The sequence below is a fragment of the Panthera uncia genome (genome assembly GCF_023721935.1).
Source record: "Panthera uncia isolate 11264 chromosome A1 unlocalized genomic scaffold, Puncia_PCG_1.0 HiC_scaffold_17, whole genome shotgun sequence".
Taxonomy (NCBI): domain Eukaryota; kingdom Metazoa; phylum Chordata; class Mammalia; order Carnivora; family Felidae; genus Panthera; species Panthera uncia.
This window is the reverse complement of record NW_026057577.1, coordinates 20,100,090-20,171,914: the sequence shown is the minus strand read 5'-3', so window position 1 is coordinate 20,171,914 and position 71,825 is coordinate 20,100,090. Positions and strand designations below refer to the sequence as shown.

Below are 71,825 nucleotides of genomic sequence, written 5' to 3'. Positions count from 1 at the left end.
TGTAAGATTTTTTCTATTTGCTCATTCATCCCTTCTGGCACTCAGCAGATATTCATAAGGATCTACTGTGGCAGGCACTTTTTAGGATGCCCCTGTGGAGTTTACACAGTAGTTGGAAGAGACACGTATTAGTCAAAAAATAAGATAATTTCATTGTGTAATAAGCGACATTAAAGAAAGAGCACTTCCGTCTCCAAGCTTAGTACAACTTCTGACTATAAAGCATTCTCAGAAGCTTATCTGGGTCAATGAGTCAGGATTTGTCTAAGGTTATTCAGAAAATTCTAAATAGCCCCAGACAGTGAGTGCAGTCCAAGGCCTGTGCTGGCTAGAGAGTGAATCGTTACGGTATTTAAAATGTCATTGCAACAGTAAGTGTTTCTACTTTTGAAAGCATTAACTAGAATTACAGATATCAAAACCAGCATAAGAGATACAAAAATATATGGGGCGCCTGGGTGGCTCAGTCGGTTAAACGTCTGACTTTGGCTCAGGTCATGATCTCATGTTTCATGAGTTTGAGCCCCACGTCGGGCTCTGTGCTGACAGCTCACAGCCTGGAGCCTGCTTCGGATTCTGAGTCTCCCCCTCTCTCTGCCCCTCCCCCTCATGCTCTGTCTCTTAAAAATAAATAAAGATTAAAAAATTAAAAAAAATACAAAAATATAGGATTTAACAGCTATTTAACACTTTATCAGTAAGATTTCCTTAATACCCAATGCAGATGGAGCATAAATTGAGGTAAGAAAACCCAAAGAAGAGGCATGGGCACAGAACAGAAAGAATGTTTGATTAGGTTGCTTTCCTATAAAATTTTCCTCATCTTATTTAAACTGGTAATCTGAGGTCATAGATTTCAAGGATGTCTATTATATATCCAAGTTAATTAAGCTGTATCATATAAATGAATAACTGGTTTCTTATTTTTTACTCTCCCTATTTTGTAAGCCACACATTCCAACATAAACAGTGACTGTTTTTGCCCTTGTAAGCCACAAAGTTTATTTTAGGAAAAGAATCCCACCTTTCATTTTTTAGTATTAATGTATTTGTGTATGTCATATATATATGTGTGTATATATATATATATATATATATATACACACAGACACACATATATATATACACACACACACACACATATATATATATATATGACATACACACACACACACACACACATATATATATATATATGTATATATATATGCCATGCCCACCACGGTGCTCGAACTCATAATCTCAAGATTGAGAGTTGCATGCTCTATGGACTTAGCCAACCAGATACCACACCCCCAACACACCTTTTATTTTTTTTAAATATTTATTAGCTGCATTTCCAATCAAACTGCACAAAGTGATGGTCTTTGAAAGGTTATTAGAAATAGCTTTCATCCCAGTTACCTAGTCAAAGTTAATTTGTGTGAATTAAATGTAAAACTTCCCAAGGTTCAGGCCTAGGTCCAACCCAAAGTAAATATTATTGTTCAGCTTAATCCTGGGAGTAGTGAATTGTACCACACTTACTATAGAGCATGTTAACTACCTCAACAATAGTGTTATAATAGACAAAAATAGACATTTACTGAATAGATAGTGTAATAATAGACAAAAATAGACATTTTGGAAGAATGGAATCATTTGAGGAAAAATCACCACATGTGGGTGAGTCTTTTTCATAGTGGCCCTGACAGACAAATCAGGAGCATATTTTTTCCTTTGAGAGGTATTCAGTGGCCTCAGGAGGAGCCAGGGAAAACACCTAAACACAGTAACTAATGCTTAACCGAGAGCACCATCACATTTATTCAATGATCTTTATCGGTCCCTTAGGGAAACTCTGACATTGTTGAAAATCATTGCAAGGAAATAATTCCCCAGCAAGGCCATCATTCTCATGGCTTCTGCATCTTACAAATATGATGAATAGAGGAGTAGGACACCTTAACTTGATGCTCCAAGTCAGAGACTAAAGGAATAACACTAATTTTTGTCTTACACAGAAAGGCTGATTTTCCATCTCAGGCTGACATACAGGGAGGGAGATGAAGGACCAGACAGACAGAGAAGGTCTATTCTCTGAGGACTGTTCACATGATATTATCTGAAGGAATCAAATGCAGCTACTTACACATCATATAATGAGAAAGCACAGGATTACCGTTAAAAGATTTAAGTTCTTTGTATGGCTCTATTATTGTGTGACTTCTAGAAGTTACTTAACATCTAGGCTCCAGTTTAACAAGCAGAGTAAATTGGGGGTGATAGCACCTTTGTTTCTGAATTCACCCTATTTCTAGGAAGATAAAGTATGGAGGATAAAAACCCATGATGAAGTTAAAACGTCTGCAGAAATATAATCTCACTACCCAAAGAGGTGAGCTCAAGAAGGTTTTATAGCAATCAGTGACGAATCTTTTTCAAGGTAGTATTTGCCATCTATACATGTCTCATTTTTAAAAATCTCTTTCTGATAACGTTATTAGCAATCAGTATAGGTTTTAAAAAGAACTGTGTCTCAAATAAGAAGTAAATTAGTCACTCTCAGGAAAAAGGAATCTCAGGAATCCACACAGACTTAGCGAAATCCCTCTCTTGTGTAAGAAATTCAGCACATAGATGTACCATTCCTAAAGACCTTTCAAGTGGGGGACTGCACTCCTCAAAGTCCTTAGCTGTGATATCTCCAGATCCCATCTCAAGCCGCCCCCACCACTAACCTTTTTGCTCTAGGTGTGCCTGTTCACTTTTTTTTTTTTTTTTAATTTTTTTAACGCTTATTTATTTTTGAGACAGAGAGAGACAGAGCATGAATGGGGGAGGGTCAGAGAGAGGGAGACACAGAATCTGAAACAGGCTCCGGGCTCTGAGCTGTCAGCCCAGAGCCCAACGCGGGGCTCGAACCCACGGGCCATGAGATCATGACCTGAGCCGAAGTCGGACGCTTAACCGACTGAGCCACCCAGGTGCCCCTATACATAGAAAAGTATAATGCATTGGCTCTTGCCAGTAGAAGAGGTAACAGTGGAATCATTTTATTTTAATAAAATAGGGTGTCCTGGGCCAAGTGTTTGGCCAAGTGTCTCGATTTTTTAAACTGTCAGTTTCCGCTCCCCTGCCAATCCCATCTCCCATCTTCTGCCAATAAATTTTTATAAGAAGGATAAGTTCATGGAAGGTACACTTGATGAGCTAGATCCCTATGCCTTCTACTAAAGTGACAAACAAGTTTTGAGCACAGAAAAGTCTTTTGCCATGCACTTTTGTGTGTATATAGTTTTTTGCTAGGTAACATTTCAGGGATAGATTAGAAACCAAGGCTCCTCATCTCAAACACTGCTCTCTAAGAATTGTGGAATCACTATATTATACTCTTGACACTAATATAACATTGTATGTTAACTATACTGGAATTTAAAATGAAAAAACAACAAAACAAAGACTATTCTATCAAAAGCATCATTGATATCCTCTGAGAAAGCGTTACTTATTTAGAGAAACTGCTTCCAACTACATGAAAAAGAATGTAAACTTTAATTGTAATCTACTTGTAAGCAGAAAGAGAACATATTTTCTTAAGTCTTAACCATATATTTTTTTTCTTAATTGAAAAAAGTTGCATTGACCTATATTCTTGTCTTCCCTTTGAGATCAAGACATTCTCCTGCTCACACCCCTGCAACACTCTCAGTGGCCTGCACAGTAAAGTTGAAACTGTCAAATAGTCAAGGAACTTCTTGATTAGTCTCAACCATTTCAGTGGTCTTAAACTTCCTGTTCCCCCATGCTTCCTTTGCCTCCCACAGCACACTGCACTAAATTACTCCTAATTTCATTAAAATAGTCCTACCTGAGGATACAAGTACAGATTTACTTACATAGTTTTGTCTAATATTTTTTCCAGTCTTGCTACTTAATAAAATCCTCCCCTTACTCAAAACTCAGCTGGCAATCATCTCCATGAAAGCAATCCCAGCTTTTCTTGTTGAAATTTAATCTCACTTTTGTCTCTACTTGCATGTTTTTGTATATTTTTTCGATGGTACAATTTGTTTTTAGATAATTATATGTATGATGGTCAAACCCAATAGACTGTATGGTCCTTAGAGCAGGAGACCCTGATTTGTTCATCTCTCTTTCACTGACACATCCTAAAAGATCCTTGAGTATTTACATATAGAAATTGCCAAAAGGAGACCTTGTAATAAATAATGAGTTTAAGAGAGAGATTTACAAGAGTGTTAATTCGGGGACGATCTGGTGACCCACAGAACTTATTGCTCTGTCTTGTCTGTTTGCACTCCCCCTTTCTGGAAGGAGTAGTAGTAAAGTTAGAAACCCTGGAAAGCACAGATAGCCGGAAGAATATATGTGGCCATTAACGTACACAGTAATGTCATTTCTAGTTAGGTTTATAAATGCATCTGTCCCATGTAGTTACTGGCTAAGTAAAGTTCTTTGAAATCCAAGCTACCTTAAGAAGGCTTCATTTTTTAGTTTACTGAAAAAAAAAACCACTGTCATTTATAGGAAAATGCTAACAGATGACTGAAATAAAACACAGTGTTCATTTTGTCATGCATGATCTATCACGTGCAGCCATGATTTTGCCTAACAGCCTGTTAAGCCATGTAGAAATACATTTTATGTAACTGCAAGTTGTGTGTGTCTGAAAAATACTGAGGATCAGTGCTCTGGGCTATTGACACAGGAGCCGTAGCCATTGCCTGAAGGCTGGTTGAAATGTATAGAAGCAAAAGTCCCAACAGGACAGATAAGTTTTCTGCCTTTTTTTTCTCCTGAAATCTTTTCACGTGACATTTTCTTTGCCTGGAAGTGTCCCCTATACTTCTTAATTTTTTTATTCATTTAAATATTTATTTAAATATTAACATGTTAAGAATTTAAAATTTAAATGTAACATTTAAATATTAATCCTGTCTGTATATCTCATTTTGAGTATTTTGACTATGACTCATTGGTTTATGTTCCATACAACCTATTTATTGTGTGTATATACACAGCTTTAAAAGAGAGTACATTTGGGGCACCTGGGTAGCCGAGTCGGTTGAACGTCTGACTCATGATTTCATCTTAGGTCATGATCTCATGATTTGTGGGGTAGAGCCCCGCATCGGGCTGTGCACTGACTGAGGAGCCTGCTTGGGATTCTCTCTCTCCAGCTCTCTCTCTCCCTATCCTCTGCTCTCACATGTTCCCTCTCTCTCAAAATAAATAATAAACATTTTTTTTTTTTTAAAGATAGTACACTTAATATAAGACAAAAGTTTTATGCCCATCTTATTGTATGGACATAATAGACATTCCAGTAATACAATATATTACAAGTATAAATTAAAGTTATTAATAGCCAAGTATAATAGTCAATGTAATCTAAGAAATTGGTAAGAAAACATACAAAAGGGAGAAAATATATAGGGTCTGAATTAATTCCTTTGCTTAGGAGGTAACATCTGATGAATCTTGTACTCTAAGTGCCTTGTTATAAACTTTGAACTCTTTTAGTGACCAAATTCCTATAAATCCATGAAGTCTTCATAGTGACTTCTAAATTTCATGAAAGTTCAAATCCAAAACTTTTTATTGCCTAACACCTCACTCAATGTGCTCAAATATATACCTTCACACTGCCGTCAAGATGATGTGGGAGTTTCATTCCATGGCTGGGGAAGTGTCTGACAGAAGCAAACAAAAAGAAGATAAGGTGCCTAACCTAAAAAAAAAAAAAATGCTGTTTCTGTACACAGGGTCCTTTTATTTAGCTATGAAAAAAAAGAGAAGGGTCTTGTAATTACTAAATTGTGCTTCTGGGACTATTTTGGAATGTATATATTTTTCTCACATCTGTCTGGATAACATGGAGTCACTGTTTATATTTCAAAAATCCAGGTACACATTTGATAGTTTCCCGAGAATGTTGCTGAAGTTCACCCTTTATTTTATATTCATCCAAATGCTGTATCCTGCATTTCCACCTTCAAGTTGATTAACTTCCACACAGATGTGTATCTACTTGATATATGACTGACCCTGCTTATCTCACCTAAGGGTTTGATCTTTTGCTAAAGTATGCCTAACTCAAAGAGATACTTATAGGTAGCATCCTGGCCATCTCGGAGCATTCATCCTTAAACACGCCAACTCACTGAGACACAAGTGCTCAGAGAATCCATTCTACAAGGTGAAAAAGAAGTTAAGTCAATACATAAGTTGGTGATATATCGTCTTTAAAATATTGTATAATTTGAACTGGCATAATACTTCGCTAAGCTGAATCTCCTAGTCCGTTGAAGATTGCCCGTCTGTGCTCATTAGTATAAAGAAGAAATGCCTTGAAGAGACAAAGTGCCATTCTGTAGTTATCAAAAAAAGTGTTCACAACATTTCTTTACATAAAGATACTTAATAGTTATAAAACCATTTATTTGTTTCCAAATCACTATAATGTAGGTGATTTGCCAAACATCTATTAAGAGTAGAATAAGGACAGGGTCTTTTCATCTGCATGTAAAGAAACACAGTGGAGATGATATCATATTTCTATGAGGGGTAGAGTTAGGATTTTTTCAAAGACTTTTGACTCTGTACCATGGGTTTAATTTTTTCATGTAATGATACTTACGTTTGTTTACTATGAGCCTATGTCTGCGTAATTCTCCTGATTTTCTCTTTTGGACCATTTGTTAAGTAAGCATTTGATATATACCTAGTATGTGTAAGGCATACCTTTTCCCTAAATTATGGGCGTTATGCATACACATAGTGGTGTGCATAAGGAGCACCTGTCCACCTGTTTTTAGTGTCTGTCTGTCTAGCACCACCTCAGAATGGCAATGGTTACTGTCCAATCCCTTTGCTCTTTCTGCTAACATTTCCTAATAGTCATCTCCTTACACATTTTATTATGCTTTCCTCTTTGCAGTATTCTTAGATCCACTCATATGCAATATGCTGACATTCCCTAACACACAGTCATGAACTACTAGTTATTCTCTGAAATGTTAATAAGTGTTTCATAATTGTTTAAAACAGAATTTTGTGTAGAGATCAGCTTGGAAAGCTTACATTAATAAAGTTAAACAGAATTCTTGGGCTACCTGGGTGGCTCAGGAATCCTTCTCTCTCTGCCCTGCCCTGGAGCCTGCTTTGGATTCTGTCTCCTTCTCTCTCTGCCCCTCCCCAGCTCACATTCTGTTCTCTTTCTCTCAAAAATGAATAAACATTAAAAAAAAAAAAGTTAAACAGAATTCTTGATCCAGGATTACTTTGGAACATGTAATGTATTGTGCTCTGCCTTAAGAGGCAAGTCGTATTTGTTTTTCCCAAAATTACTTGATTTACAAACTCTTTTTGAGGAATATTTAAGGATCCCAGATTTATACAGTGCATATTTTGAGGGGATCTCCTAATAGTGTCTGTTCCACGTTAGCTTGACAGTTCTCACTTCTCCAGGAAACCACTGTTGTTTTACAATATTGTATCTTGAAAACACTTTATGATTTCAGTGGACATTATATTAATTAAAACTTTAATCAAAACTCAATCTCAGGGCCCTTTGTGGATTTATTTTCTATATTCTTTAAAAAAATTTTTTTTTAAAGCATTTATTTATTTTTGAGAGAGAGAGAGGGACAGAACATGGACGGGGGAGGGTAGAGAGACTGGGAGACACAGAATCTGAAGCAGGCTCCAGGCTCTGAGCTGTCAGCACAGAGCCTGATGCAGGGCTCGAACTCATGGACCATGAGATCATGACCTGAGCCGAAGTTGGATGCCTAACTAACTGACTGAGCCACCCAGGTACCCCATCTTTTCTATCTTCCTTAAACACAAAAAATAAATATATTTAGAAGGGAATTATTTCATATTAGTTGAGGGAACTTGCCAGAATTTTATTGATGTGATAGTATGTAAAGTTGATAAAAAACACTCTTTTAGAATGGCTTAATGTTTAGGAAATGGATTTTGGAGTCACACAGACCTGAATCTAACTCTCACATCCAGTCCTTAATAGATATGTGATTTTTATAAGTCCCAATTTTTTATCTGCAAAATGGGGATAGTGATATCTCCTTCATTGCTTTTTTTCCCCTAAACATTAAAAGAAACAATATATATAAACTGTATAGTCTAGTGCCTGCCACAGAGTTAGCAAATGTGGTTGAAAAAATTTTGTCTTTTTTATAAGTATGTTTTCTATTGTCCATTTGCAGTAAAATTTTTTTCTTTCCCTTGGTCCAGCAATTTTATTTCTTTTTCTTAGATGCCATCCAAGCTAGGACACAGAACATCTTAAGTGCTGCAAAGGCAACATTTATAATAGAACCCTATATTAGGCTGGTGCGCTCATGTGCCAGCTACAGTGGGTGTTGGCTGCTAATGGATCACACCCATACCGTTTGTTTGTTTTTTTTTTTATTCTTACATTTGCCTTTGGCTGACAGAGCCATTTGACATGCCTGAGAGGTAATTCATGCCTCCTCCCCACCAAAGCAGGTAATGGAAAACCCTTCAATCATGTGGGAGATAAGAGTTAATCCCCTCTACTCTGGTGGGGCAATCTCAGTGCTAAAATTTACACTCCAGAGTTCCCCCTTGGAATTAGCTCAGGATAGACTTCTCTTGCAGCCGCAACTTTGCCTACCTTCTCTCCTGCCCTATCCTGCTTTTCTTCCCCCTCTGTAGGATTCTCCTGAGAACATACCTCTCATGTAAGGCTCTGCCTTCGCTCAAAGAGATCCTAGGGCACCTGGGTAGTTCAGTTGGTTATGCGTGTGTCTTGGGCTCAGGTCATGATCTCATAGTTCATGGGTTCAAGCCCATGTCAGGCTCTGCACTAACAGCTCAGAGACTGGAGCCAGCTTCAGATTTTGTGTCTGCCTCTCCCCTGCTCATGCTCCGTCTTCCTCTAACTCTCAAAAATGAACTATGTTAAAAAAAAAAAAAATTAAAAAAAAAAGAGATGCTGAAATTGTGTCTTCTCTTCTCCAACTGATTATCATCATCCCATTTTGTTAGAGACAAGTAATTATTTAGTAGCATACTATACCCAAGACTTCATGCTAGGTTTTAGGATCCCTGAAAATCTGAAAATTCCATTTCTGCACTGAGAAGCTTGTGGTTTTAATATCATGAGAATCTCCTTCCCCATTTGACTGTCAATACAATTCTGTGCTTCTCTCTTTTTCATTAAAAACTTCTTGTATGTAAAGAAAAAAAAAGTAAATTCTTCTTTCTTTCCATATTACTCTAAAATTAGGTAATATACATAGGGCAAGGTTTTTCCTCACACAGCTCAGTTCCTGAATGACTCTGGCACAACTTCCTTTTTGTAGGGTTTTCTCAGAGAATCTTTATTCATTAAGATAGCTGCCAAATTACTTTTAAAGTTAGTGGCTTCTGAAAAGTTAAAATAAAAAATTCTCTATTCCCTCCCACAAAAGCATATCTTCCTTATCAGATGTGTAGGATTTCTTAAGGTCTTCTGAAATAATTTTCAAGGTAGGCTATTGAAACATAAAAGTCTACTGAATCTTTTCTAAATGTGCTTTGCCTCCAATCTGTTGAACATTGCCAGGCAAAATTAGTTTCTATTGCTTTCCCTTGATACATTTCCACATCTTCTGCAGCCTCCATTTATTTTGTTTTATTTTTTTTAATGTTTGTTTGTTTTTGAGAGAGGGAGAAAGAGAGAGAGGGAGAAAGAGAGAGAGGGAGACCCAGAATCTGAAGCAGGCTCTAGGCTCTGAGCTGTCAGCACTGAGCCCAATGTGGGCCTCAAACTTGAGAACTGTGAGATCATGACTTGAGCCAAAGTCAGATGATTAACCGACTGAGCCACCCATGTGCCCCTGCAACCTCCCTTTAGAGCTGCATACTCGATATCCTTATTTTGTTATTCGTATGGCCCATCATAGAGAACTTTTAGGACTCATCAGAAACAGACTTTGAGGCTTTGCAACACTTTTTTACCCTTCCTAAAGAAGGCCAAATGATTTAAAAAATTACACTGAGAGAACATAAATGTCACTTTTAAAAGAGTTTATTTATTTTGAGAGAGGGAGAGAGAGAGAGAGAGAGAGAGAGCACAAGCAGAGGAGGGGCAGAGAGAAGGAAAGAGAGAATTCAAGCAGTCTCATGCCGCCTGATGTGCTTGATTTCGTGAACCATCAGATCATGGCCTGAGGTGAAACCAAGAGTCGGATGCTTAACCGACTGAGCCACAGGTGCCCCTAAAGTTTCATTTTTGCTTGCTGGGGTACCTGCCCTCCAAAGAGTTTCTTACCAAAGGAGCCATGAATGAATGAATGAATTAATGAACGAACAAACAGATAAATCCATAGACGAAACATTAAGGAAGATACAAGAAGAAATGAGACAAGTTGTATTCTTTCTTGGTGGCTCTCCTTGTCAGTTACGTCTTCGGTGGAATACTCAGTGATAGTCCACAACTAGTAAACCAAATTACACTCTCTGTCTAACCCACTTCCGTGGGCTCTTGATCTAGTGCTTTTAATAGGTCACTAGCACTACCTGTGGTATCTATCAGTTGTCCTGCATGTGAGCTCACATAATTCTTTGTGACGGTTATTTTCAAATTTTTTTGAATGTTTATTTATTTTGAAGGAGAGAGAGACAGAGCCTGAGTGGGGGAGGGGAAGAGAGAGGGAGACAGAATCCGAAGAGGGCTCCTGGCTCTGAGCTATCAGCACAGAGCCCGATGCAGGGGACTCAAACTCACGAGCCATGAGATCATGACCTGAGTCGAAGTCAGATGCTTAATTGACTGAGCTACCCTTTGTGCCTCTTATTCCGATCCTCTTTATAATTGGTATATAGTTAGTAGTATGTTTATCTTTTTTCCTACTAAAGTGTGTGTGCCTTAATTTCTCAGCAAAGGCTGCATTTTATCAATTTCTTCTTTTGAAAATGTCTTCCATACTTCATAAGGTAGAACTTAATAATTGTTTGTTGAAAAATTTGAGTAATGAACCCCAGGGGGCCTGAACTGCATTTATTTATCTCAGAACAAATCCTGGAGAGAGCTTAGCAGTGGATTTTGATGTGGTTTGACTAGCTTAATTGTCTAATACAGAAATCTTAAACCTTAAACCAGACTTCTTATTTTTTTGACATAGTCTCTCCCTCCCTCAACATATTTGTTCCAATTAGCCGATAAACTCACAGAGTTCAAGTTTGGAGCACAGCTTCACTGTTCATTGAAGAGACTAGAAATGCTCACAGTGAGTTCTTACTAAATGCTTCTTCCTGATGGTGGTGATGATACAGAGTTTATCATTTACATGTAACTTCTTGCACTATGAGATGTTTCCTTACGACAAAAGTTGTAGTGATCTTAGGGGCTAGATCTGCTTCCTGTCTGGCGCTAATCACTATGATGACTAGACACTGGGCTGTGACAATGGCTTGCAGGCAGGAATTAGCATGAGAACAGTCCTTTTGTGAACATGCCGAGAGGTCAATAAGTACATGATTATAAATTAGCTTGGTGGACTAGTGTGGTCATTAGCTGGGTCGAGTGTTCCTATTTCATATAATTGTTTGCTGCACCTGAATTAATTTGAGTGTTTAAATCCTGCATATTAATTCTGTGCTGCAGGATGTAAAGCTTTGGACTAATCCCTTTAATACTCTTTAGTATAAACACCTTAATCAAGCAACAGCTTTATAATTAGTTCTACTTACAGGCTAGATATAATTTACTAGTTTTACAGCTCATAAGTTACTGCAACTTTTTAATCATAGTAATTATGCTTTAGAATATAAGCATAAACGGACTTTTCTAGTTTGTTCTGAGAATGAAACCCAGGCAGTCAAAATCAGGAGATTAATAAAATCCAATATATGGATACACTTTGTATTTTTATGGCAGCTCAAGATCACTCATCCTTGGAATTTAATCACCAGATTAAGGTAGGCTATTGAGCTGAGAAGGTGATTTTTTTCTTTAAAAGGAAGTACAATTCTCTATATATTACATATTTCTTTTGTTGGGTGTGAAAAATGCTGACGTGATTTAATTTTATCGCAGCAGTGAGCGCTCTGACAATATCCCTCTCCTGTACTAAACCTAGTAAGTAAATAATGGTTTAGCTACTAAGGATGTGCTGATCCATTTTTCTTTTTATCTGTTTTTTCCCTGAGGATTTTAAAGTACAAATCATTTCTGGCATAAAGAACATTTGTATGGTCAGGCTACACAGTTTAGAGGGCAGTACTTTAAATTAAATCTTAAGTAGGCATTTAAATTAATTTATTAAGACAGTTCCTTATATAAATTCAAGGAAAATTATTTAAAACTCTTCATTGAAATTTAGAAATATTATAAAAGATAGTACATTGTTACTAGAACTTCAATGAATATACATTGTTGGTTAATCCATGTTAAATATATATATAATCACTATTGGCCATTCTGGTACAAGTTGAATACATAGGTCCTTTTTTTGAGAAAACTTTGTGAAATAGGCTATATCTTTTGGCTTTCAAACATAAAATCTGAAGCATGAAATAATATATACGTATAGATGTATATATAAATATAACTTCATGATACAATGTAAGTATATGCATGTACGTGTGTGTGTGTGTGTGTGTGTGTGTGTGTGTATGTATACATACACAGATACACACATGTAAATGTAAATATGTTGTTATAATATAGTGAAACATAGTTATTAAATATTTTGGTCACTTTAACAAAAAGTGTTGATTACCCTGTGGTTAATTTTGTCATAATGAATTGTATTGATTATAAAGTTGGTCAAATAATTGATAATGTTTTAGGCCAGGTCAGAGGTTGCATATATAAACATGGTTACTCTGAGAGTGCTTATATTGATGAAATAAACTATGTCTTGCTCAGCATAGTAATATTGTTCTTACATAGTTTATAATTAATTGGTATTGTGAACTTGTGGTTTGCTAAATAATTATACTGTGTGACTCAGAAGTCTTTCTGTGGGATAGAAATATTTGAGGACATTTTCAGAAATGAGGATACATTTTTGAGGATAGGGACCAGACTGGAATGCCACTGTGTGGGGTAAACAGCCTGGCCAGAGACAAGCTCATGCTAACTGGAATCCTACAAACTGTAGAAGAAAGATGTGATAGGCAAGAATGGAGACATATCAAGTTCATCAAAGGAACTTGAGAGGAACAATTCCTAGCTATGGGGCTTGGGTCTCCGAGGAATGTTGAAATCATCTGTGACAATCTTAAACCTGTAACAGGTCCAGAAAGCATTTAAACCAGCTTTCCAACCCTGGAGGTATCAGATACATTTGTTATCCAGTGGGATAAGTAGTGAGGTAGAAAGTGGAAGACACCATGGCCCTGTGCCTTGCATTTTCACCCCAGTGGCAGGCCATAATTGGGGGAGGATGAGAAATCCCATCTTTGAATGAAGACTGAAAAGGTCTTATCCTATGGAACATAAAGTGAAATATAGGCCCTACTTCTCAAAGTGAGGTCTTCAGACTCCTGGGAGTGCCTGAGAGACCCTCCCAGGGGATCTTAAATATCAAAGCTTTTTAAAACAAAAATAGCAGGGCATCATTCGTCTTTTTCCCTTTGTTGAGATTGGCACTCATGTTACAAAAGCAGTGGCCATGAGATTGCTCCCTCATGAGCCTGAATCAAGGCAGCAGTGCCAGACTTACTGGTAGTCATGGTACTTTCCACCATCACACAGTGGCAGCTAATGCAAAAAAAAAAAAAAAAAAAAAACCCACCCCCCCAAAAAAAACCAAAAACAAAAACAAAAACAAAACCAACCCCCCCCAAAAAAAACCAAAAAAAACAAAAAACAAAAAAAACAAAAAAACAAAAACAAGGAAAAAAGTCATCTTTCCCTTCACTGCTGTTGTGGCTAATACATTTCTTATAGCCAGATTTAACATTTTTTTCTCTTGTCTTTAAATACTTCCTTTCTCCCTTTCCCACTACTCAGGCTGTCTCCCCATGCAAACATTTCATGCTGTAACTCCCTCCACTCTGACCTCCCGCTTACCTCAAGTTGTCCCCTACATCTTCTCGATAGATTTTTACCAAGTCTTGACCTCACTGTCTGGGATTACGTCTGTGATTCTGGGCCACTGTCTTGCCCCTTTCACATTAACCTGAGCAGCGTCCCCTTGCTTCTGGATGCTGTTTTTTGATTTCAAAAATGACAGCTAAGTATTTTGATAAGATTAGAGGTTGCCAAATATTTTTACTGATTCTCTCTCTCTGGCTACACTCCCCATGCCCCCTTCTCTTATTATACGAAAGGCTCCCTGTTTCCTAAAAAAATTCTTAGGGCAAGAAGTGGCTAAATTACATTTCATGGATTTTGAGACATTATGGATAAAAGAATGGTCTCCAGGATAAAAGTGCTTCTGGGCCTAATATATTCTTTGCTTGACAGACAGCATTGAGAGGTTCAAAATGATGAATCATCTAAAATTATATTATTAGTGAAAATCCTGGTGCTTAGCCCAGCAAAAAAGGAGAAACAATGAGGTTCTATTAGCCAAGCACAGTGAGTTGAAGGCCAACTTGTGATGCATGGCTTATAGTAGGTGCTCGAGTAATGCTTTATTTAGTAAGGTCGGTAAGCAAATCCCAGACATGCCTGCTGATCTACACACAATTGTCATGCCCACTGTTGGATGGGTGACATTTATCTCTTCTCACCAAGAGCTCATATGTCAGGTTCCCAATTGGTATATTCATTCTTATTTTAATACAAAATCAAAAATCTGTAAATAATTTTGTTTTTAATTGACTGAAACAGAATAGCCAAACTAAAGGAATATAGCATGAATTTATTGTGGGTTTTGGTACAACCTAAGGTCAGAAGCAAAGTAAGGGAAGCTTCTTTACTGTACCCCTCTGGTTTTAATTCACAAACTTTTTCCTTTTAGACATTTTATAAATTTATATTTTTGAATGTTACATTTTTTCTGCTCTTGTCTCTCTCTTTTTGTTCCCAATTATGTATGAACTATGAATGGAAAATGAAGTAAAAGGGACAAACTCCTAAAATTCTACTTTTATCTCTTTTGATTTTCTTATTGGCAAAGCATTATCTAGTCAAGAAAGACATCCTCCAGCAGCCTTTTGGGTGGTGTTCTTTGTTATAGGAAATCTTTTATTTCATTCCAGCAAAGAAATGAACCAATTTGATATGATCCTTTTATCCCAGAGAAAGGGCACAACTTCTTTATTTTCAAGGTTGTGCATTTTTTTTCAACTGTAAAACATACTCCACTATTGAAGCCATAATTATATGCACTTGTCAATCAATCTTAACCTACTACACTATGGTTATGGCATTTTATCTAAAAAGAGAAGGATTAAAGGCTTTGCGTGAAATGAAAGGTACACACAGTCAGGGAAGTATAATGCATGTCATTAGCTATCTGGGAAGAGAGAAATGGACAGAGACAGATTACCAATATTTGATTTCTCACAGGCACTAAAGAAGTATTTAAGGCTACCTACAAAATAATGTAAGGGAATTTGACACTTTGATTCCTATTTTGTTCTCTTGGCAATTATTTAAAAGAGCTCCTTCATCCAGCAGCTACATAAATCAAATTTGAGATGGATAACATTTTAAAGTGAGATTAGGAAAGGGGGAAAAAATCCTGCTTTAACATAAGTGCCACAACTTCAGGAGAGGATTTTAAATGTTATTTTCTTCAAGCACATTTTATTTTGGGGGTATGGTTTTTCTGGAGGCTGGGATATCTAGAATTATTTTAAAATATATTAGCAGCCCTTCGGGTCTCTGAGAAGTACTGTGGCAGCTGGGAGAGAAAAGCAACTTATGAATAGATCACAGAAAGGAAGCCAAAACCAAAGATGTAAACTTATTTTCTCAGAAAGATTAGTATGATGGCAAGTACTCACTATGTCCAATGTAAAAATATATTGGGAAGACACTAGTCGCAAGAACTCAGGAAGTAAAATTATATCTGATGACTGCAAGATTGTTTCTGAAGTAAGCCTTGCTGATCTGTAGAACAGTGAAATTGCATTTAGAAAATGGAAAATAATTGCTAAAAATGTTCTTGGTAAAAAAAAAAAAAAACTGGTGTAACTGCTATGAAATGAATTTTGTTATTGACAGAAAGTATTCCATGTGGAAAAAAAATTCAAGGCCATATTTGAAGTTTCTGTTGTCAAAACTATTGATGGTTACTTGTTTTGGTGTGTGTGTGTGTGTTTTAATTTAAGTGTAATTAATGTACAATGTTATATTAGTTTCAGGTGTACATTGCAGTGATTCAACAATTCTGTACATTACTCAGTGTTAAGTGTGCTCTTAATCCCTTAAAAATTTTTTTTAAATGTTTATTTTTGAGAGACAGACTGTGAGTGGGGGAGGGCTAGAGAGGGGGAGACACAGAATCCTAAGCAGGCTCCAGGCTCTGAGCTGTCAGCACAGAGCCCGACGCGGGGCTTGAACTCACAGACCACGAGATCATGACCTGAGCCAAGGTCGGACACTTAACCGCCTGAGCTACCCAGGTGCCCCTTAATCCCTTTTATCTATATTGCTAATCCCTTATTCCCTTAGTAAATACCTGTTCTCTGTATTTAAGAGTCTGTCTCATTCTTTCTTTCTTCATTTGTTTTGTTTCTAAAATTCTGTGTACGAGTGAAATCATATTCTATTTGTTTTTTTTTTTTAACCTATTTTGCTCTCCTAATACTGTCTGCCTTCATCTTTGTTGTCACAAATGGCAAGATTTCAATCTTTTTTATGGCTGAGTGATATTCCATTGTATGTATATACCACATCTTCTTTATTCATTCATCTATTGATGGGAACTTGGGTTGCTTCCATAATTTGGCTATTGTAGATCATACTGCGATAAACCTAGAGATGCTTGTATCTTTTCAATTTAGTGTTGTTGTTTTCTTTGATTAAATACCCAGTTTTGCTGGATCATCTGGTCAGTCTGTTTTTAATTTTGAGGAATTTCCACCTTACACCTGTCAGAATGGCTAAACCTCCCCCCCCCCCCCCCCCCCCCCCCCCCCCCCCCCCCCCCCCCCCCCGCCAAGAAATAGCATTGTTAGTGAGGATGTAGAGAAAAAGGAATCCTCTGTAAGTTTTTAATCAAAACTCGAACAACCCTGTCAAGCTTGTGCTGAGCTCAAAGAGGTCTGGCAAATCCAGAAAAAGAAAAATGAAGGAAATGTAAGGAAATCATGACCCAAGAAAGCAGCAAATGACTCTAAGAAGTAAGTAGTCAATAAGATGATTCCAGATGGCATTGGGGATGACATGCCATGGGCTGGCGATCTATCCTCTTCCTGAGGATACAACCTGACACTTTGGTTAGAAAAATAAACTGCGAAATGGTAAACCTTGAGGGTCTTCATGGTGAAGGTAGTAGTTTCAGTTAACCTTTGTGGATAAGACAGATAATTAGGTTGATTCTGATGGATATGAATCCCAGAATGTATGTAAAAGTTAGAACGTTGAAATGATGAAAAAAACCTTATCAGCAAAAATGACAATATCAGTGTGCCGGGTCTTATATGATTAAGAAGCTGCAGGGAGAGTCTATGGATGGCAAATTTCCATTAAAGTGCACCCATTAAAAATTGTAGTTGGACTGAATACCTCAGTGCCATCCTACCTTTTTCTTAGTCCATTTTTTTTTAAATTTTCCCTGTGAACAAGGATATTGTTTGGGTACAGGTGAAGACTTTCCTTTTCTTTAAGTGGACCCAATATAATTTATCCTTCCTTTGGGCTTTCAGGGGAAGAAAAATAATTTTCCTTCTACTCTTCTGAGTTCTTGGCTAAGAATCCTTAACAGATTAACAAGAGAAAAACAAATGGAAGGTTAGCAGCGTGTATACCTCATGTACACAGGGAAGATACACAGGGGACATGAGTAACTCACAGAGGTGGCTTTAGAAATTAGCATTAAATACCATGTTATTAAGGGAAAGGGAAGGGGCCATCAGAGCCTGTCAGAGTAGGGTAAGTGATTTTTAGGAAAGGTGTGTGGGTCCTTGGGAGAATAAAATGGAGGCATGACCATTTGCAACAATGTTGGAGTGTGGTGTGGGTTTCTAGTCTCTTTTTTGTGAGAAGAGTCAAACTTCCCTGATTGAGGAACCTAGCAGGGAGGACCTGTATGATGGTTATCTTCCTTTTGGATGATTTATCTTCCAAACATAAGAGGATAAAGGAAGTTCAAAGAAAGCTTCTCCCTGCATTTGCTGTTTTTCAAATGCCTACATTTCAAAATAATCAGTATGCCAAAGTGGTATATTTTGGGGTGGCATATTCTATCCTTCAACCTTTTGTAAAATTGTTAATGCCTGTACCCTTTAAATTCCATATATTTTTGCATATGGGGCACCCATACCCCAAGTCACCTCTGTGAGCTCTAAATGAATCTGTGATTCTTTATGCTACAGTAAACTAGGATTGCTCTAATTCCAAACTCCACCGATGCTTCTTTTATATTTTGAGTTGAATTTCCTTGTTTTGGCCAATTTATAGTACTCTAAATCTTTAGAATGTGAAGCCACATATACCATGTCAACAAGCATAGAGTTTTCACCCTGCTGCATTTGCTAAGATCTGGCCCAGAGATGCCTTGTTTTGTTTGGCTTGTGCAATACTGGCCCTTATCATTTTGCTTCCTTTTTAAAAAAAATCACTTGTCAACACTCAAAATCAAGAGATTTCATATAAAAACTGAGATTTATGGAGCATTAAAAAATACACAAATAGCTTCCTATCCTTCTGTGCTTTCTTTTTCTACATAGTATTTATTATCATCTATACATTTTACACACTTGGTTCTTGTCTATCCCTTCCCCTGGAATGGATGTATTTCATCTGTCTGCAATTCAAGATGATTTTTTTTTTTTTTTTGCTGTTGAGAAGGTGACCAAGATATTGCATGGCAGTATCATAGGTAATAGGTAAGACTTCTTCCTTTACCCCCTGGTTCTTGAAATTCATTAGACTCAGGGCAAAGTCCTTCTTTCTATCCTTAGAAATAAGCCTGGTATTAATTTACTGATTCATATTGAAAACGAGGTAGAAAGGATCTTATTGCTGTTCATAGTTTCTACAATGTCTTAGAACATATCCTTGTTCTTCAAATACATTGCATTTCTGTCTCCTACAGGATGTGGAATGCTGCATCAACTTTGCTTCCCTAATGGATGTGGTTTGTGTGCACTAGAGGAAGCATAGTGAGAATTTTATGTTTTAGATGCAGTATTCTGATTGCTGCTTCCTACTTCATAACCCCACATGCTTCATAAAATTTATGATAAAAAGAAAGCATTTTAACTCTTCTCGTAGATTTATTTTATTCAACAAATATTTACGGACTACTCCAGGGGATAGTATTCAGCAAGATATTGCCAGTACACATAGATCAGAGTTTACTTTTCACATTGTTTATGTTTTAGTAGTGTTACTATGACCCAGTCTTAATATTATAAAATTAACATGCTATTTTGAAAATATTGTATGAATAGATTGGTAATGGGATTAGGATCTGTATTAAGTGTTGATTAATGTAGCTTTGCAACACTTTAAAAATTTCAGTAAAGGAAATAGGATTTAGAAAGTTATTTTTTCAACTTGTACAAATTCCTGTGTCACCCCACATTTGTGCTTACTTTCAGAATATTGATGATCGCATTACACCATGCTTCTTTTACTATTTTATATAGGATTCAGAAATAAGAAATAATAGTGGAAAGGATGCTCTTATTAATTGGAACTAAAGAACTTGGTATTTTAGTTTGTCTTAGAAATAATTTTTTTAAAGTCTTTACAATTTTTTTTTAATGTTTATTTTGAGAGAGAGAGAGAGACATCCTAAGCAAGGGAGGGGCAGAGAGAGGGAGAGAGAGAGAATCCACAGCAGACTCCATGCTGTCAGTACAGAGCCTCACTTGGGGCTCAGTCTCACGAACTGTGAGATTATGTCTTAAGCTGAAATCAAGAGTCGGATGCTTAACCACCACCTGGGTGCCCCATCTTAGGTACTGTTATGAAAAACCCAACAAACAACCCAAAACCTTGAGTTAGGTGTTTGGTCAGTCATTCCCTGTGAGCCTGCATTTCCTAAATGAAAGTAAAAGGGGTACTTTATTATTATTTAAATTTAGGTAGAATTTACATACAATAAAATTATTATTTACAATTAAATTATTTGACAACTTTTAACAAATGTATGTATTTATGTAACACTGAAGAAAAGAATTAAGGAAGACCTTGCCACTCAGTGGAAGTATATATTCATTGAATGGAACACTTGATATTGTTTGTTTGTTCTCTAGAAATTGATCTTCATCCAATGCAATCACAATAAGAATTTCAACAGAATTTTTTCCTAGACATTGGCAAGCTGTTAAAATATTTCATAAACATTTTATATACTCTATGGAGAATATGCAGGAAAAAGCATTTGGTAGAATTCAGCATTCTTTTATGGTAAATAACAACAAAAACTGCAAACTGCAAATAGATGAAAGGCGTTTCCAAAACCTATAGTTAGCATTATACTCAATGAAGAAATGTTGAATGCTTTCCTCCATAGATGGGGAACCAGGCAATGATGTCCATTCTCACACTACTATTCAACATTGTACTATTGGCCCTAACTATCGAAATACAGTTAGTAATAAAGTCCCTTAAGGTCAAGAAGGAAGGAGAAAAAGTTTTATTTGAGGATGAATTCATGGTTAAGTGAAAAAAATCTAACTACATTGGAGCACTTGGGTGGTTCTCAGTTAAGCATCCAGCTCTTGGTTTCAGCTCAGGTCATGATGCCATGGTTCATGAGTTTGAGCACAGAGCCTGCTTGGGAATTTTCTCTCTCTTTCTCTCCCCCTCTGCCCCTCCTTTGCTTGCACTCCCTCTATCGAAGTAAATAAATAAACTAAAAAGCAAAGCAAAACAAAAAAACCCAAAAAGCAATTACATGAAGTAATATGTGAAATTAGTAATGTTAAAGGAGACAGTTTAATAGAACATGCATAAGAGCTTTTCATTGAAGACTACAGAAAATAAAAAGAATTGCATGGCAAGTTTCCCAAATTGGTCTATAGATTAAATGCAATCCCAACAAAAATTCTTGTAGAGTTTTTTGGTAGAATTTCATAGTTCAAAAATGTACATGGGAATGTGCATGACCTAGAATAGTCAAATAACTTTTTAAAAGAACAAAATAGGAAGATTTGCACTGCCTGATTTAAGGATAACAATAAAGTTATAATAGTTAGGACAGTACAGTATTGGTAAAAGCATAAACGTGTCAGTAGAACAAAATAGACAATCCAGAAATGGGATGACACAGATAAAATCAGTTAATTTTTGACACAAATACCAAAGCAGTTCTATCGGAAGAAGATTCTTCACCACAAATAGTGCTGAAGCAGCTGTATATTTTTATTCTGCCAAAATAAAAATAAATAACATCAACATTTACCAAGAACAAACATGACCTTGAAAAGGATCAATGTTTAAACATAACAAATGAAGGGAGCCTGAGTGGCTCTGTTGCTTAAGCATCTGGCTCTTGGTTTTGGCTCGGATCATGATTTCAGTTTGCTGGGTTTGGGCCCCCTGTTGGGCTCTGTGTGGCAGCACAGATCCTCCTTGGGATTCTCTCTCTCTCTCCCTCTCTCTTTCTCTCTCTCTGTCCCTCCCCCACCAGCTCTGTCTCTTTTAAATAAATAAACTTAAAAAAAATTTGGGGTGCCTAGGTGGCTCAGTCAGTTAAGCATTGACTTCGGTCAGGTCATGATTTCATAGTTTGTGAGTTCAAGTCCTGCATTGGGCTCACTGCTGTAAGCTCAGAGCCTGCTTCAGATCTTCTGTCCCCCTCTCTCTCTGCCCCTCCCCTGCTTGTGCTTTCTCTCTCTCTCTCTCTCTCTCTCTCTCTCTCTCTCTCTCTCAAAATAAATAAAAACATTAGTAAATAAATGTAACAAATGAAGAAGAAAATATAGGAGAAAATCTTTGGTGCCTTGAAATAGGCAAATATTTCTTACATATAAGCTAACAAGCATTTAGCTACAAAAAAAAATTGCCTTTATCATTAAACCTTTTCTTTGAAGAAAACCCTTAAAAAATGAAAGGAAAGCTATGTAAAGGGAAAAATATTCGCTATACATATATTTTACAAAGAAACCATATCCAGAACATAAAAAGAACTTGTGTGACTCAGTAATAAAACCAAAAAAGAAAAAAAAAACAATTAAAAATGGGCAAAAAAATTGAACAGACCCTTCACAAAAGCAAATATACAAATGCCAAATTTACTCAAAGTAGATGCTTAAATCACTCAACAGAAAAAAATGAAAATCACAATTAGATATCACTGTATAGTCACTAGATTGATTATAATTTAATTTTTTCTTCCTTTTCTTCCTTCCTTTCTTTTCTTTTCTTTTCTTTTCTTTTCTTTTCTTTTCTTTTCTTTCTTTCACGAATGCAGTCCCCCGCTACCACAGATTATGCAGTCGAGTAGGCCTCATTTGAGGAAATTGCAGCAGTCAGCACATCTGGAGTGCAATGGATACGCCTTGCCCTGGGAAAACCACCTTAGTGATCATGGTGTCTCCCCTGCTAGATAAGTGTGGATTGATTAAAATTTTAAAACTGACCTTTTCAAGCAAGTGTTGATGAAGATATGACACAATTGGGACTCTTAATTTTTTTTAAAATGTTTATTTTTGAGAAAGAGAGAGACAGAGCATGAGCAGGGAAGGGGCAGAGAAAGAGGGAGACACAAAATCTGAAGCAGGCTCCAGGCTCCCAGCTATTATCACAGAGCCTGACATGGGGCTTGAACTCAAGAACTGCGAGATCATGACCTGAGCCGAGGTTGGATGCTCAACCAAATGAGCCACCCAGGAGCCCCTTAAACTCTTAAACACTAACATGGGGATAAACATCTACAATTACTCTATAAAATTATTTTGAAATTTCTTAGTAAGTTAAATGTGGATGTAGTTTGGGAGTTGGACATTCAGCTTCTAGGTATTTATTAAAGTCCTCACAAATACTTGTACCCAGATGTTTATTTAAAATTTTTTTCTTATACAAATGTTTATAATACCTTTGTTTATAACTCCTCAAACTTGAAACACCACAAATATCCATTAACAAGTAATTGGTTAACCAAAACATGGCATATCCATGCACTGGAATACTATTCGGTAATGAAAACAAATGAATTACTGATAAACCTAGTAACATAGATGAATCTTGAAATTAGTATGCTGAGTGACTCTAGGAAACACCAGTTTCTTTTGTTTGTTTTGTTTTTGGTCATTGTAGATTTCTTTGCATTTTACAGATTACATATATATATACACACACACACACACACACACACACACACACACACATATGTGTATGTATGTATATAATACGTAATATATTGTTGCAGACTATGAGTCTGGACTTCTCTCTTGTCCAGCAAGAGAATGGACACAAAATTGAAAACTAGAGAGGCTGATGTCCGAGAGGCTATGAGAGCTCTGAACAGGGGTTTTTGTCTCCATATTTATTGAGCTCACAAGATATTACCCACGTGGTGAATGTGAAGAAAACAACATCTTACACACGTGAATGTGGAGAAAACAACCAGACAGTATTCATTAACTTGTATGTGTAAGAAGCAAAGGGTCTGGGGGGTAAGTGGAGTTTGTGAGTAAAGTACAATAGTATACTGGACTTAGATGGAAAGTAATTTCCTGCAGGTGGTATAACAAGTTACTTGTGATCCCATTACAATAGCTCACTAGCTGACCTCAGGTGCTTTTGCCCCGTGGTGGTGGTTTTCTGCCCTGAGCTTTTTTTTTTTTTAACCCATTTTTGTAAGTAGAACCTATTTCCCCACAATATATAATATATATAATAATATATGTTACATGTATATATAATATGTATTATATACATATATAATAGTTTATATTATATACATATAATATGTATACACAAACACACATAAATACATGTATATGTATATATGCCATATATATGTCATACATATGTCCACCTAGGCATTTATCAATTTTGTTATATTTTTGAAATAACCAAATTTTGGCGTTATGGTTTTCTTTTACTTTTAGTATGTTTTCTATTTTACTGATTTGGACATTTTTGATCTTTTGTTTTTATTATGTTACTTATTTATTTTTTTCATTTATTCTTGCTAGTTTCTTGTGAAGGTAGCTTTATTCTTTGTTAACATAAGCGTTTTAAGGGTATAAATTTCCCTCTTAGGACTGCTTTCACAACATTCCCAAAATTTTGAAAAATTATGTTTTATTAATATTCACTTAGAAACATGTATGGTTTTCTTTGCAATTTGTTCCTTTACCCATAGGTTTCTCAGTATTTGGGAATGTTTTAGCTGTCTTATTGTTGGTTTATAATTCAGTCTCATGATAGTTGGAGAGTCTCTTCTGTATGTTTGCATCCTTTGAAATGTGTGGCTCAGGGCATAGTCTCTCCTGGTGGATGTTACATGTGTTCTTGAAAAAAGTGAATTGTGTAAGTTTTGTGTGCTATCTAAATGTCACTTAGTTGAAGTTGATTGATAGTCTTATTCCAATCTTTGATATTACAGCTGAATTTTTTCCCACTTGTTCTAACTTGATCAAGATATCATGGATAGAAGGGTGTTAAAATCTCCAATAATGATTGTCGGTTTATCTCTTCCCCCTTTGGTTCTGTAAGGTTTGCTTTATGTGTCTTGAAGTTCTTTTATTAGGCAAATAGCATTTAGTTTGCTACTATCTTCTTGATGAATTGATGAGTTGTTATTATAAAGTAAACCTTTCTATTTGTGGTAATGTTTTGTCTTAAAGTATACTTTTGTGAGATTAATATACACACGAGTTTACTTTTGCTTATTGCTTCCATGGTATCTTTTCCCCATAATTTACTTTAAATCTATACCTGTGCTTATATTCAAAGTGCATATTTAGAAAAAAAAGATTTAGTTGGATATTGATTTTTTTAATCAATTTTTCCTCTTAGTTGGAGTGTTTAATCCATTCATATAAGTAAATAAACTCACAATGTACCTAATTGGGCTTATCTGTAATGTTAATGTTTGTTTCCTATTTGTGCTTTTGTTCCTGCTCTTTTGTTTCTTTTTCCCTGCCATCAGTACACACACACACACACACACACACACACACACACACGTGCACGCACACACACACATTTAAGTACATACACATATACACACATTTTAGTATTTCATTCTTTCTTCTCTGATGGCTTTTTAAGTCCTAGTACCTTGTACAGTTGACCTTTGCAAATGTGAGGGATAGGGGTGTTGATTCCCTCGATAGCTGAAAATCCACGTGTAATTTTGACTTCCCAAAACCTTAACTACTAATAGCCTACTATTGGCCAGACTCCTTACTGGTAACATAAACAGTGGATTAACACATATTTTGTGTTATATATATTATATACTGTATTCTTACAATAAAGTAGGCTAGAGAAAAGAAAATATTACAACAAAATCATAAGGAAAGTGTATTTACTGTATTTAGTGTTTATTGCAAAAAATCTGTGTATAAATGGACCTGTGTAGTTCAAATCATATTCTCTTTTGTGATGCTGGTATATTACAATTTATCTTTAATTTTTCAACTTAGTTGAGTATTTTACCACTTCACATATAATGTAAGAATATTATAATAAAATAATTCCACTTACTATTACCCATTCTCTAATCCACTGCTGTCCTATATTTTACTTACACGTATGTCATGAACTCTACAATATATTGTTACTTTTGTTTAGTGAGTTTTCTTTAAAAAATAAGAAGGAAAAGTAGTCTTTTAAATTTACCCATATATTTACTTCTCTTTGTTTTCTTCATTTATTTTTGTTCAAATGAATTCTCATCAGGTATTATTCCCTTCACCATGCATGACGCATTTTCTTGGCATCTCTTAGGAGTCTGCAGATGAATTCTTAGCCTTGTTTTATCTGAAAAAGGACTTTACTTTCACTTTGTCAAGGATATTTTTACCAGATACAGAATTCTTGTTGACAGTGTTATTTTATATCCAGAAGTTAAAAGGTGTCATTTTATTGTTCACTGGATTCCATTATTCTTGTGTTTTTCTTGAATATATTGTTTCTCTTTTCCAGGGCTTTTATCTTATTGTTTTTCTTTTTTTAAGGTTTCCACAATTTGACTACGAGGAACTTAGTTTTGCATTTCTTTGTGTTTGTATTTTTGGGTTTTGATAAGCTCCTCCAAATATGTGGGCTGGTCTTCCAGTCATAGCTAGAAATATCGTGGCCAGTGATTGTTCAAATATGTTTTCTGTTTCATTCTCTCTTTACCTTTTGTGAGGTTTCACTTAAACATAGATCACTACACTATCCATAAGTCTTTGAGAACTATTTCTTTTCAATGCTTTTTTTTTCACTGTGCTTCAATTTGTATAACTACTATTATTCTATCTTTATGTTCATTGATTCTTTTCCTTGTGTCCAATCTATTGATCATATCTAATGAGTTTTTTATTTCAAATACTATATTTTTCAGTTCAAGGATTTTCATTGTTTTCTTTTTTTTAATTTTTAATTTCCTATATTTTCATCTCTTCACTTCGCATACTTCATTTTCCTATGCTTTCTTTAGCAGATTTAATTTCAAAGTATGGGTCACCTCTAGATCTATTTCTATTTCATATTTCTTCTTTTAATCATTGTAATATTTTCTGGGTTGTCTTATTATAGTTGATTAATAGACATTGTGGATAACACATTGTAGAGACCCATTTTTCCTTTGTCTTTCTTTGAAAAATGCTACCTTTTGTTTTGAAAGGCAATTAAATTACTGGTAGATCACTTGGTCACGGCGGGGCTTTGTTTTAGGCTGTTGGAATGGTTCATTTCAGTTTTGCCTTTACTATTGGGATAGATTTCTTAGTTGTGGAACATGATCTTCACTCATAAGTTGTAGTCTTAATAGAATTTCAGTGTATAACTGTAAGTATTTATCAAGCCTCTATCACCCTGACGGATTGAATTCCTAAGTCTGTGTCCCAGGTGGTGGGCAGCTTCTGAAATCACCAGTTAATTTCTTTAAACTCTCAGCTCTTGTTTTTCCTGGACCTCTTAGACTTTCTCTAAGTTCAGGAGTCACTTAAGAATTTTAGCAGAGTTCGTACTTAGATTTTAGGATCTCTTCTGTGGATCCCATCTTTATCGGATTTTCCCTTTAACTTTCTTCTCTTTTGGAAGCCTTGAACTCTTAATGCCTGACTAGTCATCCCAGTAAAACTAGTATGTTCTGATGAAGCTGTATCATCTACTTCAACAGACCTGGAGACTTCGCTGAAGGTGGGGAATACATACATTTGGGTCTCATCTTAGTTCCCTTTTTTTCAGATTTCCTAACACCTATAGTTACTACCTGGTCTCCAGTGTTTTTGAACAATAGTTTTGTAATATTTTGTATACCATATAAAATTGCTCTTGGTAGGAGAGTTTTCTAATATAAGCTACCTTGTCATTACCTGAAACCAGAACAAATTTAATATTTTTGTTACAGAGTTCTGAATGGAATTTTAAATCTCGGGATTGTGGTCAAAGTCTCCAACTTGAGGACAGTATATACTAAATAATCTTCAGATGTTCACCAAACCTAATATGGATAGCATAACTCCTCAATCAATAAGTAAAATTTCAAGAGAACCACTCAGAGATTGGGAATGGCTACACACAGGAAAAATTGGTAAATAATTATTTGCTTGGATATTTCCTTAGGAGATAACAATTGCTGATGTATCTCTGGGCTGTTGATACATGCAAAGGAATAGGACCGAGAAAGCAGTGATTGAATTAAAATATAAAATCCAAATTTCTTCCTTGCTGATTCAAACTGTTTAATGTGCTAGGTACATGACACTGATTTTATCATGAGGATCTAAGATGATACATGTGAAAAATGAAACATGGACTGGTCTCAGGAGTGAGCTTTGCCAAAACAGAGTTGTGGAGTGGGTACTGTAATCTGGTTATTCCTACTGTGAACACATTCAATTCAACGATATATTTTAGGTGTGTGTAATATAGTCGAAGTACTTTTTAACAATTGATTTTTTTTCAATTGCCAAATAATTTATATAGTAGGCATAATTTACAAGTATAAGGCAGAAGTAGAAATCTACCATTTCCAATTCATTGATATTAAGTAATCATGTGTTATAAAGAGAAAACAAATGCAAATTGTTGGATTCTGAGGCAAAGGTTACATTGTTGGTATCTTTAATTTTTGTGCATTCAGTTTGAAAAACATTTTTATTTTGTTTCTGGTTTATCTTACTTAACTTTTAAAACCTTGAAAATTGACTGAAGAGTGTACTTTTAACATCTTAAGTCTGTGCCTCTGTTGTTCGATACCTGTATTGTTGAAAATTTCAGGCTAGTGTCTGAATCGCTGAGGTTTATCATGATAAATTGTGTGCAGACTCTATTTTCTGGACCTCAGTGTCTTGTCCTATAAACCATGAGAAGTGGACTTGATCTCTGAGGTCCCTCTCTTTTTATGAATCTCTCACTGCCACCTGCTGAGTTTTTATAGACAAATGCTGGTTTCAACCAACACTACTGTTCAGAAGAATTCTGGATAAACACTTGAAGGGTGAAGGGGCAATTTGGATGACTCATCCACACTTCTAGACTGGTTAGTTTGATACCAGTGACCACAACACATGAAAACACTGCTGTGAGGTGATGACAGGACTTTTCTCTAAGCATTTTGTCACATAACTTTCGGATGAACTTATTTGAAAAAACTTTTCCATCTTTAAGGCCTTTTTGTCACACTTACAGACACAAACATACACACAGCTGTTGTGTTTACAAATCTAATTGTTTTGCTAATAGTATAGAGAAGTGGTCTTCAACCAGGAGATTTTTTTTTCCTTTAGGTGGCACCTGGCAATATCATGGACTTTTTTATTTGTCACAGTTGGGGAATGTGAGTTATCAGCATCTACTGGGTAGGTATCAGGGATGCTGCTGAAAATTCTACAATGTGTAGTGCAGTCTCATAATAAAGAATTATCTGACCTAAAATAACCACAGTGTCAAGTTTGGGAAACCCAGACCTAGAGAGAAAAGTTTTAGATTGATGGTAGCCAAGCCAAATCCATGTGAAGCAAATAATAAAATTCAATTCAACAATATATGTTAGGCATTTGTAATGTAGTTTAAGTACTTACTGTTTAATAATTTAATAATTATAACCATATTTTAATTAATAAATTAATACTTAATTATTTTAACATTTAATTAATATTTAATATCAATATTAATAAACAATCAAACATTAATAAGTATATAAATATAATAAATATAAATATAATCAATAAACAATTAATTTAACATTTCAAAAGTTAATTCAATTAATATTTAATAATTGTAATTATATACAATTGCATATAATTATAATTGTTTATAATATAATTATAAATTATGATTATAATATATGATTAAAATATGGTTATATTATAATTATAATTTAATAGTATATGATTAAAATATGAGTATATTATAAGTAATTATAATTTAATAATTGATTTTTATAGATTGTGTTGCCTTTCTCCATTTTTTTTTGTCACGTTGCTAGCTGCCTACTCTATAAGGAAAAATCTAGTACTTTGATCCCTTTCTTCCCTTTTGTCTTTCTATGTTTACTATTTATTCATAAAGGGAGTCTTCATTTCTAATCATAAACTGAAGTTATGCTGTAACGGGGATTAGTATGAGCAAAAGGGCAATGCTACACTCGAAAAATGTCAGAATATAGGGCACACAGTTTTCTTGTCTTCATTCCAAGGGGATGGAGGAGCTATCTGTCCCTCACGATGGTAGATGGCAGCAGGTTAAATCAAGGCCTTGGTCACACAGTATTTAAAAATAGCAAGAATAGAAGGAGGCCAAAATGCAAAGATATTTGGGATACTGATCTTAGGTAAATTTTGTTTAAACTGAAAGGTGAATCCACAGAGCCATCTGAATTCAAGCAAGTTAGTGAGTAATATAAGGACTTTTATATAGGAACTGACGGAACGTTTCTCTAGAATCTGTGGGGCATCACTTCTCTTTGCATGTAGAGCTTCACAGGATCAGAGATTTCATATGAGTTTGTACTGTGTTCACAGTTAAGGTCTGCCATGAACTAGTTATGTGAAATTAGAAATTTGTTCTCAATTGTTTTCTCATCTGGAAGTGGACTTAATATACCATTTGGGTCATAAAGATGTTGTCAAGAGTAAACAATGTAAAATAGGTAAAAATTTCAGCATGACGCATAATTGAGTGAATTATCAGTAATCGTGACCCATAGTTATCAACAGTTATACTCCAAGTGACTGCACATTTTTAAAAATTTTTAAATTTATTTATTTACTTAGAGAGAGAGTGAGAGAGAGATAGAGAGCCTGAGTGCAAGCGGACGAGAGGCAGAAAGAGAGGGAGAGAGAAAATGCTGTCAGCACAGAGCTCGATGCAAGGCTTGATCTTAGCAACTGTGAAATCATGACCTGAGCCAAAACCAAGAGTCAGATGCTTAACTGACTGAGCCACCCAGGCACCCCTGATCTTCCCTTTTCAGGCACCCCTGATCTCTTCCTCACTTTTATCATATCTTTGTTTAAACATCTTAATTTCAAGTATGGCCTTTTTCTGGCTGTTTAAACCTCTAATATTTCTTAGTATTTTGTATATCCCTTCTGGCTTTTTTTGGTAATAGTTAACATTGTTATACAACATTTAATTTGTTTTTATTTCTTAATTTTTGTCTTCTGCAATAATATAAGCTTTTTCAGGTCAAGGAGTATTTTGTCTATTTTATACGTCATGGTATCCTCAGAGTCTGTAACCTAGTACAGAGCAGGCACTCAACTGCTCAGTATTTGTGGATGAATGAATAAATAACAAAATTTGTTCTGCAAGGAAATGATGTAGCCCTCTGTCTTTCTAACCTGTGCATGTTCTTTTTTTCTCATTGGCAGTTGAATTATCCCAAGTTTTCTTGTACTATGACAATTATTGACAATTTATTATGACAATAGGAAAAGCACTTTAATTTCTATTTGACAGAAAGGGTTCATTACTCTGTGATGGGATAATATTTTGAAATAGGAACTGGTGGCCTTTCTCTTTGTATTTCCTATAAACCTGACCTATTTCCCACTTGGTCAGGAGCCAGAACTTGCCACATCCATGCCTTAGGAAAAGTTTGTTACAGCTGAAAAGAGGAGTAACAGTTTAGGTTTCAAAATCATAGGACCCAAGGGAACTCAAAGCTATGAAAACATGTAGCAACTCAGAGCAAGATTTTCTTCCCTTGTAAGTAGCATAGATTCCCTGGGTGATGGGGAATTGGAGAGTCAGGGGCAGAATTAACAGGGAATAGGTGGCAGGAGAGAAAGGGAGATGTTTACCTTGGCTCTCTGTTGGCATAGCAATTCCAGATAGATTTGAAAATGCAAGTACAGAGAGAACCCATGCTTCATTTTCTGACTAGTAATCAAGACAGAAGAAGGGCTCTAGAGTGAAAATGGCCATGTGGTTGACCTGGGAAGATGGACCTGAGACACCCTGACCCCCTCATGACATTACTGTGATCTTGGCAAACTCACCTCTGCATCCCATACCCTTTCATTTCCTGCTTTCAGGATGTCCATCACTCTTTGTTAGCATGACCAAGTTTTCATGGGCTGCTGCTGTTTTGTGGGCTCCTCACTCATGACTGCCCAAAGATGCTTCCTCTCTTCTCTGTGAGAGGAAAATGGCCCTCATGTCCTTAATGTACAAATCCCCTTTGTTGACATCAAGTCTTATTTCTAGAAGGCACTTCCATTTTATGAAAATCTCTCCTGCAAGTCTATGTAGTATTTACTTTTCACTCTCTTGTGAATAGTTCTTTCTTGATAAGAAAAGTAGAGAATTTTCGAATATAGTTGGGATTTTTACTCCAATTATTCTAGGCCCATGGTTTTGTGTAAGGCTCATCTTCTGACATACCAGAAGCAGTGCAAACCAGTGAGATTTTTTGCATTTGCTCTTCTGGAAATTTCTTTACTTCAACCAGTACTCTTTTGGAGTGAAAAACTTTTCTTTCCCCCTGCATTATTAAAACCTTCCCTCAACAGAGAATTATCTAGCAATCCATGTCCCCAGCCCATCTCCAAAGCCTCATTGGGTTTATTGGCAGGTGAAATGGTTTGCAGATCTTAGGATGTGGAAAGAATGGCTGATTTCCCTGTCAACTGTGTTAACATGTCCTTTCTTCATTTTCTGGTTCATTGCCTGCTGCCTGCCTTGTTGCCTTACAATTGGGCTCAGGAGTATCAAGATAACCAGTTATTTCAGTGGTCTCTTATGATTGGATATGCCACATTTCTGCCAGAATACTGCATGCTGGCTATGTTTCTAGCCATTGCATCTCTGATTGGGAGTCAATTTCCACTTGTTGGCTGATTGTGTTTACTGAGAAGACCTAAAATACTTTATATCTAGACCTCCATATCTGAGTGGGAGATAACATTAAAACTTCACAGCTGCCACAATAGCTGCAGTAAAAGAACCAGGCTCAAAACATCTGTGTCGAAGTAGTGTGGTTCTGTGACAGTAATCCAGGTAGATGTGAAACAAAAATTTCCAAAAAACAATGGCAGTGTAAATTGAGTAAATTTCTATTCACAAATAGAAAGAACATTAGAAAATAAAATCAGAACTATTTTTACTGGATAGGAATAGTGAGATACAAGGATGACTTTCATTTGTTTATTTTGAGAAAGAGAAAGGGGGAGTGAGAGTGTGTATGTGTTCACACATGGAGGAGAGGCAGAGAGAGAGAGGGAAAGAAAGAATCCCAAGCAGACAGAGCCCTATGTGGGGCTTGATCTCATGAACCGTGAGATCATGACCTGAACTGAAATCAAGAATCAGACGCTTAACTGACTGAGCCACCCAGGCATCAAATAAGGTTGAGTTTTTTAAAAAGTTTATATATTTATTATTTTAGCTTCACTGTAAGTTAGTATTATTTATTATCAAGGAAGTGGAACACAAGGGTTGGATAGGTATGTGTCACATGAGAGAAAGATGAACTGTTTGTTGTTAGTTGTCGACCATAATCATGTGTAGACAGTGGTGATAACCAAATTAGAACGCTTCTATCTCTATAACTGATTACAATTATTATTGAGAGCATAGGTGTTTGTAAATTGTTTTAAGTGTACCTGAAAACAGATGGACTCGACAGTGTCACATATAAGCCAGGGGTCACATATAAGCACCCATGTTGTGTTATTTTATTAAGCAGAATAATTTAGATGTCATAAAACTGGCTTCTAAACATCCCTGGTGCTCTCTCAGCCTTTACACTATTGATGTAATATGAACAAGATTAACAGCTTAAAAAAAAAATCTCCTTTCTATGAACATATGAAATCAATAGACCAAGACAGGTGAATCATCTTTGATTTGGGCTTTAAGTTCACATTTCCTCTTTTGAAATTCTATAGAGCTGCTTAGCTTAATCCCTGCACAAAGAAAGGCAATTTAAAACTATCAAAAGGTCCAAAGCATCTGCCTTCCCTGGGAAAAATTCTCGATGGCCTATCTGCCTAGTAACATTTGTTTAGGTGCTGGAGTGACAGGGTCATGCCTCGGCCTGCTTACTTTTCTCTGAGTCTCTCTTTGCAGATATTTCTGCCTATTGACAATTATATATTTATGTTCATTCATTATGATTCAGATGTGGAAAAAGATGCGCATATCAGCAACTTGGGCAAAGGTGACTTGACGAGAATTGAGCCTTCTCTTAAGCCCACTGTTTTTGTCCAACTTCTGTAAATATCACAGAAATTAGAAGCCTCCTTTAAAACTACCTACATTCTCTAAAAATGTTAGAAGAACGCTCCTTCCATTTTGCATTTTTCTATTTTAAAATAAATTCACATGGGAAACTGGATGATGTGATGTGGCAGTATCATCAAATTCTGTCCTTTTTATTTTTTAGTTTTTTAATGTTTGTTTCTGAGAAAGACAGAGACAGAGTGTGAGTGGGGGAGGGGCAGAGAAAGAGGGAGACACAGAATCCAAAGCAGGCTCCAGGCTCCGAGCTTTCAGCACAGAGCCTGATGCAGAGTTTGAACCCATTAGCGGTGAGATCATGACCTGAGCCAAAGTCATTTGCTCAACTGACTGAGCTACCCAGGTACCCCTGGGTACCCCTAAATTCTGTCATTTTTTTAAAAGTTTATTTATTTTGAGAGAGAGAGCATGTGTGTGCAAGTGGGAGAGAGGCAGAGAAAGAGACAGAGAGACAGAGAGAATCCCAAGCAGTTTCCATGCTCACTGCCTCAATGCAGAGCTGGTCCAGGGCTCAGTCTCAAAACTGTGAGATCATGATCTGAATTGAAATCAAGAGTCAGTTGCTTAATCGACTAAACCACCCAGGAGCCCTAATCTGTGCCCTTTAATAATAGAGTAAAAGAGCAGAATTCAGCTAGCATAATACATTCAATTCAATCATTCAACAAATATTTGTAGAGTAACGATTCTCTGCAAGCCCTTTGCTAATTGGGGAACAAAACATACGAAGAATCCTGTCTTCATGTAGTTTATGTTCCAGTGAGAGGCACTGATAATAACACGTTCATTCATATTTGTATCTTCAGCACCTGTTACCCAGAGAGTGTCCAGTAAGTATGTGTGTATGGAGTGAGCGAAAAAGTGAATTCTGGAATCCATGAAGGACTTCAAAGTGATTGTTATTCCTGTTCTATTTTTCAGAAATTATTTCAGGAAACAAAATTCAGTTATAGAAAACTACCTGGTATATATACCAGAGCCGAGATGACATATACGCAGAGTAGTGCTGGCTACATCTGGCACTGTGGTCACTAGTCTGTGGCTGATTCCTTATTAACAGGTATAGATATAATACTGGGTTTTTATTATAAAAATAAGTAGAATATAAATAATTTTGGATTGGATTTTTTGGTTAAGACCTCCTTCATAGTCTTCTAAGATTAAACAGCCATTTTTTTTGCAGTGAATCTTTTTTTTTTTTTATTCGTATAATTTTTTTTTTTTTTGTCACAACCAGGCATTCTGTTAGCTGCTGGGGATACAAAAATGAACAAGACATAGCCCCCGTCGCTTGAAAAGCATAGTTTAGTCTTAGATTTTAAGGGGGCAATTAACATGAAGTCAATCACAATATAGTATGATATATATAAAGTGGGGCAAGATGGGAGCTGTAGGTAAGTATAACTTTACTTTTTTTTAAATAATGCCTATTGAACAGTTCTATCTAGCCACATACAAAATCAGTGGCTCTGAGTGCACAAGAGGAAAGCACTGTAACTTTTCTAATGTGGTCCTTTTTCCCCCTGTTAAATTCAATTTAAACTGATTTGGGGTTGACTTTTAGCTCCTTTGTACCAGTTCTGTGGTTATGGACAAGTATCCTAAGACTTGCTTTGTCAATTTATTAAATAAAGATAATGATGCCTACCTCAAAAAAAAAAAAAAAAGCTTAGGAAGAATAATTTTGAAAACATATATGTAAAGATACTAGAATATATCTAACAGACTCCAAAGTAGGTACTGTTTATTATACCTCACATTATCTTTGATAGCAAATGTCAAAATTTAGAAATTGCAGACCATGGGTGATTGTGAAAAATGTATTTCCTCTTTATCATGCCCAAATCTCTCTGATTGCTACTCCACAAGGGAAATAGCTGTTCTTTGAGTGAGTAGGAAAATTAGTGTTCTCATGTTAAAAGTAAATGCACTTATGTGGTCCTGTACTTAAGAAACCCCTTTCTGAGTGTATGCCATGTTTCTGATAATATGGAAAATAAACATTTTTGCTTTTCTGTCATCAGAGTACATTATGCAAGGAGATGTTACTAGGAATGTTCTATACCTATCAGAGATCAGATGTGTATATGAACTTCTCTTATTTCACCTATTTATCTGGGGGCACAGGCCTTGCTGGATAACTGGCTTGGTTTTAAAATGTGATCCTGCTTCATTTAAGAACTGAAAGAAAACAGATACATAAATTTTCTAGTGGTCAAAGAAAAGAAAAATGACACATTAGTGACAGCTCAGTGAGAGTGTATTTCACATCCTCCATGTCATGCATTTTACTCTTGGTACAATTTATATGAACAAAATATGTCCTTAACGGGAGCTTATCATATATCCTAGGTTAAAACATTTTAAAAAAACCTGGTTTTATGCAAAGCTCTGTATTTGTTTTGTAACACAGTGAAATCCCAACAATATCAGCTTCTCTCAGTCCAAGTTCACATCATTATATAGTTATAAAATATACTTTTCTGTATCTATATATTAATTTTATGAGTAAAATAATATAATTTATATTTGAAATCAATTAGAATATTGCCTTAAAAGATACCATGTTCTCTGTATAAAGCCAAAAATAAAACATTGAATTTCAATTAAGCAGACATATTGGTTCCAGAAGATATATAATTTACTTGGAAGCCATCCAAATAAATGTATTATTTTTTGTTAAAATGCTCTAGCTTTACTTTTTATGAGTGCTGAACAGACCTTTCTGATGTTCACTGGGCTTTGTGGCATATGTCCTGACGAGTATTGTTTTTCAATGTCTGTTGCATAACAAAAAGCTGGAGTTGATCCCTGCGTGCAGTGTGGTTTGTCTCTTTTGAGTTCACAGGCAACAATAACCTCTCATCATGATTACAGAGTCTCTTGCAGAAAGATGGGTCTAATCCCAGTGCTCCATCAACTCAGTAATCTATTCCAATCAGTATGTGATGGATTTGACAGGCCATCTCTAGCCAAGTGAGACACATTCAGGCAGGTCAAGCAACTTAGCAGTCTGTGCAAAATATTGGGGCATATCCTTGTGCTGCATAAAAAACTATACATGCTAAAATCATGTCTGGTTTTTGTTGATAGAGAACAGATATAACAAGTGTCCAGATCTACAGTTCACAACACCCCCGTTATTCTAGTCATTGGACACATCCATTCAACAATAAAAATTAAGGACAAATAACCTGAGGTATTACATTTGTAACAATGGCAATAATTCAAGGTTATTAAATGAGCTAATTGTTGCAATACATGAGATTTTCTTAAAGCATTTTTATGTTTCTTACAAATCCCTCACTTCTGAAGATCATGAATCAACCCTCACAATTCAATTTTGAAAGGCATAAATAAATAAATAAATGTATATAAATATATATTTAAAGATACAGTTTAAGATAGCAAGCATCATCTTTCTTTATATATTAAATGTAATAACAAGAAAAGGACTCATTTAAAAAAGAAATCATGGTATTCTTCAAATCTAGCTCCTGTACGAAGTCATTTCTTATTCTCAAGACTGGGAAACATGGAAAGAAGCCCTTCTATGGAATATGTCACACTTGAAGATTTTATTTTAACTAGGGAAGATTAGTCTCACTTATGTATTTTTTTTTCCTTTTTTATATTAGCACTTACAAGACAAGGAAAGAATTTAGAAACCTGTAATTACTCAATATATACGTATTGCTCTAGCTGATAATAATGATAATGAAATACAAAATGTCTTTTATAAGAGGCAGAATCAAAACTTAAAATCCACAGATAATAAGTGGTGTTTCATGTTTTTGTCCTAGGGACAAAATCAGTTGTGAATTTAAAGTGTTTCTTAAGATAAAATAGAAGTCATGTAAAATAGTTCAACGTTACTTACCCTATTTCACAAGCCTTTTTTCTTTTTTAAATACACACCCTGGCAACTTACTTTGGGTATGTTTGATTTAACTGCCATTTGAAAGATTTCAGTATACTCCAAATACTAGAATAAAAACAACTTAGTAAATGTACTTCAACTACTTTTGATGTCTGATAAAAGCAGGTTTAGGGAAATTTTTGAAAGGATATCAATTTAAAGTGCTTACTTTTCATGCTCTACTGTTTCCTGACTTTTCCCCCTAGAGCTCAGCTGGCTCCCATGATTTAACAGCAAGATTTAAATAAAAAAGAAATCCTAATCTTTCCATCCTTCTTTGCCTTAGGGCTAGATTGTACACAGTAGCTGTTAATCTAAAAGTTTTATCTAAGATTTTGAAAAGCAGCTTTGCATGTGATGTGAAAATAGCATAACCTCAAAGCACTAAAAGTGTTTTCCATTTTCTCTAATGAGAATGTAACTCAAAGAAGCAGAATTCTTGTACAAATGTATCTTGAGTCTTTAGTGGCCACGTAACTGTAAGTGGGTGCATCTTAATACTAGCCTCTGTTCCTACCCACTCCCCAGCACCCGGTGGGTGGATTTGCTTGAAGTAGCTGAAGGGTGTTTGGCTAAAAATACATTGGAAACAAACCATGGTGTTTGTGGCAGCACTGAAGTGAATCTTCTGTTACCGAATACCTGCACAACCTTTTAATTCGGTAATGTCCTTTATTGTTGGATTTCTGCTCATTGTAGTGAGTGGAGACTGTTCTTTGGGTTTGGCACTTTAATCACTGGAGTGTATCAACAAATTCGCTGTTGACCATAATAAAGGAAGTAACTGGTTTTAAATAAAAGAACCTTTCTTATAATAAAGGTAAAACTTAAGACACAGTAAGAGGTCTGATTTGGAAAACACTAAGTAGATTTTTGCTATGATTGGGAAGGGAAGAATATCTTTAGAAGCTATTTAGTAAGATACATCTGAGGCAAGAAAATGCTGTGCTTAGTCTCATCAGAAGATGATGGCACATTCTTGTTCTTAACCCAGAAAAGAAATAGAAAAGAACTTTAAAAAGAATTAAAAAAAAAAACAACAACTGGCAAAGCCTGTAAACATTTCCTTCTCGGTATGTTTCATCCATCATTCGTTAATTTTCATCAGGTTTCATGGATACGAATTGTAGGATTGTTTTGGAAGTAATTGAATTGGGCTAAGGTTAGAGGTAGCTTCTAACTTAAACTTAACCATTTAACAGATTCCTGCCAAAGACTGAGAATCTACATTAAAAGGAAAATAGCAGCAAGGGAGCTAGCTAATGTCTCTGAGCTGTGTAATTCCACCCTTGACCACCCGTGTCATTGTCACCCCACAGAACCTTGAACTCTGCCTGCCAGAAATCTGCATTAAGACACTGCCCTGACTCCCACTGCTTTTCAAGGGTCTCTGTGGGGGAGCAAAACCGAGATTAATATGCGTTGAAAAATCAGATGCCCTCAGCACATTTTTGTCTGACCTTTGCACAGTTAAACGAAAATATTTCCTCGCTGGGAGTTTTTGGCTTCATGTCAGGTTTGCAGGAGGAAAAAAAAAAAAAAAGTTCTCACAGTATAAGGAAGAAGGGATGCTCATCAGTGCACCTTGACAGATATTAGTAGTAGAGAGGTGATTCCAGGCAGGCTTGTCTCTCCTTCCTTTCCTCTGCTCTTGGTGTTCTACCCTGGGGCAGAATAACTGATGGAAAATTACATGTATAGAAGAGTTGAATACTGCTTTAAAATGCCAATAAGGCAAGCTTGGGAGCAGACAATAGAAGCTTTATTTCATTTTATTTTATTTTGCTCTGGAATGTTCTGTATGCCAAAGCCTGTGGCGGAGCTAGGTGAGTAGGAGAAAATCAGACGTGTAGAAAGTTAACCTTGAACAAAGAAATCACCAAAAGCTTCATGTCTGCTGTGCAGAAAGCTTTTTCAGGGGCAAAGCCAAATCAATTGCCATGAAATATGTGGCTAACACAAATGCAAAAGATTTTCCTCACTTCCTTCCCTCCACAAAGATTTTTCCTAGTCTCTTTCTTCTTCTTCCTTTTTTTTTTTCTTCTTGCCCAAAGTGCCCGAGGGAAGTTACGCAGGCTAGTAGCAAGAGATTGGCATTGTCTTTGTCTTGTGAACATTGTGGGCTTTAGGGCTAAGCTGGATCCTGCCTGCTCCCTTGTCTTCTGTCCGTCTTTCACCCATGGAATCTGGGGGGACTCTGCTGTCACTGTCTTGCCAGGATGGGAAAAGAATAGGCAGTGAGTGAAGGTTGTTACTATGTGTCAAAGTCTAGAGGAGAGGCAGTCAAGATATAAAAAAAAATGGAAGTCCTGGAAACCAGTGTTGTTGATCTGAGAGAATGTAGCTCTGAGAGGGGCTAGGTATGATGGTCTGGGGTTGCATGATGCCATGGGGGAATTCCATTATACGGCTGGGTAGGAGTTTAGTCGTTGTCCAGCCTGGTAGCCTAACCTTGGATTTGTGTAGGTCATTGCCTGAGCATAGCAAGCAGAAGCAGAGAGGTGGCCCAGAGTCAGTGTCCTGTAAAGAGAGGAGGGAAAAAAAGGGCAAGAAAATCCCTCTCAGTATTAAGAGCAATCTAATTTTGAACAGAAAAGCTTTCAACTTGTTTTGCCTGTTAGAAGAAAGCTAAATAAGGAGAATGAATTTTAGTTCAGTTTTCTCTATTTTTTTCCCCTTCCCTATCTTTTCTTTTTCAAGTGATAGAACCAAGTGGTTTTTTGTTTTGTTGTGTTTTTTGGTGAGAAGGAAGTTGAATATATTCAACCACCAGAAATCCACCTTATTGTTCACTTGTAATGGGAACAGTCTTTCTTTTTTTTTTTTTTTTTTTTTAAAATTTTTTTTTTTTTGAGACAGAGAGAGACAGAGCATGAACGGGGGAGGGTCAGAGAGAGGGAGACACAGAATCTGAAACAGGCTCCAGGCTCCGAGCTGTCAGCACAGAGCCCGATGCGGGGCTTGAACTCACTGACCTCGAGATCATGACCTGAGCCGAAGTCGGCCGCTTAACCGACTGAGCCACCCAGGCGCCCCGGGAACAGTCTTTCAAAACATGGAAGTTATAGTGATCCAGTAGACCTGGTTCTGTGTTGTTTGTGTGGACGTGTGCCTTTGTCTCCCTGCTCAGAATCCTCATGGGAGGCTTCCGTTGAGAATCCCTTTCTGTTATAAAAAATCCCTGGAACCATTTGGTGAGACCTCCGAGAATAAAAGGTAATATGGTAAGATAGGCGCTTCCTTGGCCCTGACTTCCCTAAACAGTTCAATTAGCTGTCCTAGGACGAGAAAAATGGAAGCTGTGGTCACAAAATGTTGTCCTAGCTGCAGACTGAGGGTCTTTTGATATATTAACATCATTAATAATAACATGTCCTGTGTCGCTTTTTGGGGTTAGTAGAGAATGTAAGGATTATTTGAATTGATAAAACTTGTTTTCTGTGAATGTTATTGATTGAATTAGAAATGGTGTGCTTTGTGGGGGTATTCTTCCTCATCATTAAAATAATTCACGCTGTCAACACACCTTGAAAAGATTAAAGCGAATATACCTTGAGGTAATTAACAGAGAGGAATTACTTCATAGACTAGAAACAGACATTCTGCTATTTTTCTCTTTTCCAACCTGATTGTCTTCTTACAAGGAATGATTCTGCCACCTTGAGCAGCATGCTCTCCTTGTTTTTTCCCCACGAGGAAACATTAATCAGTTTCTGATTACTGTCTTATGCTTGTCAGGAGGTAGATGGAGGTTTCAAGAAGAATTTAAGAGAATTTGTAAACTCTAGCTCTGGGAATTGAGTCAACATATTAAATGGGGGAAGTTAGTCACCAGGGTGATGGGTTAGAAATGGGTTTTTATATTTTGCTAAAAATAACACTTTTTTTAAAGGAGCTCAAAGAAGCATGATGGTGCTTTAGCCAAACTACTTGCATTTCTCTTTTCCCTTAAAATTTGGGTTTTTAATATATTTTGGGGGATGCCGGTTTTAGATAAAGTTCAGGGAAAAGCAAAAGTTTATCACAATTTAAGAAAATAAGATGTAGTCTTGAAAACTAATAAATCATTAGGAGGGATGAAATTGAACTCAAGTTCTTTCTGATGTATCTGTTTCTGCTCGATGATGTATAGCTTGATTCAGTCCCACATCCAGATGTTGGTTTATCTTAAGTTATTTCTTTTGAGTTCGAAAATTATTATTCATAGACCATTGAGGCTGTCAGAAAATGCATCATGGCTTTGTAAGGCAGTTATGCATAGTTTTAGATTAAACATTAATCTGAAATTATGAAGGGATTTCTCACAAAAGATATTAAGTTCAACATTCATACTACATTAAAAACATGGAAGGTTGAATATTATTAACTTGAGAAATAGCAGCAAGCGGATTATCAATTTACTTCTTGTTTATAGACCACTTAGAAATATATTCCTTCATGTGCTGAATGTATTTTGTATATTGCCCAAAACTATTATTGGTTTCTTTCACTGGTAAGTGGAGAAAATTGCTCATATTGAGATTCAAACTTCAGGTGACCGAAACGTTTACATCACAGATCAATCTTCTTAAGAAACCTTATTGTCTTACATATTAAATTAAAAGTTTTGCTATTCTATGGGGCTCCCGGGTGGCTCAGTAGGTTAAGCATCTGACTTCGGCTCAGGTCTTGATCTCACGGTCTGTGAGTTTGAGCCCCATGTTGGGCTCTGTTCTGACAGCTCAGAGCCTGGAGTCTGTTTCAGGTTCTGTGTCTCCCTCTCTCTCTCTGCCTCTCCCCTGCTCATGCTCTGTCTCTCTCTGTCTCAAAAATAAATAAAACATTAAAAAAAAAGTTTTGCTATTCTAGCCTTTAACTTACAAGTTGAAATCATATACGGTATCGCTATATTGCTGATGCATATCACCTCAGCGAACCATCTGAAATTATGGAAATGGCACTGACTGGAATGATCATGCTCATGAAGAAATGCTTTCATCATTTATTGATCATATGAAACACTCTTGAGTGTCACTATCTTTGCTGTTGTCGATTGTTGTTTGGCATAGTCCCTAAAAATTGTAAATTAAATGGCTTTGGTTTTATCATCTTCTTAATTTTATCATTTGTTCAGTACTAAGCCATGAAGGTATATATTGTTGTCTAAAACAATAAAATAGTGTAAGGATTGACTTTCAGATATAATCTTTTATTATTCACTGGATAACACCTAGCTTTGTTAGCACATAACTGTGCTTCATTGGTACTGATTTCAGTGCATGTTTCCTAATCTGTATCATGATTCATGACACAGTGAGCTTAAAAAAAAAAAAAAAAAGACTTCTTCCTGGGGAACCCTGGTGGCTCAGTCATTTAAGCATCCAACTTTTGATTTAAGCTCAGGTCATGATATCATGTTTCATGAGTTTGAGCCCTACATCGGGCTCTGCACTGACAGTGCAGACTGTCTGTCTGTCTGTCTCTCTCTCTCTGCCCCTCCCCCTCTTGTGCTGTCTCTATCTGTCTGTCAAAAAATAAAGTTAAAAGTCTTCTTCTATGGTATGGACTTCTGGAGGTATTTAAAATGATGTTTACCAAGTACTTCCTACCCATATCTACCACACTTAAACTAAGAGCTATTTATAATAGGAACATTAGTTCTATCCAAATGTAAAGTGGGAAATCTAGTAGTATGATTTTCAACATTCAAAGCAGTGATGTTATGTGACATCCCATAGTCATTTAACATAGGAGTCTTGCCAATATTCCAATCTGCTTTCTCTCAGAGGAGGATATTTTTCATTTAATTAGTGGATGGCTTTGCTTTTTTATATGCTTAAGAGCAGTACAACTTTGCATGATGCCTCTATAGTTTTAGTTTTTTTTCTCTGCCTTTAGTGACAAAAAAACATAAATTTCACATTAGAAAGCTGTACTTAGGATTTATTATGTAAAAATTCAGTTGTTTACTAGGAGATGTGCCACGTTATGCTGGGAAAATTTGGAGAAAATCCTGTATGATTTCATTCCTTCAAATGGGCCTTAAGATGCTAAGCACTAATTGCTTGTGAGAACACTGGGCACTATAGTTACGGTCCCTGTCCTTGGAGAAGATAAATAGAATATTGCACTTTTTGTAATAAACCTGTTTGCTGAAAGGTAAAAAAACTGAAGGAGCATTGTTACCATTTCTCTTTGAAGTTACTCCCAACTTGCAGTTTTTTTAAGTTCTTCTGAGTGAGACTGTCTGCAGTAACATGGCTGTTTTTCCCCAATGGTTGAAGAGAGCTTCCTAATCTATTTTTTTAATGTTTGTTTGTTTATTTTGAGAGAGAGTGAAAGAGAGAAAGTGAGTGAGCAGGGAAGGGTGGGGGTGGGGGGGGGGGGGAGAGAGAGAGAGAGAGAGAGAGAGAGAGAGAGAGAGAGAAAAGGGGAAAGAAAGAGAGAGAGAATCCCAAGCAGGCTCTGTGCTGTTAGCCTGGAGCCCAACGTGGCACTCGATCCTGTGAACCATGAGATCATGAGCTGAAGCTAAATCCGAGTCAGCTCCTTAACCCAGGGCCCCCCAAATCTCCGTTCTAATTAAAATTAACCATCACTACTGCTGTTCTGACCTGGTCTACAAGGAGTTTGGAACATGCCACTGCTAAGCATGCCAATCTGACCTATCGATTATTTTGAGTTAAAGGCGCTGGAAAAACCTCAAATAAAGGAAAAATACCTTGCTCTTTCTTATTAAAAGAAGGAGATAAAGTTCCTATATGAACGATGTTTTCCATATACCAGAAGGCAAATAACATTCTAATTATGAAGGATGAAAAGTTGAGACCAAGAGAATCTTATACAAACAGACCTTGTTAAAATGTTATCTTCCTGTAGCTTTTGCACTTAGCTTAGTCGTGTTTCCACAATTGTGTCTCCTTGTTCAACATAATATAAAAGTAGGTAGGTTTTGCTATTTCTTTGGGTCCTCGATTCCTTATGAAGGCTCTGATGTCAAGTAAAACTTGTATTAAATACATTTGTATGCTTTTTTCCTGTTGATAGATCCTAAGACCTGCCTTATGTGAATTTAATTCTCAGGTCCAACTAAAAAGAAACCTAAGAGGTAAAGGGAAAAGTGTGGCCCCAAATTTGTTGTAAGAAGGTTGTGTATAAAAATGTCATCAGCCTGGATTGAATACCTGAGTTAGTTCAAAACCTAGTATGATCACTTACTAGCTTTGAACTTGGGTAAGTCTCATCTCTTTATCTTTATAACAACTACAACCATACTTATCTTGGGAGGTATTGTAAGCATCACCTACTAAAACCCACTCCGCCAAACACACACTGTAAGAGACATGATTTGCTGAGAAGAACTAAGTTGATGTGGAATTGTAATTCATCCTGTATTTATTTGTCTTTATTGTACCAAGAATTCCACGAGAAAGCCACAGAAATAAATACCACAGGACAGTTAATTTGGGTTATGACACTAATATTACCAATGAAAAGATGTGATTGCTGAACTAATTTGATCTCAGAGTAAAAACAAAGCTGTCATCTGGCAGGAATGTTGATTTAAGAAGGAAGCATATTTTAGCTGCATAGGATATTAGAAATAGTATTCAGTCACTTACTTTACAAATAAGGCAACTCAGGTTGGAGATGTTCATTGACTTATATTTTGTTTACTGACTTGTATTTTGGCATCATACTGCAAGTTCATGGGAAGCTAGTCCTAGGAAGTTCTCTTTTGGGTGCAAGTTTTACTTGCTCCGTTATCTTTAGTTGGAGCTGTTAAGAAAGGCGCATCTAGGGAAAAAGTTACGATGTTGTAACTTGTATTCTCTTTGAAAGATTAAAGAAGTCAAAATTTCCAAGTCACCTCATCAAATGTACTTTGGAATTTAGTAAAATCAGTTTATTTGGTTTTCATTTAGTTACTACTTTTTATGGGAGAGCCATTATATCTTGACACGTAACCGTGTGCTTTCCCACGCTTTCCAGCCCTGTCAGAGATGGCAAGGACCAAGTAATTGGTTTGGCCAGTGGATTGGAAGTGGAAGAGACATGTATCATCTGTAGGCAAAGGCAGTAAAAATCCCCAGGGAGCTCTCTAGCTCACTTCTCCTCTCTGGTGTGCTAGAAGGCACATGCACCATCATGATGTAAGGGGACTGTCATCACTGCTTGTCCATGCTTCCCCGGAGGGCCACCTCATGCATGCATGCTCTCTAGAAGTGACAAAGAAGCCACTGAGCTTTTAGAGTTTGGGTATTACTACTGCAGTGCCTGGCCTAACCTGACCTGTGCAGTTTTATTTTGTCCTTATTATAAGTTATGGTAAATCACTGAAGAAAAATCCAGGGACATACAAAGTAGCTATTCACAACCCCATTACTAAGAAAGTGTCACTTGAAAGTTTTGATGAATGTTTGGTCATAAACAGATTTAATATACTATGTGAATGTTGTATACATATAATGTAAAATATGCCATAGAATATACATATTATATAAAAATTATGATAATAAGTAACATTTACTGAATACTTATTGTACTCATGAATTGTGCTAAAAGCCTAATATGGATTATCTCACTGAACTCTCAAAATCCCTGCAAATTTGGATTTTCTTAACTCCACTTTATAGGTGAACAAACTGAATTTTGGAAAGGTGAAAATAATATCCCAAAGGTACAACAACTAGTAAATGCTGTAGCCCAAATTGGAATTCATTTGCCCGATTCTAAACTGGGGTTTTACCTACAAAAGCATATTGCCTCCATACTTGGATGCTATTATACATACAATTTAAATATTCTTTTTTTTTTTTTTACCTAAAATACATAAATGTTTTCAAAGGGGTTATTTATTTTCCTACAACATGTTTTAAATGCCTGTAATGCTATATTATTAAATAATTAATAGGCCAATCTTCTATTATCGGGTTTTTGTGTCATTAACAACAAAGTGAAACGTGTATTTGAAAATAAAGTTTTGCATACATATGATTGTTTTCTTAGGATCAGTTCTAATATGCTGAATTTCAGAATCAAAAGGAATGCATGTTTTTAGGATTTTCTTTGAATTATTGTCACATTACTCCTCATGGAAGTTTTTACCAATTTAAATTCCATCAATCTTGTATAAGATTGTGTTTTTCCCCCAAATCTTTGCAACATATTGGCTATTTTATTTAAGGTTGCATTTCTTTGATTATTTTTTCAAGTTGATTATTTTTCTGTTGCTAGTAAGCTGTTTATAGTCCTTTATTGCTATATATGTTCTTTACTCATTTTTTAGTTTAGAAGTTAACATCTATTTTGAAAATAATTATTCATCTCTTGTGCTGCTATGGCAAACACTTCGAGGAAAAAAGTTGAGTTTGAAGCTATAGTATGTATTAAGTTTCTTATGGCTAAGTAACTTAGGTTTTGAATTTGTGAAATTCTGATCTTCTAATATTTTAGTAGAAATTGCAAAACTAAGTTGTATCTTTCAAAGCTTACCCATGAAACACTCTCTAGTCACATGACCTTGACCAAAACATGTGTCTGCTATAACTTACAGTTTGCTCTGATTATAAAACACAGGTAATACCCTCCATGATGTACGTAGAAGGGCCAATTGGAGCAATGGTAGAGATAACACCTCTGAAAGAGGTTTAATGTTTGGACGATACAATAAATTTTAAGGTGTGATTTCCATGTAGTATATTTCTCTTAGTTACAAGAAAAAAGTCTAAATGATATAGTGAAATTGGGCAGTTTGGAATGGATGAAGGATAAAGCAAACATCCAACTTGTGGGGGAACATTGAGTAGGCAACATATATGACATTTAAACAATTTTTGTCCTCTCAATTGCACTGTCATTTTTTTGCATTCCTCCATATTGTGTATGTGTGTATATTTACTGCACACGCGCGCACACACACACACACACACACACACCAGCTGTAATTAATTATATAGTACCAGGAATAACCTCTCTTTATGTGTCCAAATGAAAGACCTTTTTGCTGTGATTCTGTAAAAAGGATAGAGCTCTAAGATCAAACATGCCATTTTAAAGTCACTGTAAATGTATAAAAGAATGTAGGCAGCTAGCTCTAATTTTGGGAATGATGACAATTTGTACTGATTAACTATAGATCTGAAGTCTCCATAACGAATGGCCTAACACAAAGAAAAAAATGTATACTTGGCTTTTAGAACACATTGATCCAAGCAAAATGCATGTTACTTCCTTATCTCAAGGGAAAATTTCCTCATTTTCTTCCCAGCTTGAGATGTAATTGATACATAATATTACATAAGGTTAAGGTGTATGATATGTACAATATGATGATTTGATATACTTATATACTGTGAAATCATTACTGCAAGAAGGTTAGTTAACACCTGACATAATTACCATTTCATTCAGAACATTCAGGATCAACTCTCTTAGCAGCTTTCAAGTCTATAATACAGTATGGTTAACCATAGTTACCACGCAGTACATTAGATCCCCAGAAGTTTTCATTTTGCAGTTGGAAATTTGTACCCTTTAACCAGCACCTCCCATTTGCCCCAACTCCCAGCCCCTGCAAGCACCATTCTACTCTCTTGTTTCCAAGAATTCATTTTTTTTTTTTTACGATTCCACATGTAAGTGCTATCATACAGTATTTGTCTTTCTCAGACTGATTAATTGCACTTAGAATAATGCCCTCTAGGTCTGTCCATGTTGTTATAAATGATACTGAATCTGTAGATTGCTTAGTGTAGAAAGGACGTTCTAACAATATTAATTCCTTGGATCCATGAACACAGAATATCTTTTTATTCATTTTTGTCTTCTTCGATTTCTTTCATCCAAATATACAGTTTTCAGTGTATAGATCTTTCAGTACCTCTGTTAAATTTATTCCTGAGTACTTCATGTTTTTTTTTTTTTTTTGCTACTTGCGATTTTTTTTTTATTTTTTTCACCTATTTTGTTGTTAGAATATGGAAATGCAATCGATTTATGTTTGTTGGTTTTATGTCCTGCAATTTTACTGAAGTTGTTGATTAGTTCTAATAGTTTTGGGTGGAGTGTTTAGAATATCCTGTATACAAGATTATATGACCTGGAAACAAAACTTCCTTTTGGGTTTGAATGTCTTTTGTTCATTTTTGTTTTGTGCCTGATTGCTTTGACTAGGACTTCTGGTACTATGTTGAATAGCAGCAGTAAGAGTAGGAATCCTTTTCTTGTTTCTGATTTTGGAGGAAAAACTTTCTGGCTTACAATGTTGAATATGAGGAAGTGTGAATTTGTCCTATTATTCTTTTATTATGTTGATGTGTGTTTGTTCTTTACTCAATTTATTGAGAGTATTTATCATGAAAGAAGTTTGTTTTTTTTCTGCACCTATTGAGATGATCATATAATTTTTATCTTTCATTCTATTGATGTGGTATATCACATTTATTGATTGTATATATTGAAGTATTCTTTTTTTTTAAATTTTTTTAATGTTTATATATTTTAGAGAGAGAGAAACAGAGCACAAGCAGGGGAGGGGCAGAGAGAGACAGAGACAGAATCTGAAGCAGGCTGCAGGCTCTGAGCTATCAGCAAAGAGCCCTACATGGGGCTCAAACCCACGAACCATGAGATCATGAGATGAGCCCAAGTCAGACACTTAACCAACTGAGCCACCCAGGTGCCCCATGTTGAAGTATTCTTGCATCACAAGGATAAATCCTGCTTTGATCATGGTGTATATCAGACCAACCAGTGTTCTTTTATTGAATGAAAGAGAACTACAGATAGAATAATTACAATGCAGAAACAGAAGAAAAAGATATCATGGATTTCAATATGTGGCCAGAGAGCTAGGAGGAGAACCTGTGATAGTGAAGCTGTTAGAAACTCAGAGAGGAGAACTTCCAGGGGAGGATGATCAGCATTTTCAAATGTTACAAATAAAGACTACAAAGTGTCCCCTGGGCTTTATAAATAAAAGATCATTGGTGATCAAGGGAATAATATTTTCAATGGAGTGATAGGGTCAAAATAAAATTTTTAATATTTAATGAGTAAATAAAATGATTAAATAGGAACAGCAGAGGGTTTACTTTCAAGACACTTAGATATGAATGGAAGAAATAAAGGAAGGTTTGGGTTGAAGGAAGATTTTTTTTTTTTTAAGATGATATACATTGAGACATGCATATAGACTGATGGGGCTAAAAGTCTAGACGAAGGGGATAAGATAATTGAAGGGGTGAGATAACTTTAGAAGTGGGGTAAGTAGGGTCCATATGAGAGTTTGAGAAAGTTACTATGGACCAAGGGAAGGGATGCGTCTTCTCTGAGGTGGTGAATCATGAATTTGAATGTAGTTATGTTAAAAATTTGGAATGGGACTGGGGAAAATGGTCGAGGGTTGAAGTAGTAGTGATTGTTACTGGTCAGAGAGAAGCGATGTCCCAGAAAGAGAAGGTCACTGTTTCTTGATGAGGAGTTGAAAAAGAGAGAAGTTTAACCCAGTTGATAGAAATAGAACTAATGGGTATAGTTTCCCACAACGTTAGAGTCCAGAGCTTGGCCTGAAAGTTCAACATAGAAATAACCCAGACTATTGTCTCACATATATAATGGAGGCTACTTACTAAGCACTTCCTGTGTGTCATTCACTCTACTAAATGCTTTGCCAAGATGGGTTTTGTTTTAGACCTCTTAAGAGGTGCTTAGGTGGCTTAGTTGTTGAAGCATCTGACTCGGTTTCTGCTCAGGTCACGATCTCATGGTTCATAAGTTCTAACCCTACATTGGGCTCCGTGATGTGAGGGTGAAGCCTGCTTGGGATTCTGTCTCTCCTTCTCTCTCTCAAAATAAATAAACTTAAAAAAAAAAAAAAGCCCTATTAAAAAAAACTCTACTTAATAAGACTTATTAACTACATTTTCCTGATGAGAATGTTGAGACTCACTGTAAATACGTCACCCAAATTCACACATCTATGAAGTATCATAGACAACCTTCCAAAACAGCCTCTTTGTCTCCAAAGCCTATATTTTTGAGTAGTTTTCTATTTTATGTGGGGAGGCCAGGTACTAGAAACTTCATAAAAGCTAATTGGGTAATATGATAGTATCTATTTTAACTTCAAATTCATATAATTCTAATTTTTAAGATTTTTTTCATACTTCAGTAATGATTATCTGTGACCCTGAGTATGATAAACAACTTGAAAGAAGAAGGCTAAATGGAGAAAAAAATAATGTGAAAGAAAGCTATAAACCTTGAGGATACAAATTTAATAGAGAAATATCTTCTTTTTTAAAACCTGAGGGAAGCCAGTGCAATAAATGCTGGGCCCAGGGGGCTTTCTGTTTGGCTGTTGCCCTTAGATACTGCTCCAATTTTTTAATGGGACTCTTTACTTGGAAATCTCACAATTCTGAGTTGTTTTCCAGCAATATTCTGTATGTAATTTCCCAGAATACTTCATTTAGTTCATTTAGCTATAATTTTTTTCTATGCTGATTTTCTTTGCAAGCAAAGAATGATATTCTCTAGTTAGTTGCCCAGGAGACCTCTTGCAGTGACATATTTGCAGAAAATATGTGAAAATTAAAAATTAAAAAATAAAAATCCACACATCCACGCTTTTGTAGATGTGCTCTTGCATGGGAGACTAGAAGCAGTGCTCAAGTAAATTTAAATACTTATATAAGTAAATGGACAAAATCATCAAATTACCAGAATTAGATTTCCTGAATGATCTTTGCAGTCAGATTTAGTTAACATTTTTTCTTAATGGAGACAGATATTGGTAAATGGATAGCTATTAAGAGACTTAAGTTTTTAACTTCTCAGCAGAAAGGATGTCTGATATTAATTCACCTTAAGTTGAGCCTCAAGAATAAACCTCAACCACAACTTATTTTTAAAGCTAAAACATGTAGATGCTTGAATAAACATGAGAAATATTACAGAGCCTGTGTTTTCTTCCCTTTCATGACTCAATAGCAAACGAGGTCAAGGCCCAGCATCTCACCTTCCAATCCAGAAGCTCATAGACAGCATGATTATTTTAACGACAGTTTTAAGAACCACAATAAAAATGACAAATCTTCACATTATTTGACCATGTTCGTAAGTGATTGGGACATTGCTTGTTAACACTGGGAGGACACCATGTGTTCTAGGCACTATTTGTGAAACTGTCCACCTGATTAGTTCGTGTTCCCTGTAATAACCCTGATAGCCCTGAACATATGTTGTGGGCAAAAGACGTCAAGCAAAAAAAAGGAGTTAATCCCATCTATCTTTGTCACCTTTAATACACACACTTACTCACTTACTGAATAAGGCGGTGAAAGAGTTGGATTATTATCCTTTTAGTATTTTTACACGTAATAAAAATAGTCTGATGTATTTGAAATGACGAGAAGGAAATCATAAAAAATGACCACTCATTTTACTCAATTTAAATTCATAGCCTAGAACACTGTGGCTGATAATTAGCTGTAGCTAATGAAACAAGGCACATGTAATTGACAAGACTGTACTAGGGAGGCACACTTTATCATTTTCAGATACAGTACAGTGCATATCTGGAGTTTTCTAAGGAGAAAGCTTGAACGAGCAGAATCTGTAAGATGAAGGCAAACAAAGTTTTACTTTTTAGCAACACACGGTAGCTTTATACATCCTTATGATTTTTAAATGTGTCTGACATTTTTATTAATGTGTTTAAGTAAATGTTTACCTAAGCAAGGTCATTCTCCAGTAGTTTCTGCTGAAAGTTCACCATTAGCCACGTGTTTTATCTTTGGATTTTACAATCTGACAAATAAAAAATTCCAGGATACCATGTTGTGCCCACAGGTTTACCCGAGCACAACTGTTATAATCACCTGGGGTTGCTGAGTTCTCAGTACAGCTGGCTTGTTGTAAATCAATTATAGTCATTTCCTAAGGATTATGACTCACACTTTAAGAATGTGCTCTTATGTGTCTTAATTTGACTTTGGTAAAATTCCCCTGGATTATAGATACAATGTACGGTTGTATTATGAGCCTGAGATGAACCTTATTAAAGGGCTAGGACATTTATTATTCAAGTCATGGCCATACTTCATTAGAAGCTGTATTATGAATAACTTGCTCATATTCAACACTGATTTTTTTTATGACGTTTGAAACCAAACATCAGTACCAAGCACAAGATGGGAGAAATAAATTTGTCTAATTCTTAGGTCACTCTGCAGAAATAAAACTATGTGAAAGGTAGATAAATAATTTTAAAAATGAGCTTGGATAATCCACAATATTCAACATCTCAAAACATAACTGTATGTTAATCATGTCAATTTCCTTGAAGATATACTTTAAAGTGAAGCTGCCTTGGATACGGTATATTAAAAAATTTGTTAGTGTGTCGCTCTTAATATTTTGGAAAGTATGAAAATGATAACACAGATATCCTTAATGTCCTTAATGATTTTCCTTAATGTCTAATATTGCAGGATGTTAAGTAAGCAAACAAAAAGACAAACTAAAACTGGATAGATTACAGAGAAATACTGGCACAGTATTCATGTTCAAACAAGCATGGAAACTTATGTTCAGAGCAACCCTGGAGAACCTTTTGATTTTACAACCTGTCAAGGCTACAAGGGGCAGAATGTTGAACAAGGAAATTAGAGAGTATTCAGGGTCAGTAGTCCTCTCCCGCCCAGCGTTAAGCACCAGTATTTACAAAGAATCTTTGTTTCCCCTTTTCTTCTTTCATCTATTGTCTTTTTGTAGAAAGGAATGTCTGAAAAGGATGCTAGCTAGCTAAAGCAAATGGAATGCTCTTCTAGCTAGCCTTCTTGACCTGAATTTCTTATCAAACCATTTTCATAAAGATGTCATTCCTGTTGAATGGTAATTTTAATTGCGTATCTTATTGTAGTGCAAGGTACAGGCAGAATAATTCTTTTTTAGGCTTTATCAGGATGTCTTTTAAAAATAACTGCAGAAATGGATTGTTTACTATAGACTTAATGATTACAGTTAATGAATACCACCACATGCCAAGAGAATTTCATAGGTCAGCACATCTAAGCAATCATTTTGATACGATTACACTTGGAAAAATAAAATGCTGTACAGGTAGCTTTTCATTGTAGGCGTGACAAATAACACATTTAAATCAAATGTTGCATCTTTAAATGATTTTAAAGCATTTAAAAGTATAAGCTCTGTAGATACATTTATGTCCCTTTTTCTGACTTCAACTCTGTTCATATTCTGAATATATCTTAACGTTAACAATGAGCAAGTGATTATGATCTCAAAAGCCTGTTCAATTTCCTTTGACCCAAGGATAAAGGGGTTGAGAAACTTAAATACATGATTTTTCATGATCCATGGGAAGCCAAGGATAGTAGTTGAGCAGTTTCTTCATCTTTAAAAGCGAGGTATAGCAGTGGAAGCTATTTTCTAAGAGTAATTTAGGGACTTCTGTTAGGTCCATTTAATCTTTTGGATTATTAAGAAATCAATTGTTAAGTAGCCACTGTAGTATAATAAAATTTTCTTTTACAGCATTTTGTTAAATGTCAACATTTATATTAGTCTTCATCATTATGATCTTTCTCTTTCAGTATAAAACTGTCAGATAATTAATTATCATGGAGCTCACTTTCACTCTTGGACCACAAATTCAAGAAAAGAGTGATACGGTGATAAGTTAAGCCTATTGCGTAACATTTAGCAGCTTCAGAAACAGTGTTACTGAGGACTGAGGTTTGGGCAATTACTAAAAAAGTTGACCCTTTAGGGTATTTTGCATGCACTTATATTTGCTGTTGTGTAACTGCCTATTGGTGGCTAAATTGATGGTGACGACTGCAATCTGGCCCTTTACTGTTAATGCAAAACAGAGCTGGAGTTTTTCTTTTTCCAAAATATGTACTTCATTGACTTGTTTCTTATTCTATAAAATGATATATGTGGTAAAAAATATATATATTTTTTAAGAAAAGAAAACATAATGAAAAATATAGTAATTTCTCTGTTGCTGAAAGCATTTCCCTTTGGGTAAATAGCTCAACACCTTCTCTTTATAGTTGCCTATACTTGACATTTTGTGCTTTATATAATTTATGTATTTACTGTGTATTATATATGTTACATAATTTCATATATTATGATTATACCATAATTTGCTCTATTTATGTTATTTACATATTTTCCCTTTTTCTGGATTTATGTACTGTCCCATTTCTGACTTATTTATGATTATAACTTACTTTCTTCTGGCGGTTCATGTTACATTAATTCATGCGCCAATGCTTGGTTTATCAATGTTGTGGTTGGAACATGTAGAGCACATATTCTGTGCTTTGTGGGTTTTGCCTAAAGGTAGTCTACCAAGCTTTCCATCCATTAGACATTCCTTTAGTTAATTCTAGCTTTCTTAACACCATCTGAATTTTCCATTGCAGTCATAATTTGTATTCCATATTATCTCCTTGTTTGTATTTGTCTTCATATGCAGGAATATCTCATTCAGGAATGCAGGTGACAGCAAATAAGAAAACAAATATCTAATTGTAGCTAAATGTAGCTAAATGACATATAAGGATACATTTATCTAATACATTAAAAAGTTTACACCTGCAAGAACTAGCCAATGCCTCAAGGATCTACATTCCTCTTATCTTCTCCTTTTGTCATCTTTGCTACGTAGCTTTTTTGCTTATGCCAGCAGGCTTTGTGTCTGCACTCCAGGAAGGGGGAGAGCAAGAGATTTCCACCTGAATTTCATTGGTCAAAACTGTGTAACACGGTAAATTCTAGCTACAAAGGAAGCTCAAAAAGCAATCAAGTTTTCACAGCTTTTAGTAAAGGCAAAATACATATGATGACCTCCATATCTCCCTCTAGTAACATTTTTTTCCCCATAGAGTAAATGGATGATAAACTGTCCCAGTTTTCACATGTTTGAAGACTTCTGAGTTTTGCTTTTTGTCTTGAACTTGCCTTTTTATGGATGTGGGTATCCACATTCCAAATAACTTCCCTCAGCGCTTAGTCTATACTGCTTAATTATATTCACGCAACTTACTACTAGAAGTCTGCTTCTGATCTGATCGTCATTGTGTGGTGGCAAACCTGTGGTGATTTGCAGCTATTTATTTTTTCACCTAAAATGGATAGTTTTTAATCCTCCTAGCATTTTAAGTGTCCACATACTGTGACTACTTTTGGATCTTTTTTCACTGATATAGCTTGTCATTAACTGGTCTTTTTAATATGAATGCTCTCATTTTTAACCTTTATAGAGATATAATGTATATATAACATAAAGTTCACCTATGTAAAGTGTCCAATTCAGTCATTTTAAATATATTTACAGAGTTGTGCAATAATCATCATGATCTAATTTTAGAATATTTTCGTCCTCCCTTGTACCTATTAGTAGTCATTCTTTGTCTATACCCATGCCCTGGCCCTAGCCGTAGGCAACTGGTAATCCACATTCTATATCTATAGATTTGCCTTTTCTGCATATTTTCTATAAAGAAAAAGGTCATGTAATATGTGATCTTTTGTAACTGCCTCCTTTCACATATTATAATGTGTTTGAGATTCATCCATGCTGTAGCATGTATTGGTACTTCATTTATTTTTACTGCAGAAGAATATTCCATTGTAGGGATAATACCACATTTCATCTATCCATCTATCCATTGATGAGCATTTTGGTTTTTTTCCACCTTTTGGCTTTTATGAATAGTGCTGTTGTGAACATTTGTTTGTAAGGTTTGCATGGATATGTTTTCAGGTCTCTTGGGTATTTACCTGGGATTACATTGCTGTGTCACATGCATGGTAAATTTATATTTAACTTTTTGAAGAAGTTCAAACTATTTTCCGAAACGAATGCACAGTTTTACATATACCTAGCAGTGTAGAAGGGTTCAAATTTCCCCACATCCTTATTACTCTTTTCGATTATAGCCATCATAGTTGGTGTGAAGTGGTCGCTTGTGTGATTTTGACCTTTGTTTTTATAAGGACTAATGATATTGGGGGCCTAGGTGGCTTAGTTGGTTAAGCGTCCGAATTCAGCTCAGGTCATGATCTTGCAGTCTGGTCCGTGAGTTCCATCCCGTGTAGGGCTCTGTGCTGACAGCTCAGAGCCTGGAGCCTGCTTTGGATTCTGTGTCTCCCTCTCCCTCTCTCTCTCTTTTCCTCCCCCACTCATGCTCTGTGTCTCTCAAAAGTGAATAAATGTTAAAAAAATTTTTTTAAGGACTAATGATATGGAACATCTTTTTATGTGTTAATTAGCCATTCATATGTTTTCTTGGGGAAATATCTGTTGAGATCTTTTGCCCATTTTTTATTGGGTCATTTGTGTTTTTCTTGTTGAATTTCAAATTCTTTATTTTGGAAACAAGTCCCTTACCAAATACATGGTTTGTACTTACTTTCTCCCATTCTGTGAGCTTTCTACTTCCTTGATGGTGTTCTTTGACAAAATTTTAATTTTCATGAAGTTTACTGTTGCAATCTACTTTATTGTTACTTTTGGTGTTGTATCTAAGAAATTGATGTGTAACTCAAGATCATGTAGGTGATTCTATTTTTTTTTCTGAATGTTGTATAGTTTGAGTGTGTGTATGGATATGTGTGTGTGTGGTAATATACACAAAATATAACAGCAACCATTTTAAAGTAAGACATTGACATTACTTACATTCAAAAGGTTGTATAACCAACATCACTATCTAGTTCCAGAACATTTTTATCACCCCAAATGGGAACCCCATATTCATTAGCTAGTCACTCCCCTATGCCCTTCTCCTACTCCAACCACATAATATATTTTCTGTCTCTGTAGATCTGCCTATTCTGGATATTTGGTGTAAATAGAATCATACAAGATGACACCTTTGTGTCTAAATTCTTTCATACAGAATAATGTTTCAGATTTCATCCATATTGTAGCATATGTCAGTATTTCATTGCTTTTTATGTGTGAATAATATTCCATTGTATGGTGTTTTTTAAACTTATTTTAAATAAATATTTAAATAAATAAATAAATAAATAAAAATATTTAAATATTTTAAATAAGTCCAAGTTAGGTAGTATATAGTGCAACAATGATTTCAGGAGTAGATTCCTTAATGCTACCCTTACCCATTTAGCCCATTCCCCCTCCTACAATTTGGTGCAAATGTAAATGGGATTGATTCCTTGGTATCTCTTTCTGTTGCTTCATTATTACTGTATAGGAATGCAACCGATTTCTGTACACTGATTTTATATCCTGCTACTTTGCTGAATTTATACATCAGTTCTAGCAGTTTTCCGGTGGAATCTTTTGGGTTTTCCATATAAAGTATCATGTCATCTGCGAAGAGTGAAAGTTTGACCTCCTCCTGGCTGATTTGGATGCCTTTTATTTCTTTGTGTTGTCTGACTGCAGAGGCTAAGACTTCCAATACTGTGTTGAGTAACACTGGCAAGAGTGGACATCCCTGTCTCGTTCCTGACCTTAGAGGGAAAGCTCTCAGTTTTTCCCCATTGAGGACGATATTAGCATTGGGTCATTCATATATGGCTTTTATGATCTTGAGGTATGATCCTTCTATCCCTACTTTCTTGAGGGTTTTTTATTAAGAAAGGATGCTGTATTTTGTCAAATGCTTTCTTTGCATCTATTGAGAAGATCATATGGTTCTTGTCCTTTCTTTTATTGATGTGATGAATCAGGTTAATTGTTTTGCAGATACTGAACCAGCCCTGCATCCCAGGTATAAATCCACTTGGTCATGGTGAATAATTTTTTTTAATGTATTGTTGGATCTGGTTGACTAGTATCTTGTTGAGGATTTTTGCATCCATGTTCATCAGGGAAATTGGTCTGTAGTTTTCCTTTCTAGTGAGGTCTCTGGTTTTGGAATCAAGGTAATGCTGGCTTCATAGGAAGAGTTTGGAAGTTTTCCTTATATTTCTATTTTTTTGGAACAGCTTCAAAAGAGAATAGGTGTTAACTCTTCCTTAAATGTTTGGTAGAATTCCCCTGGAAAGCCATCTGGCCCTGGAGTCCTGTTTTTTGGCAGATTTTTGATTATTAATTTGATTTCTTTACTGGTTATGGGTCTGTTCAAGTTTTCTATTTTTTTCTGTTTCAGTTTTGGTAGAGTATGTGTTTCTAGGAATTTGTCCATTTTTTCCAGATTGCCCATTTTATTGGTATATAATTGATCATAATAGTCTCTTATTATTTTTATTTCTGCTGTGTTGGTTGTGATCTCTCTTCTTTCATTCTTGATTTTATTTGTTTGGGTCCTTTCCTTTTTCTTTTTGATCAAACTGGCTAGTGGTTTATCAATTTTGTTAATTCTTTCAAAGAACCAGCTCCTGTTTTCAATGATCTGTTCTATTTTGTTTTGGTTTGTATTTTGGTTTTGATAGCTTTTATTTCTGCTGTAATCTTCATTATTTCCTGTCTTTTGCTGGTTTTGGGTTTTATTTGCTGTTCTTTTTCCAGCTCTTTAAGGCGTAAGTTTAGGTTGTGTATCTGAGACCTTTTTTCCTTCTTTAGGAAAGCCTGGATTCCTGTATACTTCCCTCTTAGGACTCTCTTTGCTGTGTCCCAGAGGTTTTGGGCTGTGGTGTTATCATTTTCTTTGGCTTCCATGTACTTTTTCATTTCCTCTTTAACTTCTTAGTTAGCCCTTTTATTCTTTAGTTGGATGTACTTTGGTCTCCAAGTATTTGTTATCTTTCCACATTTTTTCTTGTGGTTGATGCCAAGTTTCATAGTGTTGGGGTCTGAAACTATATAGGGTATGATCTTGATCCTTCTGTCCTTGTTGAGGACAGATTTATTTCCCAGTATGTGATCTATTCTGGAGAATGTTCCATTTGTACTGGAGAAGAGTGTGTATTCTGCTGCTTTGGGATGAAATGTTCTGAATATATATGTTAAGTCCATCCAGTCCAGTGTGTTATTCAAAGCCATTGTTTCCTTGTTGACTTTCTATTTAGATAACCCATCCATTGCTGTAAGTGGGATGTTGAAGTCCCCTACTATTTTGGTATTATTTTCAATGAATTTCTTTGTGTTTGTGATGGATTGATTTATATATTTAGGAGCTCTCACGTTTGGAGCCTAAATGTTTACAATAGTTAGATATTCTTGGTGGATGACCCCTTAATTATGATATAATGCCCTTCTTCATCTCTTGATACGGTCTTTATTTTAAAGTCTAGATTGTCTGCTACAAGTATGGTTACTCTGGCTTTCTTTTGTTGACCATTAGCATGATAAATGGTTCTCCATCCCCTTAATTTCAATCTGAAGGTGTCTTTAGGTCTAAAGTGGGTCTCATGTAAACACCATGTAGATGTATCCTTTTTTCTTATCTATTCTGTTACCCTTTGTCTTTTGATTGGAGCATTTAGTCCACTGATGTTTAGAATGAGTAGTGAAAGATACGAGTTTATTGCCATTATGTTGCCTGTAGAGTTGGAGTTTCTGGTGCTGTTCTCTGGTCCTTTCTGATCTTTGTTGCTTTTGGTCTTTATGGGTTTGTTTTTCCCCATCTTTTCTCCTCTCAGAGACCAGAGACTCCCCCTTAAAATTTCTTCAGGGCTGGTTTAGTGGTTATGAACTCCTTTGATTTTTGTCTGGGAAACTTTTTATCTCTCTACATCTTTGCTGGATAAAGAATTCTTGACTGCATATTTTTCTGATTCAGCACACTGAATGTATCCTGCTACTCTTGTCTGGCCTGCCAAGTTTCTGTGGATAGATATGCTGTGCACCTGATCTGTTTTCCCTTGTAGGTTAAGGACTTTTTTTCCCCTTGCTGTTTTCATGATTCTTTCCTTGCTTGAGTATTTTGTGAATTTGACTATAATATGCCTTGTTGATGGTCATTTTTTGTTGAATATACTGGGAGTTCTCTATGCTTCCTGGGTTTTGATGTCTGTGTCTTTCCTCATTTGGAAAGTTTTCTGCTATGATTTGCTCACATAAACCTTCTGACCCCTTTTCTTTCTCTTCATCTTCTGGGACCCTTACAATTCCTTTTTTAATGAGTCACTGAGCTCTTTAATTCTTAAATCATGCTCTTTTGCCGTAGTCTCCCTCTATTTTTTCTGCTTCATTGTTCTCCCTCAGTTTGTCCTCTGTATCCCTGATTTGCTGCTCTGCTTCATCCATCCTTGCCGCTGTGACATCCATTGGAGATTACAGCTCAGTTATAGCATTTTTTATTTCATCCTGCCTAGCTTTTACTTCTTTTATCTCCACAGAAAGGGATTCTAATCTATTTTCAACCCCAGCTAGTATTCTTATTATCGTGATTCTAAATTCTGGTTCAGACTCCTTGCTTGTATCTTTGTTAAGTCCCTGGCTGTCATTTCTTCCTGTTCTTTCTTTTGGGGTGAATTCCTTCATTTTGTCATTTTGAAGGAAGAAAAGGAATTAATAAAGTAAAAAAAAAAATTAAACAATTAAAAACAACACAAAATAATCAAATAAATATACTAGAACCTAGGTATGTTTTGGTCTGGTTGTTGAAAGGAACTTGATAGAGGAAAAAAGGGATGATAAGAAAAAAAGGACAAAAGAAAAAAAAGGAAAACATTTCAAAATTTGAAAAAATAAATACAATAAAATAGAATAAAATGAAATCATGAAAGCAAAATAAAATTTAAAAAATTTAAAAAATTAAAAATACAGTAGAAAACAAAGAAAATCTTTTTAATAAAAATGGAAAATAGCGGCACCTGGGTGCCTCAGTCAGTTGAGTGTCTGACTTCAGCTCAGGTCATGATTATGCAGTTTATGGGTTCAAGCCCCACATTGGGCTCTGTGCTCACAGCTCAGAGCCTGGAGGCTGTTTTGGATTCTGTGTCTCCCTCTTTGCCCCTCCCCTGCTCATGCTCTGTCCATCTCCCTCCCTCCCTCCCTCCCTCTCTCTCTCTCTCTCTCTCTCTCTCTAAAAGATAAATAGCGATATTTAAAAAATAAAAAAATGGAAAATGAAAATAAAATTTTTTCTCTTTTTGTATTTAAGAATAAGAAAAGAAAAAGAAAAAAAATGAATAAATGGGCCAGTGAACAGACTGAAATACATTTGAAATTACATTGGTTTCCCCAAGTCAAACTATGAAGCACTTTATAGTCCGTATACTAAGCAGGTGAAGAGACTTGTGGTGTTCCTGAAGAGTACAGTTGGCCTGGTTGGGCGGGCCTTAGTATAATGGCTCCGCTTTCCACTGGATGGCTCTGTGTAGCTTACTGGAGTGATTGTTGTGGCATGTGTATGCGTGTGTGTGGATACACAGCAGGGGTGAATGGCATCACCTGGCTACCCAGTCTGTAGTATCAGAACTCTGCTCTCCCCAACTGGCAGTCAAACACCCCTTCTTTGTCTCCACTTTATGTCCACTCCCCACTTTTACACTGTCTGTAATCAAGCTGTTAGGCTGCCAGGAGGCACTTTCCTCCTGAGTTTTATCTCACATGTATCTGTGTTTCCCAACTCCTCACTTCTGAGGGACTGTGACTCTGGCCCTCTGGGGGAGGGTCTCACTGAGCAATGGCCAGGTGCTCACCCTCCCCAAGGAACATTTGCGACACTGTGCTGCTGTCCATGCCCAGAAATTGCAGCTGGGTGCTAGCCTGCTCCAGAAAATGTTCATGTGATCATGTAATAACAGCATTTCAGGGATTGTGGTAAACCACAACACACATCTGGCACCAGGCTTCCCACTTAATGTCCTTGTTCCAGCACCAGTGAATGTGGTTTTCCTCTGGGGTCCTCTGGAACCTTTGTCTGTGGACAGGCCATACAGCCTCTACCAAATGTCCTGCCATCAGGGGAACCCCCTCTCCCTGTATGGCCAGAGGACTCATCGGACCTTACTCTCTGCTCCTGGGGATTTGCCCTTCCCACTAGAGCACCTCCAGGCACCAAGCTGCAGAGTCTCAGACTCTGCATCCCCCCTGTTTATATATAGAGTCTTAATGGAATTTAAACCCCCTCCTTTCTTCTTTTTCTATTTTTTCTTCAGTCCCTTGTGTACTCTTTTCTCTCCAGCTGCTTTGGGGGGAAGTGCTTTCCCATAGTACCCCCCCCCCCCCCCCCCCCGCCGCTGTCTCCATCCTCTCTCTGCAAGCAAAATTAGCTCCCTGCCCTCTGTGGCTTTTCTCTCCCCCAGTTTACCTCTCCGTGATGTGTACCTGCTGAGTTCTGTGGTTCAGGTTGTGCAGATTGTTGTGTTAACCCTCAAGTCACTTTTCTAGGTGTGCAAGAGGGATGAGAGACACAAAAAATACTTCCATGCTATTCCACCATCTTGGCCCCTCCAGTTTTGTGCTTTTTTTTTTTTTTAAATGAGCTAAACGTATCCTCTTTGTATTGGCTCCTAGGTTGTTTGCTTTTATATTTTTAATGTTTATTTATTTGTTTTTGAAAGAAAGAGAGCGAGTGGGGAAGGGGCAGAGAGAGAGGGAGAGAGAGAATCCCAAGCAGACTCCACACTGTTAGCACAGCGCCGGATGTGGATCCCCAACTCACAAGCCCTGAAATCATGACCTGAGCCTGTATCAAGAATCAGACACTTAACCAACTCAGCTACCTAGGCACCCCTTTTTATTTTATCTTATATATCTTATTTTATTTTATTTTATTTTATTTTATTTTATTTTATTTATTTAATTTTATTCATTTTTATAGCAGCTGAAATCTATTAGCCGCAAAATCTGCCAGAGCCATACTCAAATTTTCACATCTAATTATCTTTAAAGTAGCCTAAACCAGCAGATTTTTAGTCACAGAGAGCCTACCTGCTTTGCATATTCCACAAAACCTCACAGAAAGCTGACATTCATTGATAAGCTGAGGCCTTGTCATTATAGGGCCCCACGCTGCTACCCACTTCATGTTTCTCTGATCCAGAGAAACCCTCCCTAAACCCTCTCTCCCCTGGAAGTTCCCTTGCCCTCCTCCCCTTATCAATAGCCACCCCTATGCTCTAGCCTCTGGACAGATTACTGTTGTGAGGGACTTTTCTTCCATGAAAATACGGTAATGCATCACCTAATAATACTTGTGTGTGCTACTGCCAACTTGTGGTCATGTTTCTAGATCAGCCTCCAAATCCCTTGAACCTCTGCATGTGGGTATTACCACATTTTGTTTATCAGTTCGACCATTGGTCCACATTTGAGTTGTACCTATCTTCGGCTATTGTGAATAGTGCTGCTGTGAACATATGTGTAAAAGGTTTTTGAACATCTTTTTTCCTTTTGGGGGATGGGGTTGTATATCTAGAAGTGTGATTGCTGGGTCATGTGATAATTCTGTGTTTAGTGTTTTGAGAACACGTTAAGATGATTTCCTCAATGGGTAGCTATGCATGAGGGTTCCAGTCTCCACATCCTTGACATTACTGATTATTTTCTAGTTTTTGTTTTTGTTTTATTATGACCACCTTAGTGGATGTGAAGTGATGTCTCATTGTGGATTTGATTTTCATGTGTTTATTGGCCATTTATCTCAGTGGAGTAATGTCTATTCAATTCATTTGCCCATTTTTAAATTGGGTTGGTTGTGTTTTTTGTTGTTAGTGTTGTTGAGCTAGTTCTCTAGTTTTACCTCTTCTTTTTAGGTTTTGAATCTACACTGAATTAATTTTTATACATTATGTAACATGGGAATGGGTAGTCATTATTTTGCATGTAGCTGCCTAGCACCATTTGCTGAAAAGATTATTCTACATTGAACTGTCTTGACATCTAGATGAAAACCAATGATCATAAATGTCAAGGTTTATTTCTGGAATTTTAATTCTATTCCGTTGATCTATATGCCTATTCATATGCGAGTATCACACTGTCTTGATCAGTGTAACTTTGCAGTAAGTTTTGAAATCAGGAAGCGTGATCATTCAAACTTGTCTCTCCTTTTCCAAGGTTCTAAGTCCCTTACAATTTCAAATGAATTTTTGGATCAGTCTATAAATTTCTTTATTTTATTTAACCAGGGATTCTTTTTTACTATTTTATTATTTCTTTACATTTGCTCTCTTTTTCTTTTTGGAATCGCTATTAAGTAGCTTCTGAAGTCTCAATTCATTAGGACAAATGGATTTATCTTTTATGTCTGCTTACAATTTTCTCTGTTCATACTCTCTATCCCTTTGCTTTTTTTTGTGTTACAAGAGACTATCTCCTTCTAATGTCCCAGGTTTTTCATTTACCCCTGGCTTATTTCTCTTGTGCTCTTACATGCCATACTACTTTAAAAAATAATACTGTGAGATGTTTAGTTTCCAAGATTTATGATGGGCTCTCTAGCTTTGCACATATAGATTTCATACCCTTTCTTGTCTTCCCAATTGGGAATTTCTCTGTAAGTTTAACTTAGTGCTTTTGTTTCATGGTTTTTTAAAAAATTTTTTTCTGAAAGTTTGGTGACTTTTTGGGGATGATATAAACATGTTTTCAGAACTCCTACACTATTCTTTGTGGATACAGCTTTGTGGACACAGCTTCTTTGTGAATACAGCTTCTAAGGACAGGATCTCCCCTGTCTTAATTTTGAAAGACAAATATATTGGTTGTATCTGACATTGTTTCCTTCTTGGTTTTGGTCTTCTAGTATTTTCTGGGGGTTCACAAACTCCTTTGGGAAATGCTCAGCATGTCAAAATTTTGTCACTTTCCTATCTGGGTTTTGGGGAATGAATGCTATGGCCTCCTCCAAAGCCAAGCAGAATAGGGAACAGAGGATAGGGAGAACAACCAAATGGCTCTGACTGAGTTCTCTATCAGTTAGTTGTTCAGTATTTTCCTCAGGTGCCATTTCTGTTCATTTTATTGGTTACGTACAATCTTGGATTGCCTCCACTGCTACTAGTAGTCTTTTGTACTCCTATTTCAGTTCGATTGTATCTACCTCTAATCTTCAGGAATTTCTTTTAATTTCTGGCCCATTTGAGCCTATTTTCATTTTGCCAACTCTATTATGTTCTAATTCTCTTAAAAGACTTTTTATTAGATTTTAGTTGGGGCATTCTATCAACAAGACATAAGTCTTTTCATTTCACCATTTTGGTACAAATATGCCTCACAAACAATTTTAAAAATATTACAGTTTGGTTTTCTAATAGAAAACTATTATGCATCCATCTGTGGACTTATGTGAAGTTTGTGTTTTCTGTATATATAAATCCATGTGTCCTCCTATAGGAATGAATACTATCTGTGTGTGCTTAAGTGCATATTTCTGTGCTATGCTGTGTGTGTGTTTGCAGGGTGGGGATGGAGGGAGAGAGAAGGGGTTAGATTATGTACCCTGACTGTCACACTTAAGCTATCATTCCTGGCTGTAACTATTGTATTTAAGATATTTATTTATAAAGAGAATAAAACATACAGAGGTACATATTCCTCGCCTCCATCCATTTCAGATACTATTCAGGTTAAATATGGATGTCTGTTTGGATATGGCAGTGTTTTCATGTTTTCAATGGGTGTAGATGATTCTCTTGCTATGTCTGTGTGACTATATGTCTGTAAGTTTGTACCATTTCTTTTTTCTTTCTTTTTTTTAAAAGTTTATTCATTTATTTTTTAGAGAGACAGAGAGCACAGGGGGGAGGGCAGAGTGAAAGGGAGACACAGAATCCCCTGAGCTGACTGTAGAGAGCCTCATGTGGGGCTTGAACCCATGAACCATAAGATTATGACCTGAGCTGAAGTCAGATGCTTAACCACCTGATCCACCCAGTTGCCCTGTACTATTTATTTTTTCAACTGAACTGTAAATTGAAACAACCTGTGCTTTGAGAATTACCTTCACTTCAATTTTCTGGAGCTCTTTCCATAGAGAAATGAACCTGTCCAATGAATGGCTTAGTTCTTGTATGATTAATAGCATAATGATATTTTAGAAACTAACACTGAAATGTTTAAAATATCTTTAAAATATTGAAGGGGGAAATAATTTTTAAGACTTTTTTTTTAATAAAAGCCAAGTTGTAAACAAAAACTGTTGGAAGGCTCATTCTAGTGGCGTTTTCCTATCTAAATAATACAGTGATTGAAGAGGAAAATAAAAGATGGAGTGAAATGATATTAAGTACAGTTGCCACAAGAATCATTTTTTTTATTGGATAGATATTATCATCAGACTTGATAAAAACTTCATTGATCACCCTCTGGCACTTTTCTCCTTTATTTCCCATGAAAGGAAGAGTTAACGAGAAAAACTAAAGAGCCTTTCAGAAGTAAGTCACACAATTCTTAGAGATCCACATTTCAAGAAATCCCGTTGACTGGAGATAAATGATTAGAAGGTTCAGCAAAAATTGTGAGTTATATCAGCAGAGTTCTCCAGAGCTAAACCCTTCTTTTATAGATGGGAGAGGGAAAATTGAGACTTTGCTTCTGATCTGCAGGCTCAACAAGGCCAGAACACGCCACATATTTTATGTTTTAAGGAAAGCAGGAACAGGTTCAGATCTGTGACATCTGGCGTCTGAAGTTTAAATGACAGAAATCTAAAGATATCTTTATATTATAGAAAAATATAAATAGACTAAAGTTTAATGCAAAAATTATAATTATATGAAGCTTTACATGTATTTTACTCTTGTTCAGTATTTTAGGGCTGAAAAATATGTCTATTGATTGAGATTAATTGAAATATATACTGTTCATATTTAATAAATTCTTACTACATCCCAAGTAAGTACTGTGATAAATATGAAGAATATACTTGGTTAATTCATTGGTGGAATTTGCAGTCTGTAGAGATTAGGTTATTAAACAGCCAGTTAAAAAATAGACTGATAAATGCTGGGGCACCTCACTGAGTCTGGGAGTGGGGTGAGATTTCAGAGGAAATGATTAGTAGATAAATGAATAAAAAAAAAGAGCTAGATAGAAAAAGTTGAGAGAGGTAGAAAGAGAAGGAATGATGTTTCAAGTAAGGAAAAAAGCATGTGCAAAGCCTGTAGATGAGAGCATTACACTTTGGAAAAGGCCGAAAGTGGTTAACTATGGCTAGCTGAAAAGGTGTGAGTTAGGGAAGAGAAGAAGCAAAAAATGGAAGCTGCTCGAGGCCAGGTAATGAAGGACTTGATAGCCAACTTAAGGTATTTGAACTTGATCCTAAGGGAAATGGAAAGCCACTGAATGCTTTTAATTAGGTGTTGTGTTTACTAGGTTTATATGTGGAAAATGTGCCCGAGAAAAGCAAGGCTGTGGGAAATGAGAGCAGTGACCAATCTTCTGTGGTAATCCACATAAGATATGGTGGTATGATGGTCTTAGACTGGCCTTGTAACAAAATGGATGGAACAATGTGGACAAATTGATACCGAAGGTAAAGCTCCAGAGGATTTGGTAGTTTCCTGAACAAGGAAAAATCAGTCATTCATGGCACCTGGATTCATAACTGAGCCTCTAGAAGCACAGTGGTGTATTCACAAAGTTTGGACCCCTTAATTACCATCAGATAAATTGTACAATTCTGTGTTACCGTCAATTGGCTTGTTGACTCCATTGCAAAAGAAGGAAGCTGAGCCTTCCAGAGTTTGGGTGATTTGCATGGCATTGCTTGTTAGTAAGTGGCATGTGAAATCTCAGTCTCATGTCCAGATGTTTTCTATGTTTGACATTTTTACCCTTTGTTGTTTGGATCATACATTATCTGAACTGTTTAATTCTTCACTCAAATGTTAGTATGTATTCATTGCATACATGCAACAACCTACAGCCCGTCTGCTTAAGTCCCTTGCAGTCCTGATTCCTGATTTGCAGCGAGTAGTGTTTAGGAAGAAACACATTGGTTGAGGCTTGACTTATAACTGCATACTTACTTAGTGGCAAATGTTAAGTTCTTTTTTTAAAATGTTTATTTATTTTTGAGAGACAGAGAGCATGTATGAAAGATTGGGGAAGGGGCAGAGAGAGAAGGAGACACAGAATCTGAAGCAGGCTCCAAGCTGTGAGCTATCAGCACAGAGCCTGACGTGGGGCTTGAACCCACAAACCATGAGACCATGACTTGAGCTGAAGTCAAACACTTAACTGACTGAGCCACCCAGGTGCCCTAGAAATCATTTTTTTTAAAGAGAAAAACTGAAAAATTGGTATTGTGGCAGTGTGAGCTTATTGACTTTCAGTGTTAGTTTCCCCCCAGTATAATTGCTACCTTTAACTAGGCAAATTGACATATCATTTTAAAACTACATTTTGTAGCTAATCTTGTATCTAAATATGACCATGTGGTAAGTTCTGCACAGTGAGAAACAAGAGAGCTGTCCCTAAGATGTCTCCTGAAAAAGAGGTGTATACATGTCTCCACCTCTTCTCCTGTCCTGTTACCTGGAGTACAGATGTAGCAGCTGGAGCTCATGCAACCATTTTGGACTATGTAAATAGGATAATGCTTGAGTGGTGGCACAACAGGAAGCTGGAGGGCAACTCGATGCCTTACGCATGCCATGGAGATTCCATGGAACTCTGGGCTCAGAAACATTGGACTTCTATTGTGTGAGAAAGAAATACATTTCTCTTTGGTTTAATTTATATATATTAAAGCCTGTAGGGTGTGTGACTATGTGTGTGTGTGTGTGTGTGTATAAAATTGTAAGGAGTCAAACCTACTTCTGACTCATACTTTTACAAACAGCAAACTAAAGAATTTCTGATTGTTTAGGAATTCATTTAGAGTGAACTAAACCTCAGCTAAGAGATTGTCCCTGCACTTATTAAAAGGACAAGCCCAGGATAAACACTGTAAAAATGCTTGTATTTTTGTTATGGAAGTGGAGAGTCAGGAACAGGAAATCACTTTCCAGTCAGAAAATTCACAGGCTGTGGGGAAAGGTTGCATGATTTTGTCTCCCAGTATACTCAGAGAAGCAAGCTACTTGTGAGATAATACATTCATATGTTTATTCTCTGAGGAGACAGTAGCAGTGATGTTCCCCAAGGACACTCAATCCCAGTACACACATAACAAAAGAAAACTGGAAGCTTCTTCACAGGTATTTCCCATCAGCTGAAGATACAGCTGTATTAGTCCAAAGCCAGAAATTGAACAGCTAGCCCCAAACACAATAATTGGTCTGTATACCCTGTCCTACCTGTCCCTTATCAGCTCATCTATATAGGATAAATTTGCCACATAAGTATTTTGGGCTATATTTTGTCATCTTAGTTCTACTGTGTTCAGATAATATTTCTATTTCTTCATAAGAAGAAAGTTCTATATAAGGAAAAGCCTTAGTATTCACTTCAAAAAGTAAGTGTTCATTTTAATCAGGTTGATTTGAATTTTCAAATATGCTATGAATTTATTTAAACAATACTTCTGTTCCATGTAGAATGAGAGAAAAAAAAAACAAAAGTGTAGTCTTTTCCCCAAATCCTGGCATATTTTAACATACCAAATTCATAATAAAACAGCAATATAGTTACACTTTTGGTCCTGCAGATGTGTTACAAATGATGTATTTATCCTCGTTCATTATATATCTTAGGAGAAGAGTGAATACAAAAATTGATTTATGATTACCGTCATAAATTCCTTATCAATTGTGATCACATGTGTATGGCATAAGAATTAACTTTACGCTCTTACTGAGGAGAAAATAAATTGTTGAAAAAACAGGTAATCGCTCAGTACTCAGGATATCCAACAGGTAATTGATCTGCAGATTTATCTTCTTTATTCTTATAAGACTAATTGTCCAGAAATGACAAACGTTGCCAACTATTTTTTTCTGAGACAATATAATTGTGAAATATCCAATTAGACTTGGAGTTTCAGATCAATATTTTGATAGGTCTTCAAGATGAAGCATTCTTTCGATAGTGGCCAAAATTAAGGGCTACATTAAGAGGACGATTTCCAATAAGTGATTTAGCACTGTGTCCTAGCACAGTGTAATTAATGATATGTCTATAACACTGCCAGAGCATTAAGTGGAATTTACTAACAAATGCTGTTTTCACTTCTGCTCTGATGATTTGCTTTACATTAATATAAATGAGGTGAAATTAACACCAGCTCATAGTATAGCAGCCTATTTAATTTGGTTGAATATTTTTCAATCACTTTCAAGTAATGCATTTGGTTTCAGTGATAATAAAGTGAGAAAATTTATTATGTTTAATTTTAGAACACATAATTTTGTGTATAGTTTTTTAATGAATTTCTGTCAGTCTTAGAGATGCAAAACAAAACATTGTAAAATAGTAAAAAAATAATTCTTAGTAAAAGTATTTGTCTTATATAATAAAAGAAAAGAGAGAAATCTTGAGGAAAATGCTATTTATTTTCTTTTTAAAGTGTTTATTTATTTTGAGAGAGAGAGAGAGAGAGCTTGCGCATGAGTTGGGGAGAGGCAGAGAGAGAGAGAGAGCGAGAGAATCCCAAGCAGGCTCCATGCTCTCAAAGCAGAGCCCTACTCAGGACTTGATCTCTTGAACAGTGAGATCATGACCTGAGCCAAAGTCAAGAGTTGGTCCCTAAACCAACTGAGCCACCCAGGCGCACCAACCCCTGCATTTATCATTGAGCATTTCTACTTGCTTTATATCAGAAAAATATATTTTTCTCACCTTTCCTTCATGTACTTGTGGAGAGAAGATTATATTTACTTTAAATGGAGCCTGTTAATAAACATTAGGAGTCATTTGAAAGAAAACATTTTTCTAAAAATTTTCAGGGGTGCCTGGGTGGCTCAGTTGGTTAAGTGTCAGACTTTGGCTCAGGTCATGATGTCACATGGGTTTGAGCTCTGCGTCAGGCTCTGTGCTGACAGTTGGGAGCCTGGAGCCTCCTTCAGATTCTGTGTCTCCCTCTCTATGCCCCTCCCTCCCCCTCTTAAAAATGGGTGAACATTACACAAAAATTTTAAAAATAACTTTTTAGGGGC

The 71,825-nt window shown here is 36.1% G+C and overlaps 1 non-coding gene across 1 annotated transcript; it reads right to left on the bottom strand.

Moving 5' to 3' along the window:
• Positions 1-22,513: 22,513 nt before the first annotated feature.
• LOC125935909 (U1 spliceosomal RNA) lies at positions 22,514-22,672 on the bottom strand. Its single transcript, XR_007461887.1, has one exon. It is a non-coding gene; the product is annotated as a U1 spliceosomal RNA (small nuclear RNA).
• Between the last annotated feature and the right edge of the window lie 49,153 nt (positions 22,673-71,825).